This window comes from Lutjanus erythropterus, chromosome 3 (assembly GCF_056507025.1).
Source record: "Lutjanus erythropterus isolate fLutEry1 chromosome 3, fLutEry1.hap2, whole genome shotgun sequence".
NCBI classification, from domain to species: domain Eukaryota; kingdom Metazoa; phylum Chordata; class Actinopteri; order Lutjaniformes; family Lutjanidae; genus Lutjanus; species Lutjanus erythropterus.
The window spans coordinates 39,288,406-39,341,825 of record NC_139319.1 but is presented as its reverse complement, the minus strand read 5'-3'; the positions used below and the strand labels follow the sequence as shown (position 1 = coordinate 39,341,825).

The window sequence follows — 53,420 nt, the reverse complement described above, 5'->3', positions numbered from 1 at the left end:
TTTTTTTTTCATCTGGAGAAAAACATTTTAGGCCAGGGTATCTCTGCAGCGATCCATTTTCCATTTTCGTTTTCTTTTACTTGGTTCTGGTTTGATGATTTGAATATTGCACTTAGTCAGATTGCGATTTCGATTATATTTCAATTAATGGGGGGGGGCTCTATATGCCTCTATATAGTACTTTGTGTATCTGTTGAGAGAGTGAGAGAGTCAGTCTGGATTTGTTGAGGCAGGATGGCTTGAACAGGCTCTCTGCCTTCTTTAGAGGTGTGGCTCACCTGCAGAATGTCACTGAAATAGGTGCAAAACAAGGAAATTGCCAAAGCTGCGCCTCTGCATGCATTGATTGCTCAGACATGTTGTCATTCTTTAGTATTTGAAACTGCATATTGTGCTTGATTAGATTTTTTTTTTCAACTGAGCGAAGTGCAGAATTTTTTTAATGCTGTCTACCAGAGCAAACAAATGATGGATTGAAATTGAATTGAGTTTAAGATGGCCGATACTATTTATCAAAAATAGATTCATATGAACTTCGATCATGCAGAGGAGTGAAGTCCTTTGATATGATGATGTTAGAGGGACATATTCAGTGACAAGAAGTCACTTCATTCACCAGACATTCTTAATTAGAGCTATATAGCATCGATCCCGCCTAAATAACAGACACATGTGAATCTATTTAAGACAGTATGCATTATATCATGAAAAATAACAGTAATAATTCATAGTAACCATCATCTAGTGATTTAAGACATTCATAGTGAAAAAAAAGCTTTGTTCAGTTAACAGTTAAGTACAAACACATCAAATTACATAATTGTCACATTTTTTAAAATGACATAAAAATTTAATTATACAAATCACAAATTAAGTTAGAATATTGACCTATATTGACCTGACAGAATATGATTGGCATTGGAGCAAAAAAATATTTTAGAATATGCAGGACTCATTATTTTCAGTATATATTTATAATTTAAGAAAAAATCTGGATAATAGTACATGATTACAGGGCACCAGACAAACCCTCCACTAGTAGCTCTGGTGCTCCCTACTGAACATTTTGGAGCACCAACAGAAGATTTACCACAATAAACATGCAACTTTCTAGGGCCCTAAACAAAATTCTGCTAAGGATTCCTCCTACCTGACCCATGAACCATGTAAACCATTTGCCATTGCCACACAGTCTCACCTGACACCCCAGTGCTCCCACTATAAACATTGGTCTAAGACTAAGTCGACCTATATGGAACAGAGTGAGTTGTAGACAAATATTATATGAGGAGTGCCATCATGCCCAAGCAGCATTTTAGATTGGTCAGCACCACTCAAACAGTCAACATTGAAATAAATTTCTTCTCTCTTCTCTCTTTACAGCATGTCGCTCAAAGTTTAATTAAGCTATCTGTGTGATAGTTTAGGCTAATAGATCGTATCTGATCTGATCCAGTAATTTTGGCTAGTATGGGACTGATACTATATTGGATCGGCTCATCCCTAGTCTGGACTTCCAAAGAGGTTGCTGTTGGAAAATGCAAGTTTCACCTTGTGCATCTGCATATGAATGCATGCTCATGCATGATGTGGTTGTATTTCCATCGCACACTGGCATTTATCTAATGTAATGGTTGTGTTTCACTCTCATTTTTTGTCAGTCAGCCTGGAAGGGTTGGGCAAGCAAGCAAGCTACAGTAGTTTAATTTTGTGTAAAACCTCTCAGTGAACTGCATCTCACGTCTCGCACAATATATGTCATCAACACCAATCTCGCTCTTCCTTGTAAAGTTATCTTACATGAAGTGTATTATCCAGCAATCCTTGGTTCTTTTTTCTAGTGGGAAGCGAAAGAATGACTATACTGTGGTATAAAAACATATAGGCGTTGTAGCTTCAGCGGCTAATGTTAGCTTATGGAGGAGGAAAGTCATGACATCACTTATGCAACTTATGGGCTTTAAGTCTTTCTGATTGTGTGTTTTTACAGTTTAATACTTTGACAGTTTTATGACAAATGGTAACTTTTTTGTCTTTTAAAGTGACAAACGTGTGTAATTTGTTGCAAATCAAACAGGATCAAAAGATTAAGTATCAAATATCTTGTATCTTGTCATGGATTTACCATTCATATTTTTTCCAAAGTAAGGTCCCATGGTGATCCACCAGAAGGGCATGACATCACCTCTTTATAGGGCTACTCATCTCACACACACCAATGCTCACTCCCTCCTGGTGTTTCACCTGATATAATTGATGATGACTGAAACAAATATAGAATGGAAAAAAAAATATGTGGGGGTGGGGGGCATGTTTACAGGCTACAGTCTCCAAAAATGGTCGCAAAAGGCGAATAACTGACCACAGTTAGAAATCTTCTGCTGTATAGACAGCTTAGCTGCCTTTTCTTACCAATGTCCTTATCACTTTCCAATCGTGGAAGTATATTCTGATCTGTTTTCGCCACTAGAAGATTCTGTTTACCATAATTTCTGGTGTGCACTCAGTGTCTTCTTTTAGAGGGAAGTACAACAAGTTGTAGATGCATGAGAACAGAAAATCCAGGTTAATTTTTTTTGTCCTTGTGTCCTTTTGAAACCCCCTGTAAATTGCCAGAAAGCAAAAAGGATGAGCCCTAGGCATTTATTATTGTCTGAAATGATAGAAACAAGTGGTTTCAACTGTTGAAATTTAAAATACTGAAAATGTTTAAGTGTCAAAATTAATTGTAATTGTGACCAAAATGTTTTTTTTTTCTTTTGCCCAACAGCAAATCTTTGTGGGATTAAAAAAAAAACCTTGATGACCTTTGCAGCCTGAAAGAACTTCTCTCCGAAGGTCCTGGGATTGTATGCAGTTCAAACACTTAAGCATGTGGCCCATGGGTGCCACAATCCAGCTACTTCAAAGGATTTTTTCTCCCATGGCATTTTAACAAAGGAACACAGTATCAAAAGTATCCAAAAAACCTTTGGATAACAAGGCTTTTATTTCGAGGATAACCATAAATGTGCAGGCCTGCACAGGGATGTTTTCTTTAAAGGCCTTCTTGGCTGTCTGTGTCCCCTTTTTCCCAAATAAGTAACCTGACAAGAGAGACTCCCATGAGCAACTCTGCAGGAGGCCCGATAACGTCGACATGAGTAGTACTTTAGGCAAAGAAAAAGATTCGAAAGAAAAGGACCCCAAAGGTGGTCCAGCGGGGAAAGAAAGGGAAAAGGAGGCCAAGGCTCTAGCCGGCTTAGTAAAGGATGGTGGCAAAGAAACGAAGACCAAAGGGAAAGATGCCAAAGAAGGAAAGAAGGACACCAGCAGCTCAACACCAGGTGTTGCCTTCTCCGTTGACAATACGATAAAGCGGCCAAACCCGGCACCAGGGCGCAAGAAGTCCAGCAATGCTGAGGTGATCAAAGAGCTTAACAAGTGCCGGGAGGAGAACTCAATGAGACTAGATCTATCTAAACGGTCAATTCACATGCTACCCACCTCCATCAAGGAGTTGACGCAGCTGGCTGAACTCTACTTATACAGCAACAAGCTGCAGAGCCTGCCGGCTGAGGTGGGTTGCCTGTCAGGCCTCGTCACTTTGGCCCTGAGCGAGAACTCCCTGACCAGTTTGCCAGATTCCCTGGACTCCCTTAAGAAGCTTCGAATGCTCGACCTCCGGCACAACAAACTGAGAGAGATACCGGCTGTTGTCTACCGGCTGACATCTCTGACCACGCTGTACCTGCGCTTCAACCGCATCACAACAGTGGAGAAGGACATCCGAAACCTATCCAAGCTCACCATGCTCAGCATCCGTGAGAACAAGATTAAACAGCTGCCCGCAGAGATAGGTGAGCAAAAACCTCAGTGGAAAGCAGTGGTTCTCAAACTGTGGGGCATAAAGCTACTGCAGAGGGGGCGTGGATGACCAGGGGAAAAATATGGAGTGAAAATAAGTTGAATGAATGTTAAGGGTGGGAGAAAAAAAATGGTTCTCTAATCATGATTCTTTTTATGATTCCTGAATCAATTTTTTTGATTGCTTGATTGATTTTTACATTTATAAATAACTAGTGCTTAGTGTATTAGCTCGATGCTAATACATAATGAGAATTCCTATTAACACACTATTAAGCATCAGGATTGCAGTAATACTATCTGAGCAAACTCATCTGTTTCACTTCACACACTTAACATAAACCAACCTGTCCTCTAGGGCTGCAACGAATGCTTATTTTCATTGTGGACTAATCTGTCAATTAATTTCTCAATTAATCAATTAGTTGTTGGGTCTATGAAATGTCCGAAAATGGTGAAAAATATTGATCAGTGTCTCCAAATGTCATGTTTTGTCCACAACCCAAGATATCAAGATATTAAAAAAAAAAACAAACAAAAACCAGAAAATATTCACATTTAAGAAGCTGGGATAAGAGAATGTCGACCCTTTTTTCTTTCTTAAAAATTGCTCAAACCAATTATTAAACGATTATCTAAATAGTTGATGATTAATGTAATAATTGATGAATAACCATTTATTTGATTAACTGTTGCAACTCTAGTGTCCTCACACTTTTAAGCATATGTTTCCTCTGATCTTTGGAAACAAACTAATAGGTGCTGATTTCACATTGCTCAGTCAATCTGTTACTCTGGATTCAGTACTCCACACTGACAGCAACAGTGACCTCAAAGGGTCAAAACTTAGACTTAGAGTTCACATTTTCAAAGTTCAATTTCATATGTGAAGGATGTTGATTTAAAGGCTCTTTTGTGCGGTATACAGGGGCTTTACCATCTCATTTATTATTTACTTATAACACTAACTTGAGCAGGAGCAGCTTAAGTTTACTTCAAAAAGTATTTTATTTACTACTTTTATATGCAGTATAGATCATTTCTATACTGTATATAGAAGTAGTAAATAAATACTGACTGACTGATGTGATGTGCATTGTTTTCAGAAATGGGAATCATGACATAAAATCTCTATGATTCAACTTTTTCTAATGGTCTAATGCAGTGATTCCCAAAGGGTGTGCCAGTGTCCACTGGTGGGCTGTGAAAGGTGGTGCCTTCAGAGATCATGAAAAATTACTAAATAAAAGTTTAAGTTCCAATTTTATAAATTTGAAATAACTGTAAAATATTTCTGATTAATTATAAAAAAGCAATCAGAACTAAGAAAACAAAGCCATGGGCTTTAAATTATGTCAGATTTTTCATTTATCTGACCTAGTTTAATGGGTGTGAAACCATATTTGGTCATGTCATATTAAGACCAGAACGTATCTTGGCTGATCTTGGCTGGTCTAGTGTTAAAAAGCAAAGAAAATTGTAATATCAAATAACAGTACTTAAGAATCTCAGTCCCTCTCTGCTAATAATATTGTTTATATCTGGAAAATAAACGAACAACAATATACTGATCTTTATTTCACTAAAATTCAACTTTAATCCCTTTTTATTAGTAGCTTCCCCTATGATTGTTAATGTTTGCGAAAAAGTTTCGGGTTTTGAACTTTTTTCGGCTTCTGAAGTGGGACATGCCAGAAAAAGTGTACAGTGTAATGACAGGACAGATTTGTCAAATGTAAGCAGGGCAAGAAGCCAACCTTTTTACCTAGTAGCCATAACCATTTCAGTTATAACATTTAGCTATTATTATTATTAGCTAGTGTTAATTACCATTCAAACTGTGCAGAGTGCAGGCCATGTGGTGGTTATTATATACTTTACAAATCTTATTCTGTTCAGTACAGCAGTCATTACATTGTGCTGGGCCCTAGCACTAATGGCAGTTGAGTAGGCGCCCTTCTTCAGTCCCAGCAGTCTTGCATATCTCCATCACATACACATTACTGAACAAATGAATGAATTCAGCTCCCCACTGCATCTTGTACACTGTCTAATTGTCCTGTAAATGTCCAGAATATGAAACCTAGTAAGTTGTCTTAAGATCTGCACCAATGCCATTTTGATTATGTAATGAGGGTGTGAGATAAATGGTAGGATTACTGTAAGGATTTTCCTATTGAATTAGTTAAATATTTGCATTTGGTGTGCATCTCTTTGCAGGGGAGCTATGCAACCTCATAACTCTGGATGTTGCCCACAACCAGTTGGAACACCTACCGAAGGAGATTGGGAATTGCACACAGATAACCAACCTCGACTTGCAGCACAACGAACTCTTGGACCTCCCAGAGACTATAGGTAATTTAAATGTAATTTAAGACTCAAAAGCAAGGTGTTTGTCTTTTTTAATGTATGTTCTGTTTTTTTATTTTACCAGTCTGTGACTCCAACATGGTTCAATAAATGTTTTAAAGGTTACATAAGACATGTTTTTCTTTTGTTTTTGTAGGTAACCTGGCAAGCATAAATCGCTTAGGTCTGAGATACAACAGATTGTCAGCCATCCCCAGGTCATTAGCCAAATGTCGAGAACTGGAGGAGCTAAACCTTGAAAACAACAACATTTCAGTGTTGCCAGAGGTAAGTAAACTCAGAAATAGAGTGTATTTCAAACTGCAGGTACTACATAATAACAAATAATGATAATAACCACCAGTTTCAATTTCTTTTATACTAACATCTATATCAGCCTTTTCCTCCAAACAACAAATTCATGTCGGAGCCTTCAGCACTCTGTACCTACGTTCTATAATTAACGCTTATTATTAACACCTGTTGTTTGCCTTAATCCACATAGATTCTTGTGTATGTCAGAGGGCTACTAGTACCAGTCCAGAGTAACTATCAGAGCCTATAGTGTTAGAATCCTGTCCTGATCATAAGGTGTTACTGTTTCTGTACCAGGGCCTACTGTCAAGTTTGGTCAACCTGACCAGTCTAACACTGGCGAGGAACTGCTTCCAGTCGTACCCCGTGGGTGGACCATCCCAGTTCTCCACCATCTACTCCCTCAACATGGAGCACAACCGCATCAACAAGATCCCCTTTGGTATCTTTTCCAGGGCCAAAGTGTTAAGCAAGCTTAACATGAAGGTATCTTTGCTTGTTTGTCTGTGAAATCAGTGAGATACAGCAGAATCAGCTGTTTTTCAAATTGCTAGACAATGTTGAAAATTTTAACAAGAATCATTTCCTTCCTAATTTTGTTTGCTTAAAAAGTATTGACCCTTTATTAGCTGAAGTCATGGTTATGTCACAGAGTTAGGTGGAGGCAAAAGAAAGGAAGAACTGGAACAAACACAGATTACCTTAGAGTAGTAGGCCTCATGACCAAGTGAAGATGTGATTTGCTGTGTTTTTGGATGCCAGACAACAATGGTTACACATGACGAGACAAAAGCTGGGAGATGTGTGCAAGCCGCGATAAACTAAACAAAAGGAAGTCACAAAATGTCAACAAAGGAAATATTCTCACACCTATTTTCCTTATGTAAGAGAAAATTACAAGTGATCACCCTCTGAAATCAAATTTGTATCTGAACTAAGATGAGCTTTAATCACCTTCCTAACTCGGTGAAACATTCCTCATTTAAACTCAACAGACAGACACAAAATAAAACTCAACAAATACCGTCTTGGTCAGTCTTTCAAACAGTCAGCTCTGGTTGGTTGAAATAAAATCTTAATTCAGTGTGCTAGATGTGAAAATAGTGTGGCTCTACAGGCTGTTTTCTGTTCTGTGTGTACTGTGCTGTTGAATGAGAGTGTGTTGCAAAGCAGCATCTGTTTCTCCTGCAGACCATTAAATTAGCAAAATAAAATGTCCCAAATTGCCCAAAAATAGACAACAGGCCTTATGTCTGTCCAGTTGCCCAACATATAGCGATTGTAAAGAGATGATCCATTGAAGTGAGCGTGTACAGTTTGACCGGTCTGACCCCATTGGTTAATGTGAACTTTTTAAAATAACACTTGTGGTCTGGACACTGACTATACACATTCAGAAGAGCTCTTATTTTCTTCAGCCATTGTTACTTGCTGGCTTGTGTTAGTTAACATGTTCAGGGAGTTGTTGATTTTGTCTGTTAAATAGTCTTTAAGAATGGTCTAAAATTGAAGTGCAAAAGTGGCTGTACATTTAATCTTTTGCAAAATCTGCAAGAATTGAATTCGAATGCCTCTTATCCTGTTACACTTATTTTTAGATTTGTGCTATTTGTTTTACTTTGTCCCCTGGTGACCACCATAGAGTCTTACTGCATAGCATTGAGGAGCAAGCGGATTAGCTAACCTGCAAACACTCCAGTTCACCATGCGCATTCCATGTTCACAATATAAATACAAGGAACAGTATTGGCTAAAATAGGTGTGGGGAACACTGAGTTGGAGATGGTTGTCCAACTCCACCAATATCTGGGCAAAAGATGAGCTGATAATCTAGTCCAATAAGTCCAATCTACGTGAGGAAGGTGACAAGATTCAATATGACAACAAACTGTGTAGACTAAATGAGACTTGATGGTATTTATCGGTTTATTTAAAACACATGTATCAACTATGAAACAGAAAACCACAATAATAATACAGGAGTCTTAATGACTTTCACAGAAGAACTTTTGGACCTGTACCTCTGTATAGCCTCATTTCAGACACCAGCTATGCTACTGTTGTAGTAATTAATATCATTAAGGACATGTTTTTTTTACAAACAGAATTGGACATACATTCTTTAGTTCAACCTCTCAGTTCAAAATTTTAGCAAGGCAAAATGACAATGACAATATACTGTATGTATTTTCTCAGAAGAGTTCACCTATATTTCACATTTGATGTTCATTTTTGTTGCAAAATTGTCCTTAAATTTAATTTATCAGTGGCCTTAAAAAGTCTTAAATTTAACTTGCTGATAAACATATGCACCCTGATACATATATGCTTATTGCTAATATTTTTATCACATCATTATACACATTTTGACTTGCTACATACGAAAAAGCACAGGGGTTACTAGTAACATTAACAACGGCTCTTTTCTATTCATTTCTCCCAGTAAGCCATGACAGGGAGCCAGTATGCACAGTACCAGAACCCTAAAACTGAATCAGCTAAATGGAATGGTCTTTTTTAAAATTTACACAAGTGCTTTTCCTGCTGTGACATGCCAAAAATATTTTCAGTGAAAACGGCTTGTGGCAACATGAAAGATTGAATTGGACCTTCTTGTCATACCTGAGCTTTGCTGAGTCAAAAAACAACAATTAATACATTCACATGAGTAATATACGTTTTAAATCTTGAACAGAAGATACATTGTGAAATGTAAATGATTTACATACACAGTCTTGTAGTTCTCATTGTGTACTGTTGGCTTGACAACAATTTATTATAAATGAGCTGTAACTGTAAGGGTGAATACAATTCTACACTCAAACAGGACAAGGATTGTGATTTAGCTTCCATTATTTTAAAGAAGCTAAGTTGTGCATACTTTGTGTCTCTTTGTGAAGATGGGTGCAGATGTGTTAATCATGGTGAGAAGAAGTAGTCCAGGAAATCATAATAAAATACTTTATTCACATGTTGTACACAGCATCTCCTGATGTGTGTTAATACCAGTTGTGCCACTTTACTTCAGCACTGTAGAGTGGAACTATGTTCGAGAAAAAACACAGTTTGCACATATTTATCTCGACCGTTGTTCACAACTTAGACTGTCTGAACAGCACCTCTGAAGTATGTATTAACCGTAAGCCAGGCAAGTACAGACAGACATTAAAACCCTGAACTTGTTGTGTGTCCATACTGGATGAAGTTTGGATTTAAATTTCCACTGGAAACATTTTATCCTGGCGCCAGGTAACATAGCGGGCATAGTGCACTGGTCTGCTCAGCCTCCTGAACAGTGCTGTCCTTGTGTTGGCTCTCTGAATTGTCACTTATTTTGCTAATAAAGGTATGTCATTGTCTTCTTCAGGACAACCAGTTAACATCTTTGCCACTGGACTTTGGCACATGGACAAGCATGGTCGAACTTAACTTGGCCACCAATCAGCTGACAAAGATCCCAGAGGATGTCTGTGGTTTAGTCTCTCTGGAGGTGAGTCTTGCATACACACAAAGTCAAAATTGAGCTTTCCAGAACAATATCCACTGAGTTTATTGAAGATGTATAAAGTCTTATTACATAAATGAATAAAACCAGCCATTAGGAATATTGTTGGAAACATGATGTCTGAACATTACAACCTTTATCTTGAGTGAGTGAATCTTTTAGGCTAAGGCTACATTAAGACAGAATCAAGATGTTGCAGTGAAAATGACAGTTATCTCCATTTGAATAGGGGAGGTGTGATTAGGCTGAGGCAGCGGGGACCATAGGGGATGAAAAAAAGCAGCAGAAAAGTTGAAGCAGAGTCAACTTGAAACACAACTATGGTTGAATGATTTTGAGAAAAAATAGTTAATGGTGGTTATTTTGACTGATACTGCAATTGCGATATGATTTGTGCTGTAGAGGGAAATCTCATTTTCATTGAAAACATATTTAAATGACTGAGGTGTAATGTCCCTACCAAACATAACCAATTTCTCAATATGATGTATAGGCCAGGGCAGCTGTATAGCTCCACAATTATTTGACTTAAAATGGTATTTTGACACATTAAGCCATTAGCAAATATAGCACATCCTGGAACTTGAAAATCACAGTAGGCCATATTGCGATTTAGATAAAATTTTGTTGTTCAGCCCTGCAAAATAGCGACACCAAGAAGCTTCCTTTGGTTTGTGTCCGTCTATTTGAGAGTGAGAGAAAGTGTCCATCTGTAGCAGTGCAAAGTAGAGAGTGAATGAGGAGAAGGACTGCTGGTAGTGTGAGAGTAAGTGAATCAGAACAGTAAGTTTCCTGATTGTTTCCTGGGCTGAGATGATACACTTATCTTCAGATTAGATACTATCACAGTACTTGGAAGTTGATTTGATATGTATTGTGATTCGATATCAAGATTTAGTGCGATTTTTGTTTGTTTTGTTTAGACCCTGGGGGAAGAACTGTACACCTCTAGAGACTATATATCATGAGTCATATGTCCAAAAACAATGCACATCACATGTCAGTCAGTCTTTGAGTTTTAATTCAGCAGCATCCTTGCTATATTGTATATAGAAATAGTAAATAAAATACTGTAAGTAAACTGCTACATTTAGCTGTTCATGCTCAGTATGTTAGTGACATAAGAAAATTATAAATAGAATAAGATCTTAGGCCAAAATCACTTCACTAAAAATGCCACAGTACAAATTTGGGTTTTGGTCCTTTGATATTGCTGTAGCTGGTCAGTGTGGAGTGTGGAGTGAAGCCAGAATAGCAGATTTGAGTGAGTGATGTGAGGTCAGGAGCTATTGGTTTGTTTCCACAGATCAGAGGAAATATATACTTACCTTTATGAGCACACATGTTGCTTTATGTTGAGCATGTGAAGTAAAATTGATCTGTTTGTGAAGCTAATATCATTCCCATTGAGTTTTAGCATCAAGCTAATGGACTAAGCGCTAGTTAATTATATGAATTCCTAATAGTTTCACAGCAGGTCTTTTCTAAGCACAATAAACAACACTGCATCGCCTGATTCTGTCTGAATGTGGCCCAGTGGCTAGTGTAATAAACATAGCTAGCCATAGAGCTTTGTTTAGCAACTCTTACTCATTTTAATAATAATAATAATGAAGTTTTGGGTTTGTGTTAAAATGCATAACTACTCCACAGACCTGTTTCCTCAAAACTGTAGTAACCTGAGTTAGTTTGTAAGATAGGGCTCTTCAAATACAATCCTTATGACCATTATCTCAAGCTGTTTTATCATTTTTCATTTGTCATCATTATTGTTAAACATGCATATTAGCAGAGCACCGCAGTGGACTTTGAAGTAACATGGCTTTTAAAAATTTTGATTTGATGAACTGTGGTAAATAAATAATGTTCTGAGTTCTGTGACGTGGGTAATTGCTTTCTTGCTTGTGTCACTTCAGATCTGTTTTTAATTGTGAAAAACTTGACTGTCTTCACAGGTTTTAATACTGTCCAATAATCTTCTCAAGAAGTTACCACATGGTATTGGGAATTTGAGAAAACTACGGGAGCTTGACTTGGAGGAGAACAAGTTGGAATGTCTACCTAATGAAATTGCTTATCTTAAAGATTTACAGGTAAGTTTCCTAGAAATGCAGCTCTGTCCATAATAATTAAGGGTCTTTGTTATTGGCTGTTACAGAATTTTATTATGTCTGCTTTGTATGCTGCTATGAGAAACAACTATTAGAGATATAGGACATGTTCCTTTGTGTTTTAATCCACCTTTAAAGTAATATAATAAAGGATGCAGCAGCAGATTCTCTAATGTTGCTTTAAAAATAAGGTGGATTTTTGCATTTAATATATATTTAGCTTATTTACTTGCTTTAATAATTACAGAAGAGTATTAGGACCAGGCCAAGATTTTCCACACACCATTATATTAGCAAAATAAAATGACAAATATCATCTCAAAAGTAGACCAAAACTTCAGCACATCGTCAATGGGCCATGTATGTGTCCAATTGCCCAACCCTAATCAAGAGCCTAATCCTTCACTATGTACAAATAACTTTAGTTTTAAGGAACAGATAACTGGACATGCCATCCTATTAGATAATCATCCACAGTTGGTCTCTGTGAGGATTGGACAATGGTGTTTGTGTGTGTATATAACTGGATGTTAAATGGTTTGATTGTATCAACAACTAGTGGGATATTATTTTTATTTTCAAATTTTGTTTGGTAACTTAATCTAAAGTTTATGTAATTATACGACGTGACTGGTAAAAGAAATTATCATTATCCTTTAGAGCATGTCATCAACTTCCTGTGCTCTTCTTCTGTCATTAGAAATTGGTGTTGACAAATAATCAGCTGACTACGTTACCCAGAGGCATCGGCCACCTTACCAACCTGACTCATCTGGGTTTGGGGGAGAACCTGCTCCAACACCTTCCAGAGGAGATTGGTACGTACTTCCCTCAAACCTTCAGCTGCTTCGATGTTTTTTTGTTAATTGATCAGGGCTGGAAAAATGTTACTTTACTACAGTGTCCTTCAGTGATGGTGGGAAACTCATCCACTGTGAGTCAGCTGGAGTCTGTGTGTACACTAAATGGGAAGAAATTAACATTAATACAACACAGTATATTTATATATATGTATAGTATTTATATATAGTATTTTGGCACATACTTAAAAGTGCCTTAAAGGGACAGTTTACACCAAAATCAAAAAGACTTTTTTTTCTTGTACTTGTAATGCCATTCATCCATATAGATAGTTTTGTTGTAAGTTGCAGTTTTGGAGAGATCAGCTGAAGAGATGTCTGCCTTCTCTCCAAAATAATGGACCTAATGACACTCAGCTTGTGGTGCTCAAAGTGCCAAAAAAATGCATTTCATACATTGTCATAGATACATACATACTCTTTCCATTAAATTATGACCCAGTTACTCAAAATAATTCACTGACCTTGTTGTGAGCAGTTTCATGTAGGAAAGATTTTCTTTCTAGTTGAAAGAAAGTAGATCCAGTAGATTCTATTGTATAAAGAAAATAGTTCCCAAAAGAAACTGTTCACAACAAGGTCTGTGGATTATCTTGAGGGTTATAATTTATGGACAGAGACATTGTTGCTGAGTTTTTCAAATGTATTTGAGTGCCATTTTGCCACATTATAGTGGAAAGGAGGCAGGCATCTCTACAGCTGATACATCCAAAACTTGGCAGCTCACGCCAAAACAATCTAGGTGGATAAATAGTGCTACACGTAAGAGAAAAGCTGTACTAGTGGTACTGTTTTTTTTTTTTTACATCTCATTTTACAAATTAGTTGTAGCGTTGTTAAAAAGTAAAGTTTGACATTGTTTCCTCAGAAAAAAAGCTAAACTTAAACCTTAGGATTTAAGAGCTTAACAGGACACCATGTGTCCCACCTCTGACCCTTCCTCTGAGTGATTTGTCCAACATGGCTCAGCTGGTTACTACTGATAGTTAAGAGTTAAGCCAGAGATTAAAATGGATGGAGGAAGAAGCTAAAGGTGGGTGTATTTTTAGAGTAGTCAGGCTGGACCCAGAACTGAATTATACCTTGGAGACTTGGAGGCATTTAGGTTTCCATTTAGAATTTACATCTCAGTACTTTTTTAGTATGACAGTAAAACAAAACATCATCATTATCAGACCCTTTTCACAGCAGCCAAAGACAATAGAACATATTTTGATTCTAATAATTTGATTCTAAAAGTTACACTTTAAGATATGTTCTATTTCAAATCAAACCCAAGATATAGCTTAACCATGAAATATGCTACTATTTTATCAGCAATAATATTGGGACAACTACAGACAATTGCAGATAAGCATTTAATATACAGGAATCACATTAGAGACACAACCCACATTACTTTTTTTAAAAAAGAAAAAACAGTGGCAGTCCAACCATACTCTAGGTTCAGATCTAGTCATGTTTAGGAACTCATCCACACAACAGTACATGTGTTGCAATTTGAATTAAAGAACCACTAGATTGTTTTTATTAACCATATCATGTCTTTCCACGGCTAGTATGAATAATTGATACAGTAATACAGCATCAATAGAGCTAAAAATGATAAGTCGGTTGCCAACTGCTTTAATAATTGATTGTTTCAGTCACTTTCTAAACAAAGATAACAAAGCTTGTCATCCATGATGGTAATTTTAAAACGTTGCTCTGGTCTGATGATCGGATAAAGCACTGAATTTGGAGATGTCATCTTAGATCTTAAGCTGAGATTATCCTTTCCGCATCCGCAAGTACACAATGGTCTGCCAAAGTCCATGTGATGCAGATTTCGTCATTGGAGCATAGACTCTGGGTACATCCATGTACCTCCAGTTCATGGTGACCAAGCAGAGCTTGTCTGAGCTTCTCTGCAAGACCGCAAGCTACAGAAACATGTTGTCTAAGTGGACTCCAGAAAGTAGAATAAAAGGAACTACTATGCTTTCATGATGGGCGTTTTTTGCTAATCTTTTTTGATATTTCATAATAACTGGTGGATAAAAAAAATGGCAGAATGATAATCTGTAATGAAAATTGTTCCTTGAAGACCTGAGTATCATAATTTAGTAAATTTTGTTGTGATGCATCAAGGTGTATTATTATTTCATATTAATAAATACTGTAGTGTCCTTAAAGCTTAATGTTTGCAACCACAGAACTGCAGCACATTTGGTGGTAAGTGGTCACGGTACTTTTATTTTCTGATTACATTTTATTGACATGTATTGCTAAGGGCAATATATTTACATTCTATCAGTAACAAGATCATGATATAAATGTCGTCTTTGAAGGTTTTTGATGCTGCGTTACAGTAAAGTGATGGTATTTTCTGTACTTACCATACTGTCCTAGTTGTTCTTTTACTTGCCTAAATCTGATTTTGTCAGGTCTTAAAAGTTTAATTATTAATATTTAATTAACATAATTTGGTTGTTTTGTTTGTGACTTGAGAAAAGATGCTGAAGCCTGTTTCCCTGTATGGCAGCATCAGATAAAGGACTAACCGTAACTGACATCTGTCCTCAGGTACACTGGAGAACTTGGAGGAACTGTACCTCAACGACAACCCCAACTTGCACAGCCTTCCGTTCGAGCTGGCCCTCTGCAGCAAGCTGTCCATCATGAGCATCGAGAACTGTCCCCTCAGCCACCTGCCGCCCCAGATTGTCGCGGGGGGGCCGTCCTTCATCATCCAGTTCCTCAAGATGCAGGGACCGTACCGTGCCATGGTCTGAGCCGAGAGCAGCTCAATCCCAGTCATACTTAACTCCAAACCCTCCACTTGCTCTGCACCCCCTCGCCTGCCCGCCCCCATTACGTGTATCATACACTGTAAAGAAAACGGACTCGCCACAATCAGTGTAGGGGGGGGCAGAAACAAGAAGGAGGAAGAAGCAGAAAATGTTTCTCTCACCATCCTCGGGCAGAAACGAGGCGAATCTTTGGAGACTTGACTTCTGTGTTACTCCAGAGTTTATCACGGTCATTTTAGGACCCCAGCCGCCCCCGCTCATCGTTCATTCCGAATCATACAAGAGGAAAATATTTCCATCTCTTTGCCAAAACTGAAGATATATAAAGTTATATATATTGAGTAACTGTGAGCTAAGTGGCAAGTCTTTTAACCATATAAACCGTGCTCCCATTGCCAATGTATTTACAGTAATTACAAGCATCTATTATGTGAGCAAGGATACAATTGTATGCAAAAACAAACAAAAAAAGTCTTTGGAACTTCACATTTACTGCTGCTGCCGTAATTTTAACATTGTCATCTTGTTATATTTTCTTTTGATATGCCCTTTTTTTTTTACATCACCTTCACTCAAGATAACTTATGTTAATTGCTTCTTGACCACAGAGAACAAAGGTCTAATGATGGCGTGTTTATAATTTTTTTTTTTTTTTTTTTTTTTACCTTTTATGTTTTTTTTTTAAACTGTGCCTATGTTTAGAGTGATCCAGTGGTTCATTTCTAAACACAATTGTCCATGAGAATACAAAGATATAAATTATTTCAATATTTTTTTTATTACTGCTGTTTTTAATTTAGTTTTTTTCCTTTTTTTTTAGTGTTCCTTTTGCTGTTGCATTAATCTGTCAAAGCGAGTGATATCAGTTGTAAAATAGAGTGATTGGAGATCTTTTTAACAAATAGCAGCAGTAGTTGTTCAACATTAAGCTAGTAATGTATACATATGAGAAATGCCAATCATACATGCTTGAGGAAAAAAAGAGCAAAGTTGGACTTTTCTCCAAAACGGGCGGTGCTGTGACCCCTCCCCCCGTCTGTAATGCTTCTGTGTGACAAAAAGGTATTGAAAAAAGTCAGACATACATAGGTGATGGGATAAATGATGGGAGATGTTTTTATATATGTATACAAATCCTGGTTGTTGCCTTGAGTGCAATTTTTAGTTATGTTTACTTATTTGATATTATCTTCAGTGTTGGGCTGCATAGCTGTCATTCAGTTGATCATCGACCAACATATCAAGCATTTTTTTTTTTTTTTTTAAAAAGACGTTATCTTTGGAGCAAGTGGCGAGTGTATCAGAGCTTCAAAAATAAAGCATTGACAGGTAACACTTCCTTTTTTTGTTAATATCCTTAATTTTTCTGTATTTTTGTTAACAGGGTCTCCTAAGAATCGTGATGGAAAAATGTTCCCTTGATTTAATTTAATCTTTTTTTTCTTTTTCTTTTTTTTTAAATAATCTTCTTTTGTCCCACACTGTCCCAGCAATGCTGCTGCTCTTATGCACTTTTTAAAAACAACATTGGCATCCTCTATATTAAGAAAAGAACACACAGAAGTCTCTCATTGGTTAAATGGGGGCATTTTGTTTCATAAATAAGTATTTTATCTGTTCAACAAATGTTTTATCATGTAAATTTGTATCAAGTAAACATAAATGTTGAGTTTAGTGGGCTCAGAATATACTAGAACTTTGGGGAAGTTTTATCCTGTCAATCTTAAAAAGGAACTTGCTCTCTTGAACTGTAAAAGGGTCCGTGTGGCTTTGAGATGTTTTAAGATTCCCATATCCTGCTTTCTCTACTGCAAGCAAAATGGCTTCAGGATCAGGATTGTTTCTTTTGAAATCAATTTACATTGAGTGTTTTCTTTTTCTTTTTTTTTTTTTTCTAAATGATGAAATGTGTATTGAGTTAGTATTATTTCAAGTGACTGTACATTAAAAATCCCAACAAAAGGTAATCAAACCAAACACTTTTTTTTTCTTTTTGAAAACGTGTTGCATCCCAGCTCTATATTCAATCATGATTCTGTTGTGTATTGGAACGTGTGGGTCTACTTTTTTGCAGCAGCAGCTCGGTGTGTTTTAGTGGGCTGTGGTTTGGCCCTCCTACACCACGAGGGAGGCCTGAGTGATGAGGGCGCCACAGCTCACCTCGGGGTGGGGTCGGGTCAGGGGAGGGTGGTTGGGGAGGGTAATGTAACGATGTACCGCTGCTTCTAATTTACCAGCAGAACCTGTTGCTGCTTTTTTTTGTGGACTGAAACATTATGCTGTACAAGACGAGGGGGCAGGGTCGGGGAGGGCAGGAGGTGGGGAAACGATCCACTCCCAACACTGATACAGACGTCACTCTCAAAAAAACAAAAAACAAACAAACAAAAAAAACCCAACCTGACGAGGGACAAATCCACTGACCTTTTCGATTTGGCGTCAGGCCTGGTGGTTTTCTCACAGATCAAATCGTTTGGACACAACGATGAGACAACACAACAAGGTGCATATTTGAGCTTAACGCAGTTACAGTACAAGACTGTCGGAAAAAGACAAAAAAAAAAATTGTAAAAAGGGCTTTCTGTGTTCACGCTCAACAACACACCGGAGGCATTGCATTCCTGGGTTTTATATAAAAGCTTTGGAAGTTTCTTTTTTTTTGTGTGTGTATTTACTTTTAGCTGTAAACAATTGTGTGAAAAATGCCTTCAACGAGTACTCAAAAGTGAGATGTGCATTAGGTATGCAGCGAGAGTGCTGTGACCCATTTTTACATTCAGTCTGTTCTGTTTTTACTTTTTTCATGTGCCATTTTTGCAAGGTTGAGACTGCCTGTGTGTGAAGACGCAGAGGATGATGGGAAGCGGGGCGGAAGCTGAACTGGGGCTAAACGGAGCGGAGAGCATTTTATCAGATCCTGGAATGTAACGTGCTGCAGGAGGAGGAGGTGGAGATCACCGACCGGCCCGTTCAGTCAAAAAGGCGTAACCGGGTGGATCAAAAAATGATGATGATGTGTTGCATACTGGTGCATCCATAATTGGAGTATAATTGGTGTTTATTTTTCTATCATCTGATTTTAGGCCATGGAGAGCATCGCAGAATCAAAAGTCATTTTGCTCCTTTTGCTTTTTTTTTTTTTTTCCTGGATCATACGACTTGTCTCTTTTTTTCTTGCCTGGTTATTTTGTACAGGAAACAAGCATGTTGAACACATATTTGACATGATTTGTCTGGGTCAGAATCGGGCGTTTTTGCATAGAGGACTTCGATTTAGTGGCTATTTGGTGTATCTGCAAATGCTCCCTTTTTGTATATTGCAAAGGGTATCGAAGCATTGTGTGGCAATGCTTCTCCTACTTAATCTACATTGACAAGCAGCCTTAATGGTCTTTTTTTATGTGTTTGTTTGGCTATTCCTTGTGTCTATGGCCACTGACTGTACTTGATGACAAGCAACTGGTCGTAACGATGTAAATTTGGATCTAGTTTCTTTCTGTCTTATTTTTGCTTTTCCTCTGTACAGTAATCTGACGTTACAGTAGACTCAGTATTACAAAATCTGTAATGTGATGAGAGTTTTACAAAAAGACAAAAGAGTGCAATGGAAGATAATGCCATTATGCTACCAAGTGGATGTGCATTAGCTTGCGTCTCACTTGTCTCTGGCATTAAAGGGGAATTCCACCAAAACTGACTTGCATTTTTTATTCTGCTTTTGCAACAGAAATTCCTTTTTTTCCTTCTTTTTCATGGTGTTTTTCTCACAAATCATATCAGAGTCGTGAGATTGCAAGATCAGGGGAAATAAATCTATCTGACATTTAATATTCTGAGATTGTGGACACTTTAATAAACATTTTTATACCACATCTATATCAAGAATTTGGACAGGAAGAAATTAAACTCACACAAACATGACTTACATTTTTAGATCATCTTGAGAGCACATAACTACATAAATGCTTGCTTTTTGTATTTAAACGGAGTCCATTTTGGTGGAACGGCCCTTTAATGTGAAGCCGCCAGCTCTTACTCTTACCCGAAACCCTGAATCCCTCCCACACACACACACACACACACTCACACACAAACACCCGCTCTATTATCTCCATACATTTACTTGACTGCCTTATGCGCACCAAGCAGAACCTTTATGACCGTTTCATTTCATCAACAGAGACAGATAATCACTCTTCTTCTTCTCTTTCTTTAATGTCGGTAAAGGGATCTGGGTCCACGGCTTGAACAGATGTTGAAAGCAAAGTTTTTGGGTCAGTTGTCTCTTGACTGGATGAGCAGATGCAGACATGACTACCTCTATGTGAGTCTTCATTGCTAACCACAGTGACCAAGATCCAGTCTGAGGTGTTTCTACCTGTGTACATACAAAAGCCGCGTGTTGGCAGCAGGAACTCGGATTTGGACCAGCAATTCAACAACGATTTGTTTTACTAAGCATCTTCCTGTTGTTTTATTTTGGTTACGCGCCTTTACTAAGTATTATTTGGCAAATGAAAAAGAGGAAAAATACACTGATTTGTGTGCTTGGTTGTAAATGACAAACTTAATCAATGCCGCCCCATTGTAAGACAGTTATCCTGAAACCAACTAGTTGCAGAGTGCTACTTTGCAAATGAGTGAAAATGACCATGTTTGGTGATGTTCTGTATGTACATACATCTTTTTAACTGTAATAAACCGATAAATATTTACAAATTTATGATGTGTTGCGTGTGTATATTTCAGATGAAATAAGTTGACTGAAACACAAAACGGTTGATGATAAACAGGTTTTGTGTTGCTGAAGGTATCAGGTGCCTCTCATCTTTGAAAGAAGAAAGCACGGACATCTTGAGGGATAAGAAAGTCGTGGTTTGTTACTGCCAAGAATACAAAATTTAAAAATTAACATTAAAGTTTATATTCAGTTTAACCCTCTGTGGCAGTTTTTCCCACACTTTTATTTCCTGGGGACCCAATGTTTTGAAATGACAAACCCAAATCACAATAAACCTTGTAAATAAATTCTGTTCATTTGTGCATAAATTAATATTCCTGACCATTTTTATTGCCATTTTGTACCACCCTATATTATCTTCACGCTTTTTATTGATAAGCTACACATGCTAAAACTTTATAAATGAGAAATACATTACTTTAGGCTGACTTAAGAGGTCATCTCATTGTTTTTATTTCTTCTTTATCAGGGAAACAAAACAGGCCATTATGGCCTCTTTAATAAATGAGGCAAAATAAGTGCACTAGGTGGAATTAACTGGATATTTTTTCCTCTCATCAGAAAAACATTATACACATTTAAGTGTTTTATAAAAGACGTATTGCAGATAGAATTTCCTCTAGAGTATTTTATTTATTTGGAGACCCACATAAAATCTCTGACCCACCTGTGGGTCTCGACCCAGTCTTTGGGAATGACTGCTCTATGCTACAGTATTGCCTACGCATAACATACGCATTTTTTGCCCCTTACACTCAAACAATACATCCTCAATCATGGTGCAATATTTTAAAAAGAGCCAGGACCCTCAGGAAACCAATAGCAGTGTTTTTATTTGTCACATGACACAGGAGATCGAGCAACCTTCCTCATGGTTCAGTTCCATCATTTCTCACGCCTGAAAAATATAGTCTGTCATTTTACACAAAAATAGATTCACATTCATAGATTAATATGATGAGTTTAATTTGTAATTGTTTGATGTACTTTATTCCATAAAAAAGTCATGGAAAACTGTTAAAATGTAGATGTTGCCTTGAGGTAACACCGTACCATTATAGATTCCTACCATGACATTTTTTTTTCATGCATTTGGGTTTCTATACTTTTTCTGCTCGTTTATATTGATAACTATTTTATTTTATTCTAACTCAAAACATCAACACAACCAAGGCAACACACTGTATGTCAAGAAAAACACACAGCAGGAAACTGAAAACAAGCATTTAAATGTAACACAAATGATCAAACACTGAAATGTGACTCACTGTCTTGTTTTAGGAGGGTTATTATAGTTTGGGTTGATAGATTGTTGATGTAAAGAAAGAAACTAACTATAATAATGCAAATAAGAATAGATCATAAAATAAAACTGAGTGAACTACATAAATGAAATAAAATACACAATATATAAGTAACATAAGTAGGCTAATTAAATTATTATTCCATTTAATCAAGTTATTAGTAAAATTTCAGTGTATTTCTAACAATAAGAATGAGGATGAATATAAAAATGTTAGCACAATAGCATGTACATGATAACCACCAGTGCAGTAACAACCTAAAAAAAACATGGTGGCAGTAACAGTGACATCATGTGCGGCCCCCACTATGGCCCCGGGTGGCTCCCCAAAAATGTTCTTCTTCACAATGATAATAAATTGATTCACACTGTTTCCCAGGAAGGAAGGACAGAAATGTCTGTTTTGTATGATGTGATAAATGAGGATGAGTGAGAGGCTCTTACAGGCTGCGCAGGAGGACCAGACGATGAAGCTCTGCAGGGAAAAACAAATATTAGCTGAAGAGGAGCAACAGTTACACAGAAATTATGATAAGTCTGATCCCATAAATCTGTATTTTACACACAAAAAAGAGGTGACATATGCTTTTCATTCTGTCCGTGGTCAGAGCATTTCAGCTTCTGTTTATAAATCCTTCCATTTGTAAATGTATCAATGACATGTAAAGAAAGCATTCACATCTAAAATACAGTTGCAGTTATTAAATGCAGAAAAATATCAGAATTATCTGTTGACTCTCACACCAAATGAATTGGTTAAGTCAGCTAATTTGTAAATAACGAATTTCAGAGACAGATGAGTTACAGGCCTTTTTAAAATGTTTATTCATTATGTCTGATAAATAATGGCCTCTTTTAGAGTTTCTGCCCAACTTAAACTCTGAAGTTTAAAAAATGTATTTCAATATTGTTCACTGAAGTGAGAGTTAATAAGGTTAATAATTTAATCATTTCAATTGCCACTATTAATTTTCAAGCACCCAAATAATAACAAATCAGGTCCTCATCTCACTGAGATCATTTTGAAAATCCAAATTCAAGGGGGTGTTTGTAAAACTAGTAAATTATCTCAACAAAAAAAATTTAAATGTCTGCAAAGCTGTCCAGTGTTTTGTTGTTTTGCAGTGGCAGGAGGTGTCTCTGCTCCAGTGCAACACCGCCCCCTGCTGGTCAATCAAAGTCTGTATATTAGTGAAGGTTGAAGCGGCCTGTGTTCTTCTAACACTGACAGCTGTGGAGTCTGAACATGACTATGTGACAGTCACCAGGCAGATAAACTGAGTTTATCCTCCTGTCTGATCTCACTGAACTGTGTTTGATCAGTTTCTTCTGCTCGTCTTCGCCAAATTGGCTCTTTACATGTAACAACTGAATCAGGTAAGCTTGTAATAGAAAACCCTGAGAGCACGAACCTCCACTTTATGACCAGCGGGATTTGTCCGAGCTGATCGTAAACGCACCAGAAAGCTACAGTAGTTGATTGTTGAGTCTCATTCTCAGGACGTCAAATACCGACATTTTGGGTTAGTAAAATGTTCCGAGCACATTATTATTATTTTTTATTTATAGAAAAAAAGGACATTATGCTTTTGAAGTCGTCATTACCTCTGCAAACATCATATTTCTGACGGAGTAGTCCTCCTGAAGCGCGGAGCCTCTTGCAGGAGACGACAGGTGTCACTGTATCCTTGCGCTTCGTTTGCACCCTCATGCATCAACCAGCGCCACGACAAAATACTGTTTACACCAAACACTCAGTGCAGAGTGTGTTTTTAGCAGCCTGGACAGACGGGATTATCAGGCTGATGCGAGCTGAATGTGTGTGTGTGTGTGTGTGTGTGTGTGTGTGTGTGTGTGTGTGTGTCTCACAGGTGGGCATTTTGAATATTCAGTCACCTCCAAGTTAAAAGCCTCTCACACGTTTCTCAGACTCTTGGAGCTCACCTGCTCATCAACGCTGTGGAAACGGACGCCACATAATCCATTATATGATATTTTTTTTCCTACAAAGTGTACATTTACATCTTTTCAAAGTCCATATCGTCTGGTCCTGCTCAGGAGGGGAGAGCGGGGTCAGCTGACACGCCTCCGTTTCTGCAGGGACAGGTGTGGTGACGTCACTCAGTCCAGTGCTCAGGTGCATGTCCTGCACACACAACTAAAACACACTCACACTCTCTGAAAAGACTGTGGTGACTCTCTTTTATTTTTAAACCAAACTTGAATTAGGTTGTTTTAGGGTAGAAAAAAAAATACATTGTTAGCATACAATTAGGGGTAATGCTGTATTTTATGGGACAAATTATAGCAAGAATTTAACATTCATTTTCAGTTGAATATATTACTAAGTATATTTTTATTAGTGTATATTTATTAGTGTATATCTACAGAGGGTGCAGGTCCTCTCCCATGGAGGCCATCATGTTGCACTGTCATGTTTCTACAGTGGCCCAGAATGGACAAACCACAAAATGCCTTTCATGAAAAAACAAAACAAACAAATAAAAAAAAAAAAAAAAAAAAAAAAAGGAAAGAAAACTCGCAAGTTCAAGGCAACTGTCATCATTAAACTTTTTAAGTTTAAGTTGAACTCAAGTAAGTTTTGAAATAAACTAAAATAAACTGTATATAATCTTTTGTTTAGATAATTTCCTTTTCTTATTTAGAGTCTGCGTTTTAGAAACAAATAAAAACTCATTATTTAGCTGCTTGAATATTTACACACACAAATGTTTATCAAAAAATTTAAGTGAAAATGAACAATGGTAAATAATATAATATTTTCAGTTGCAACCATTTCATTTCCAGACACCTTAATGATGACAAATCAGATCCACAGCTCAGTGTGAACATTTTTTATTTTTTATTTTTTCTAAAACTAGCAAACAAAAGATTATATTATATTGGCAGAACTTTGACTTTATTTCTAAACTTACGATTTTGAGTTTGATTCAAAATTCAAAAGCCAAGTATAAAGAAGTTGCCTTGAAATTATTAGTTTTCTCAACTTTTATTTGGTTTTTGTGCAGGTGACCCTAACCTCATGCAGACTGACAGCTCCCAAAGCCAAAACAGTCAGCACAACAAGTACAAATCATAATCATATGTTTGTGATCATTGCAACATGGTTGTGTGCACAGCACGCACTGCTCCACTGTTTTGCGGTGGAGTGTGGATTGACAATTGGACAGATGGAGCTGTTCAACTTTTAAAGCTACTGCACATATTTGTTTATTTTGTAGCCCCCTGTAGTGTTTCCTCTGCCATAAACAGAAAAAACAACGTAAAATAAATAAATAAATAAATCTAAATAAAACTGCCCTTGTGTTTCTTTTTAACTGATTACAGTAATATTCACTGTAAGATTTCCTGGTAAAATGTAAACACAGGCTCGCTCAATCTGATTTTAAGGAGAATCTGACCCAGTGGCAGGAATTAAGAATAATGATATAAAAATAGTCGATCTTCTCGCAGATCATGTAGAGGCATCAGCAGTAAACTGACACTGTAACCAGTTAAAAACTCCTTATAGTAGCATTAAATGATTTGATCTGTAAATGGCACAGAAACAAAGTCCTCATCATCAGTGGTCTCAGGTACGTCTTCTTTTCCAGAGCCGCTCTCATCAATCCCTCCAATATCAAAGAACCTGCTGCTGACACTCAGGTGCTGCAGCATCAGTGAGCTAATATCAACAAACCTTTTCATCACTGCGGCTGTATGTATTCATAGTAACAATAAGACAACAGTGCCATCGTGAGCTGTCGCTCGCAACCAGCATACTGTGAATAAAAACGTGTCTTACATTCTTACATACCCCTGTTGTTTTTATATTTATAATGTCTTACATTTTACACCAAGACATTGTTAAAGACAAATAGTGTGAGGAATACCAGGGAGTGGAGTGCTTAAAGAACCAGTGTGTAGGATTCAGTGTCAGTGAGACTCACACACTATCTAGAGCCAATTATTGGTTTGTCCACTCTTGGCACTGTGAGGAAGAAGACCCACACCTTCTGTAGACATAAAGGGCTCATTCTAAGGTAGAAAAAAACCCCACAGTGATTCTTATTTTCAGGTGATTATACACTCATGCAAACATACTTAAGAATATTATATTCTTTTTCTACCACGTTCAGCCATTAAATCCCTGTAAATATCACATACTGGTATTTAATTGAATGAAATGAATGAATCAGACATAGGTCATTATTGGAACCTTTATTCTTAATTTAGGTTAAACTTTATTCTTGTCTGCAGACAAATTTCATATTTTTGCATGTTTAACTGGTTGGAAATGAAACATTTCTTTATAATTGTAATGCATTCCTTATTTCCCTTATAATTAGAACTAAATTAAATAGTGTGAATATGTAGCATGAAGGAACAACAACTACAACCCTCATTTAATCATACACTCTTTGTTGTATGATGACAATAAATTACCTTGATGGCTTGATGCCTCGACAACCAATTCAAAGCCGACTTTATTCTTACAGGGGAGCAGAATATTGAATAGCGAGCAGAAAAGGAATAAAAACATTACAGCAGATGCAGCGTCAAAGACATATAATCAAGGCCAGGCAGACAAAAAAAGCAAAGAGAGTGTGATGACATGCAAAAGTAAATGCATAGACTCAGGAGGCTGTTTCACTTGGTGCGCTTGAATATTGTCCACACTACAGCAGGTTAAGTCAATTTTCAGTTTCATATTGTTACAAAATTGCATTTTAATTTTCATTTGGATTTGAATATTGCTTGCACAAGTGGAAAATTAGGCTACACTGTTTATATCACATTTTAATTTTGAGATTTAATTAGCATTTAAATATGGTCAACTGTATGGCAAGGTACGACTTTGAAAAATAAATGTGAAACATCTTTCCCATTTTCATTACAGTGTGGTCAGAGAACACCCATATGTGTAGGTGAAATTGAAAATGAAAATTGGATTATTGTATTTTCATTTTCATTTTTACTCAAATGGCATAAAAATTTAGTGCTATCATTGAACTACATCATTTCGTTTTCCAGATCACATATCATGTTAATATAGTCCTCTGCAGGCTTCCATAGTTGTGTACAGATTATATACACGTAATGGAGTCAACATCATTACAAAGCTAGAGGGCACTTTGATCCCGTGGACGCCACACTGACTCACGGGCTGAACGTGACCACGTCCAGTACAGACTGATAACACAGAGGTCTGTTCTCCACGTCCTCCCACAGTTTCTCTGGAATGTCCTCCTCCAAGTGGCTCTCGCTGGGTGACTTTAAACTTACCAGAACACAAGCAGCGCACTGAAGTGTTTGTGCGTGAGAGGCTCCAGGAGAACTCTGGGAGTTCAGAAAATGATGAATCCTCTGCTGGATGAGATCTGACGAAGTGGTTTGCATCAGAAATTTTTTTGTTGATTTGCTGACAGAATGCAAAATACATGTTCTTCATCCTTGAAAGAATGGATAAATAATCTTGAATTGAGGAGTTTTGGCTTCATGGCATACACAGTTCAAGAGCTGATAAAAACTGAACCTATTAATCACATAGTATTCAAAATAATGACCTTTTATCATAAAATAATGAAAAATGTCCTCAAAATAATAACTTAATACTAATCACTATTTGAGATACTAAGTCAGTTTCTAAATATACTGGATTTCATGATCTTTTTTCATCATACTGGTGATCATGAGCCTTTATAATTTTATAATAATAAATAGAAATGAAAAAGTCTCACACTTTGTCTCATTCACTGCTGGTTTATTCCATTATTGACTGTTGAAAAAAAGAAAGGCTACTTGTTTTTTAAGAGTAAATGCACTGAAACTGTTGCATGTCTACCATCGCCAACCACACCTTATTTATGTGGAGAAAGTAAACAAGATGGAGCTTTTTTTTGCAGGGAAATGACGTACATTTGACATCTATGATCTAGTTAAACAGTATGGCCAAATGAATGTCAAGTAAGATTAAATATTTGCCTTGTCAAAACTGTTGCACTGGATTCAACAATCAGGTCACGCATCTTCAGCTGTTTACATAGAGAGGACACGCACTGCTTTATAAAATATTTATAATGATCAAACTTATATGGTTTATATCAGAGATTCTCATTTTTTCTCAAATAAGGACCCTTTTCATGATATAAAATATTCCCTCATGTATGCCTCCTGGAATAATTTGATGAAGCCTATTTTTTATACACTTCTGCTTATGCGATGTATAAGAAAGATATTGATCATGTATTAAAAATACACAGAATACCCATAACACACAGAAAAGGCCAAAACTTTTCACACACCCTATTTGAGAATTGCTAGTTAAACAGATTTAAGGCCACAGATTAACAAAATAGACAGAGAGGGAAACTACAGGACTCAGAGTTCAGTATTATGAAGGTGAAATGACAGATCTCTGCTCCCAGTCACATCAGTAAACATAAAGTACTTGATCAGGAGTTTCCTTTGTGAAGCTCTTCATCAAACAGCCTCCTGGTCTGTGCATCAGTCTGAGCTCTGCGCTGGACAGTTTGGGGACTCCCTCCTGTGTTGCACATATAGTGTAAAAGGTGGCTAAATAAATTGAGTTTAGACAAAGTAATAAAACGCCTCTGTTGATATCCACGTGGTGCGGCTCAGGCCGCTGCTTAGCAACGGAGTCTAGCTGCTGCACTGCAAAAAGTGTCTTTCCCAGCAGCTCCTGACAACTGATCCTAAAATACTGTATTTTACTGGTATTGTGCTTTTTTGTGTGTGGATGGGTGCTTTATGGGTTTCAGTTCACCATCAGGAATGTTCATCCAAAAAAGAAACCAACCACTTTTACATCAAACTGAATCTGATCAGAAGGAAAATGAAGCACCTTCCTGATGACTGTCCAGAACAGGGGCCAGTGCCCCGAAACACTGAGTATGAGTTTGAGCTATAGACACTATAGTCACTTGGACTGTAGCAATTATGGCAAACCACTAAAACAAAAATACCAACTATAACCTCAGAAATGATCCCATTCATCTATTTGTAATTCTAATGATCATAGTTAGAAAAAGCAGTTTAATTAATATTGTTTAGGACCAAATTGAATCAATCAATCAATCAAAGTTATAGTGTATGTGTAGCACCTTTCAGACAGGTTAGTGCAATTCAAAGAGCTGAACAGATGACTGACAAACCCACAATTAGACAGACCAGGTGAAAACTGTAACAGAGTGTGTGAGGAGCAGAGCTCAGACTGATTCACCGACCTGGAGGCTGTTTGATGAAGAGGAAACAGCTGATAAAGTGCTTTGTGTTTACTGATAGGAGTAAAAGTATAAATAAAATAGTGGCAAAAAGACAAACACAAAAGATGACAATGACACACAATAGATCAACAACTATACAATATACAACTAGACCAAAATAAAAAAAAGACAAAATAAAAAACAAATTAAACTGATAAAGAGATGAAAACACAATAATACTGTTAATAATGAAATTACAGATAACACTGAATAAAATAAAGTAAACTAGAATAAAAAAAATTAAATACAGTAACACAAGTAAAAATACAGTAACACAAGTAAAAATGGGGCATGTAGCCTTTATGTCCACGTGTATATGACTATATTACAACATTTACAACATTTTATATTAAGGTGTTTTTAATAACAATTAGTTAAAAAAAAAATAAGGCCCTTATAAGATGCTTATTAAAATTAATATGTGTTAATACGACTATATAAGTGTAGTACTTATCATGTATGTCATGTTAAACCATTACTAAGCTTTTGTTGTTGCTTTATTAAGATTGATACGTACTTTGTTATGCATTTATTAACAGTTCAATATGCTTTTTGGTGATACCAGATTTATAGTGTGAGCTGCCATGGCTAAGCTGCTCTTCTCCCAGTCCTGACCACTCAGATTATTCACACTTTATATCTGACACCCCACAAAAGCATAGATAAATGTTAATAAGTGCATAATTAAGGATTAATTAACCTTAATAATAATTGTTTACAGTTTAGATTCAGTTCTCCCTGACTGTTAATAAGTGTGTAATAAAGGATTTATTAACCTACATAAGCACTGTTCACAGTTTAGATTAGGTACTCCTAAAAAGCAAAGCTAACTGTTAACAAGCGCATAATAAAGGATTTTTTAACCTTAATAGGTATTATTCACAGTACAGATCCAGTGCTCTTGACTGTTAATAAATGCATAATAAAGGGTTTATTAACCTCAATGAGCATTGTTCATACTTCAGATCTGTTACCTCCAAAAAGCACAATTAATTAATGAGTGCATAATGAAATATGTAGAATATTTAATAAAGGAACATTTAAAAATTCGCTTGTAATGCTATAAACGCTTATACGAAACTTATAAGGCTTTTATTACGTTCGTAAGTACACTATAAACTGTTAACAAGTTGCTTACAATTTCTTATAAATGTCTTGTAATAATAAATAACGGTGTTTATTATTCTAATATTAACAAATTAAATATCCTGTTAACAATCATCAGAGCCTGACCTACTGAATGATACTAATTACAAGCACGTTAAGAGGTAACAGTCTTTCCCCGCTGTGATTCCTGCACAGGGCTGATGTTATTGTCAGTGGTGTCACATGTTGTCAGACCCACATGTCTGTGTGTGTCTGTCGGTGTTGACTGTCAGTGCACGCACAGTGACCCGGCGCTGAGCGGAGACACTTTTTGCAGCGTGCGGGCTATAAAAAGTGGGAGTGGCGCTCTGGTTAACACTGAGGAGCGAGAGAGACTCCACACGCAGACAGCAGCACGGCAGCGCCCGGGATAACATGATTAGCGCTCTATTAGGTCCGCCACTGAGCACAACTAGATGTAGCACAGGGATCATTGTGTGTGGAGAGAGAGAGAGGGAGAGGAGACACAGAGGGAGGACTTCATCCGCCACATGGATCTTCTTTGCTTCATATTGATCTGCTTAAAGAAGTTAAACACTGACAGTTTGTTTTAATGCCCGTGAGTCTCTGGCGCTGGAGAGGTTGTGTCACAGCTCTGCACATCAGGTAAGATTACACTTTGTATGGCTTTTTTTTTTTTTTTTTATCTCAGTGTTAATCAGGGAAAAGAGTTGACTTAATGTTTAATTGTAACTGTATATATATATATATATAAAAAAGACATGCTGTTATTGATTGGAAAGTGGAAATAGCATTGTAGGCATCTGATTTTTCCTCTTGTTGCCTCACATTTTCAGATGAAATGACAGCCTTATAAATGAAAAGCACTTATCCTTGAGGAGCCTGTTCATGATGAAAGAGAAAGATGTGGGAGAGCCTCAGAGGAGTGATTCAGTGGCGTCCTCTCTCAGCCCTGCTCTGAGACTATAGCTCTGTCCTTCGTGGTCATGATATTTATTAACCTCAGGTGAACTCAGGAAGCGGGCCAGTCTGCTCCGATGGAGTTCGACAACGACACCAACCACACTCATTCAGACGAGGCCCAGTACAGCCTCCAGATCACGCTGCCGCTCACTGTGCTGGTGGCCATCCTGATCCTGCTCACAGTGTTTGGCAACGTGCTGGTGGTCATAGCCGTGTTTACAAGCCGGGCCCTGAGGGCTCCGCAGAACTTATTCCTGGTGTCTCTGGCATCTGCGGACATTTTGGTGGCTACCCTCGTGATGCCTTTCTCCTTGGCCAATGAGCTCATGGGATCCTGGTACTTTGGCGAGGTGTGGTGCGAGATATATCTGGCACTTGATGTTCTGTTCTGCACCGCTTCCATCGCTCACCTCTGTGCCATCAGCTTGGACCGCTACTGGTCCATCACACAAGCCATCGAGTACAACCTGAAGAGGACGCCACGACGCATCAAGTGCATCATATTCATTGTGTGGGTCATTGCGGCGGTCATCTCCTTCCCGCCACTGATCACCATGAAGAAAAAAGAGGGCCCCGAGTGTCAGATCAATGATGATGAGTGGTACGTCATCTCCTCCTGCATTGGCTCCTTCTTCCTCCCCTGCCTCATCATGGTTCTCGTCTATGTGCGGATCTACCAGATTGCTAAAAAGAGGACGCGGGCGCCACCAGGAGACAGGAAGCAGAAGGAGATGCCGAAGACGACCACCACTGCCACAGCCAACCAGAAGGAGAATGGTGTTGGCGACGTGGAGGAGCGCCTGAAGCTGAACGGTGAGCAGGACATCGAGCTGAAAGAGGGAGTGGGAGGAGATGGAGGAGCGGACGAGGAGAAGGGCGAGGTCAACGGGGTGGACCTCGAGGAGTCGTCCTCATCTGACCACAAGGTGAACAACCCCTGCTCAATCAAAAAGAAAGCGTCCAAGGGGAAAACCAAACTGAGCCAAATCAAACCAGGGGACGATGATGTCCAAAAGCGGGTGCCGAGCACCAAGGGCAGCCGCTGGAAGGGCCGCCAGAACCGGGAGAAGCGCTTCACCTTCGTCCTGGCTGTGGTCATTGGCGTGTTTGTCATCTGCTGGTTCCCCTTTTTCTTTACGTACATGCTGAAGACGCTGTGCAAATCCTGCCCAGTGCCCGACACCCTGTTCAAGTTCTTCTTCTGGTTTGGTTATTGCAACAGTGCGCTGAACCCCATCATTTACACCATCTTCAACAACGACTTCAGGAGGTCGTTCAAAAAGATACTGTGCCGGAGGGACACCAGAAGATACGTATGATGGACTCCATCTCAATGTACATACTTTATTTTTTAAACTTTACTGTATATTACAGCTCAGTCTCATCCCCACCTCGCTAAATATCAACGTTTTGTCCCACGTGAAACCAAATGTTGTGAAAAGTTGTAAGGTAAATCACCCATTCTTGAGTATTGGGACCAATCATATCCTACCAAAAACCCTTTGAAAATGATTAATACCAGCACTTCAATTCACATTTTTTGGGTTAAAAAATTATTCTTCAAGGCACCGGTTCACGCACTGGAGGTGGGCTCTCCTGGAGGGCACAGATGACCAGGGGAGAAATCTAGAGTGAAATTAAGTTAAATAGATATGTAGGGAAAATAAACATGCTAATGCTATCATGCTGACATTTATTTTACTATAATTCAACATAAATCCTTAATTAATCACTTGCTTACTGTTAATAATTGCTAATAATAATTGTGGATTGAGGGGGCCTGAACTTTTTCTGGCTTCTGAACAGGGCCATGCCTGAAAAAGTTGGCAACCACTGCTTTAAAGATTTATATATGTATGAAATATATGTCATTTATAAAATGTTTTGGTTTGCTTTATTTTTGTAATTTATTTTTTTAATTTGTCCCAGACAAGAATTCACAATTTCAAACAATATAAAAATGTGTTAAAATCCTTCAAGATCTAAAACTAAAAATACATACTAATAACATAGGTATAAAGTCTGCTATTATAATCATCTTTGTTTAATTTCTTTTATTTTTGTGGATTAAATGAGACATAAAAAGGATGAGCTTATACCTTAAGGACCCCTGTCTCACTTCCTGTTTTAAAAAATGCTCTCAGATGTGGCCCAGCCATAACGTGTAAACTCTGTAGCCCCTCTAAATCAAAGCTAAATAAGAATTGTGGTTTAAAAATGTGTAGTTTGATTAGAGTTAAGAGGACTCTTAGCAACTTTAAAAACTGAAATGGCTACTCAGTATAACTGTACTGTGAAAATATGCAACACTTTGTCGACTCAGTAAGGCGTCAACTCGGTCAGATTTTCCATCTGACAGAGTTGACATGTACATTTAATATAACATGTAATCACTAGGAGGTTGGCCAAGGTATAATAGCCAAGAATCTGATCTTTTAAAATGTATTTTCCAGCATAATTAAAGAGTAAAAAAGTCACCCCCCCACTCAAAATACGGTTTTGTCCCAATTCTCAAGAATGAGTGACATCATTGAGTGACTTTTGTCTTCCGAGTCGCTTCATGTGACGTACTATTTATTGTAACCCCAAACGTGGTCTTATCCTAACCCTTCCCAAGTAGTTTTTGTGCCTAACTCTACCCAAACTGTGAGCGTTTTCACAACAATGACCACGTTTTTAAAAGGCTTTCCGCCAGCGTTTCATACAGCTGTTAAAGGGTACCTTGTGCTGCAGTATGAGACGCTGACAGGCGGCGACAAAACGTCGGTATGTGACGAGTTGGGATGAGAATGGGCTGTATATTATTAAATACACTGACCGATGTGCATGGGTCACTGGCTTGTGAACGCTCTTCGTGTAAATGCTTGGAAATGCTTTCCCAGGATGAGCTTAACGTGCAGCATCCTTTCAAAACATCCACCACCCACAGCTTCGATCACACAGAGAGGTCTAAACAGAACAGAACAGCACAGTGAAACCATGTTTTTATTGTTAATGTTATTTTTATTTTTTATAAAAGAAACCAACATAGTGAAGTCGTGATATGTGTTGTACTTTTATGACAGTATGTTGTACAAAATGACCTGTCTGAATATTTGTCATTATTTGCATTGTTATGGATACAGTGTTGTACCATTTTGTATGATGTCATGACGATGATGGTTAGGATGATGGTGATGACAAAGTATGAGAAAACTGCTGGCGCTTTAAAGAATAAAACCCATTTCCTGAACTGGTCTCAAGGCCCACCACAGTGAGTTAAAACATTAGGTTGATGATGATATCTCGTTTTGTATTTTGCACGGTGTTGACACGCACGTATTCACACACACACACACACAGCAGGAAGGCTGAGAAGCAGGGGGAAAGGCAGCAGTGGAGGTAGTCTGAATGTACTGTCTGAATGTGATCTGGTGTTAAAGGGATAATCTCTGTGAGCAATTTTACCCCACAGAGCACAGGAGTTGCTGGTACACTGCTGCCTCGATCTGTTCATTTGTTTGTGCTGTTGCGTGACTTTGGCAAATCAGAACTGTGCTTTTATTACACTGAAGTCACACAATAACACAAACAAACAAATCGAGGCAGCGGTAGACGAGCAATTATCAGGAGAAATAATCAGTAAAGTTACTGATTTTGTCTATGGAGTTTGGTTGATTTGGAGAAAGTGATATTTGGCTTACAGAACCTCAGTTTTCTATCAGAGAAGGCTGTGTGATGGCTGAGGAAAGTGGTGAAAATATTCTTAATATAGCGCACACTTAAACAGATTGATTTTATTTTTTTAAATATAGATCTTTTTAAAGTGGTTGAAATATGTTTTGTTGCTGACCCTATCCACCGCAATTCATTGCTTAGCTTCTGTTGTGGTGCCCCTCTCTGCTTCTCCTAACTGGGGGCGAGCCGACTGACGTCTACTGTAGGTAATACATTATGAATAAGCACTTTGTGCAACCCCACTCAAAATAATCCAAACTATCCCTTTAAGAGAGAGCTCTCAAAATGAAAAGCTGTTGCTATCTGTGATCTGTGTGAAGGTGTGAAAACTTTGGGATTTCAGGAGGGGAAACCCACAAGTCCTCTCATGCCGACTCTTCAGCCGCACTCCGACAGAAAAGTGCAAATTCGCCGGTCTGTTGAATCTGACCTTTGCAGGAGATTAACAAGGAGCTCAGCTCTTAATGAGCCTGAATGGAATATGTGCAAATGTGCTTTGGTCCTTGGATTAATGGTGTTTTGTGATTAGACAGAGGTCTTTTATCTCAGATGTCAGATTCCCAAAATTAAATTCTTCTTTTTTTCTTCCAAGCGTGTGTTTGCTTATAGGCTCCACATCTCAGAGTGAGTTTATAAATCAGCTGTGGATAATGAATACAGTTGTAATGCGTGGCAGGGGAAGTGGAGAAGTAACGGTTCGTTTGCCGTTTTGTGTTACCACGGTATGCGTCATTAAGTAAAGACATGGAGCCTGTCAAACCAGAACCTGATTGACTGGTCTCGCTCTTTACTTTGCTCCCTCGATTATGTCTAACAGAATGGGTGAATACAACAAAAGAGCGCCTATCATCAGTGCAGTGAATACAGAGAATATGGCTTTTCCCAGTGGAGGCAGTGTGAGTAAATGCATTCCTTTTGACAGTCAGGAGGGCACTTGAACAGCACCATCCTCAGAAAGCTAAATGGTGCTTCTGGGAGTTTCTCTGACAGTATATCCAGCACCTCGTCTACCACAGCATGCTGTACGTGTGTGCGCTCGTATTGAGCTGGTGGAGTGTTTCCTGGCACGTTTACACAATGTGTGAGCCTGTGAGAAAGCCAGAGCGTGTGTGCGTGTGTGAGAATGAGCATGTGTATTTGTAGCACATGTAAGCACATGGGGTGAGCTCCCACTGGACGGACGACTTTGCAGTCGTGCTCATGGTCCACGCTCGGTTTTGGGAGATGTTTTTGTGCGATGCTGAATAAAAACATTAGGAGGTGTCTGGCTCAGCTGTGAAACATCCCCATTTGGATAAAACTAAACTTGAAAGTATGGTGAATTGAAGAGCTAAGACCTTTAAATCTGCTCTAACACTGACAAAGCTGCCATTTTTTAAGCTGAGGGATAGGTTCACAGCTTTTTTCAAGTATGTCATAATACAGTTCTCACATGCCCTTATTTACAGTGTGCTGGAAGAGTTATTGGTCACTGTAATCGTGCTTCCTTTTCATATTTAGAGTGAAATACCACATTCTTCCTCTTAAAAGGCAAAGTCATTACAAAAGAAATAAAACTCACCCTTCCTCATTTTAAGGGTACTTTCTTTCTATTAGAAAAACAGTATTTAGAGTAGATTCTGTCCTGTACATTCTAGTGCTGAAAGAAGAATGTTTCATACATGAAACTGCTCACAGCAAGGTCTTATTTTGAGTAACCGGGTCATGATGTTTGGAAAGACCTACTGGTTTTGAATTTTTCAAATAAATTTTTTTGTGTGTCATCTAGTTTTATTATATTGAAGAGAAGGCAGACACCCATATGGCTGATATCTGAAAAACCCTGCAACTCACACCATAAAAATCTAGATCTAGGTGGATAAACAGCACTACAGGGCGGGGAGAAGATGTGTGCTTTTGATTTTTGGGTGAACTGTCCCTTTAAGCTGAAGGATAGGTTCACAGTTTTTTTTTTCAAGTATGACAAAATACAGTACTTACATGCCCTTATTTACAGTGTGCTGGCACAGTTATTGGTCACTGTTGGTCACTGTGCTGTTTCATTTTCATACTTAGAGTGAAATATCACATTCCTCCCCTCAAACCAAAGGGCACAGGCCACGGTTAGAAATAAAACACACTTCCTCGGTTTAATAACCTCAGGGGATTTGCCAATACAGCCTGACCTGGTCTGGTATGACCAGGAGCTATAATGTACACAAACATTTGGAAGACTGTGTTACTTGTTACTTTGCACTCACCACTAGTGGTTCCTGTTATGCAAAATGAACACAGGCCTTTAATGTTAACTAATAATGCACCTCAAAAGTGATTAAGCAGTAGGTTTTGAGCATCAAACACTTCATTTCCTGGATTCTGGTGAATTTCAGTGAGCCAGTTTGTGTATTTTCTGCATCAATCTATTACAGAAATGTCTTTATTTATGTAAATCAAAAAACAAAATTCAGATGACAGTTGAAAATATAATGGAGGATGATGCAGTAAAGCTCTCAGGCATTCTGTGTTGCTTTCATATTTATTCTCCTGTAGACCAGCACCTGTCATCTATTTTATAACACTGGTGAATTGACAAATTTATGGGCTACCTGTAAATTCTAACTGATAAAATTCAAATTCAAATGCCCCATGCAGAGCTGTCATGATATCACAATTTTAAACTTGAGTACATACTAGTATTTTTAAAAAGACACTCAATGCCTCTTTAAATACAAAAAAGAAAACAAAAGTAGGCTATTTCTTTTTCTTTTTCTTTTTTTGTTCCTATCAGGTACAACAAAACATATTGCTCTGCAGCTGAATGCCTGTCCAGACTCATAATATGTGTAGTAACAAGTTTAATTTAGGAAGGAATTTAATAGAGGGTAGTAAGTGTATTTTTGTTATCCTAATATTAACATTAATGATTCCAGTGAATAATTTTCTGTGAGATCTCTGTTGTCTTCACTGAGAGACTGAGAGTACAGAGGACTGATAGCTGAGCTGAACATTATGATGTCACAGTGAAGATGACCTTTGACCTTTTGGATATAAAATGTTATCATTTCATTTAAACAGACACTTAATTTTGTCAAAATTAGCCAAAAGAAAAAAAAGTGCCCAAGTGCATGTTTGTACCGAATTTGGGAATAAAAGTCCCCAAAGGTGTTGCTGAGATATCATGTTCAGGAGATGGCATGGATCTGAGGTCACAGTAACCTTGACCTTCGACCTCCAAAATCTTATCAGTTCATCACTGAGTCAAAGTGGATCTTCTTGAGACGTAACATTTACAAGAATGAGAGACAGGATGACGGACAACTTGAAAACAGAACGCATATGGACTTGGTGTAAAAGACATAAAAAGTCACTTGCTGCGAGCCAAATTATGAAATGTTAGTTAGTAAAATAAGGAACGTTTGGCTGTCACTGGTTGTGTCTTTTGGCTGTGTAGCTAATGCTATATTAGCTGGTCTGTTGCTAGCTTAGCTTTATGGGCAGGCAACACTGCCTCAAGATTAGTTAGCCATCTAGCAAACAAGACCTCTGAAAGTAAACTTGAAATATATCACCCTGTATCTTATTGGTCGCCATCACAACTCACAACTTAGCCTAGCTTACTTGGTTTTGAGGCCTTTTGAGAAAAAATGTGCTAATTTTCCCTTCTGGCTCCTCCAGGGATATAATGTGCATAGCTGCTTCTGCTTCTGTCAAGTTTATGGCTGTTACAACCATTGCATTTGAGGTTGCATGTTGCTATCACCTACTTCACAGCTTTGGCGTCATTGTGTCTCAATCTCAACTCATCAGACATTGATGACTGTCACCAGCACACAGTGTTTTGATGCCATTTTCACTACTTTGTTAAGCTCTTTCCTATCATCAGCTGAGCAGTTTCCATAAAACACTCTGACAGAGAATTTGAGTACATTATATCACAGCTCTGTAAAAGTCAGGCATCCCAGCCTTAAACCTCCTGAGCTGATGAAGAAAGAACAATTGCTGATGGGCTTTCTGCACAATTTGACAGTCCATTTTAAGGAAGAAGAAATTGCGGTCCCCAAGTATTTGAAGTTCTGTACTATCTTGTCATTGATAACTAAGGGTTGAAGCTCACAATCTTTGTTTTGGCAGAAATCCACAACCCTCTCCTTAGTTTTGGAGATGCTTAGGGTTAAGCTGTTCAGTGCACCCCACTCGACTAGTAAGGAGACTTCTACTCTATAAACTGATTCATCTTAATCTACAAAAAATCAGACCCGTCACCATGGTCTCATCTACAAATGTAAAGATTTCAACTGAGAAATGCAGTTGTTAGTGTACAATACAATATAGAAGACCAGACAAAATACAGCATGGCCTCACCTGTTAAAAAGGCTTTATGGCTGCAAAATACCTTCTGCTTCAGTATTAGATCCCGAGGGGTGGTGACAAATTGTCAGTGTTTTGTGTCAGTTACATTTGTGGTTTGTCAACATAGAAGTCCTCTGCTGCTGTCATGTTTTTACTGGGGGCAACAAATGCATCTGCACATGTCCCCTGCATCCCCCCAAAATCTACACCTACAGTAACTTTGGAGGCTAACCACTAGATTTGGCTAACTCCGATTCTTGAAGCCTAATTTTAGCTGTTTACATTAGCAATTTTGCTCCCTGTCAATGATAGGATTTTCCACGTTAGGGCTGGCTATCAGTACTCAATACTTTTAATTTATCGATTAAAGTAACCCAGTACCAAGCAGTATTGAAACTTCTCCAGTCTTCTGCGTTCAATCGTCTTGGTACCCAGTTCTAGAAAAAAAATGACTATGGTTTTGCTCGCAGCCAAGCTTTCTTCATAAAGAAGAAACTTCTGAATAAAGTACGGAATGAAGTAATCCATTGGTATCAGTATCACTGTAGGGGAACTGGTATTGGTATGATTGATATTGGTATGAATGATACCCAGCTCTATTCCATGTACATGTGGTCAGACTTGAAAAAATGTGGATGTATCCTTTCACTTTAAGACAATTTATTTATATAGTGCCAGATTTTGACTTGTCTTAGGGCACTTTGAGAACATGTGCTCTTTATAACACTGCTTGAGAGGGTTATAGGGGATCCTGAGCAAAAAGGGGATTTTTTTTCATATTCATGTCCCAGACAAGAATTCACAACTTCAAAAATGTAAAAATGTGTTAAAAACTTTAAATAATAAATTTCAATACTGAAACATAGATGAAATGTGCTATAATAATAATAATATTTATTTAAAAATTAATTTTAAAATGTTGGTGTGATTTAATGAGGCATAAAAAGGTTTTGCTATACCCTAAGGACCCCTGTCACACTTCGTTGTTCAAAAGAGGTGGGAAAACTGCTCAGGCACTGGTAAGCTTTCTATTTTTGACTAATTAATTAAATAATATCGGGTATGTCTCAAGCATAACATGTCAATTCTATAGCCCCTCTGAATTAAAGCCAAATAGGAATTAGGGCTTTAATAATGTGTATTTTGATTATCATGAAGAGAACTCTAAACAGCTTTAAAAATTAAAATGGCTGTTCACTACGATTATACTGTGAAATTAAAAAAAATGTAACATTTCATCCAGTTGAAGTACATCTAATAAAACGTTTACAATGTTTTATAGCCAATAGTTTGAAAAAAAAAATGTTTTTAAAAATCAAAATCCTTTCAAACTACAGTTTTGTCCCAACTCTTGTGAATGATTAAATGTATAATATAGTACAAATAGAAACAATCAAGTGAAGCACAAGTGCATTAAAACTGTACTTTAGTGCAGCACTTTCATACCCTCCAACAGACCAGTGTGAAAACCAACACCAAGAAGTATTTTTATGTGCAAGGCATTGATGCTTCAGCCACAAGAAGATTATATTGTTTGTTTCACTTAGATGCAGAGATGTTTATCTGTATGTCAGATGAGGAAATGACTCAAATATTTCATTTGCGTCTAAGGTCAGTTTGAATTTTCTTTTACTACTGCTGGTGATCTGTAATATACAGTATATTGTTGTATATGAGCCGTTTTTTAGAACTGGTACAAATCATATATCTCTAAAATATAAATATACATATATATATATATTAGCTTTGCACAGAGACAGATGGTAGAAATGTCTTTCAGAGGGCTGCTTTTTACTTTTGCACTTTGAATAAATTCCACAGCCTGTGCTTTGTCACTTTTACTTGAGCGAAGGAGTTGAATTTGTACTTCTACTTTTACCAGTCTTTTTTTTTTTTTTTTTTTTTTTTTTTACTGTATCTGTAATTCTATTAGAGTAATGAATGTGTGTACTTTTGCCACCTCTGACAGTGATAAATATGTGTATGTTTATCTTGTCTTGCCCTCCTTTTCCTCTCCGCCTGCCTCTCTTCACACATCAACAAGCAGTAGTGATATCATTAAGCGGATGTTCTTGCTGACAGCCTATTGGAAGAAGCCAGCTGTTGAAGTCAGACCCTTCTCTCTCGCTCTCTCTCTATACACACACACACACACACACACACACACACACACACACACACACACACACACACACACACACACACATATACACTTAGCCTCTGGGAATCGGGGCATGGATCATCAGGTTAGAGTGCACATCCGTCTCCAAAAGGCTAAGCATTGGTGGCTAAGTGCAGCTACCATTCAAAGAGACAGGGACAAAATGTCAGCAGGCACAAAACTCATACAGGACAAACAATCATTTGCAGTTGGAGGATTTGGGTGTCGGGGGAGGATGAAGTTACATTTGACTTGCCTGCCTTGCTTTTAAGATGACAGTCTGTGTGTGTGTGTATGTGTGGGGTGGGGGGGGGGGGGGGGGTACTGGTGTACTGTAGGTGGCTGAGGTGAAAAGGTCGCAATGACGATGGATGTCGACTGAGGCACCCACATGCTATCTATCCATCTTTTCTTTTTTTTCAGTGTGACATCCTCCCATTTGGGGCGGCTGCAATATACATGATTATTCACAGTGTTACTGATGACTCACTGTTGTTTCCCCTCTGCTTTTATTTGCTTGTCCTTCATGCGACAATCTCACAGGTCTGTATTTATCATCTAAATGACACTTTACGCCATCCAAAAACATATTACTGAAGCAGGATCATATTTTCTCACTCAGAGCTGGCTGTCAGCTCCTCTTTTAGGGAGGACTCTTAAAAGTGTTTCTGAGGTATCATTTAAAATACATTCCCAGTCTCATTAACGGTGGTCTGATTAGCTGTCAGGCCTCTGGGTCTGATTGGAGACACAAAACAACGCTGGGCAGCGGATATTTCCCTGGAAAATAATTTGCCCAGACAAATCTATTTTCCAGGAGCTCATTATGATCGAGAGCAATCAGTTCCCATCGTCCCAGAGACCACACGGCATTATACGACGTGATTATTAGACCTGCGAGGTAATTCGGTCTGGCTGAAGAAAGGAGATGGCACAGTTGCAGTGCTCTGCAGAGAAAAAAAAAACATGTGGGAGGTGGAGCAGCAGGGGATCAATTATCTAAAAGGCCATTTTTGTACCTGAAATTTGTCTTTTTGCAATCTGGTTTAGGAATCTGCAATAAAGCAAAGAAAACTTCCAGAGTTTGAAAGTAATAGTGACAGACACAGTTCAAGTACAGTAATTACATCATACATTTAACCTTTAACAGCCATGTGCATTTACGCAGGCTTTAATATGATAAAAATATGTATCTATTTTCATACTGATCAAGCACAGTTTTAATGGCATTAAAGGTGATAAATGATGATACATGTTGTGCTGGAACGTCTGACGCCCACACCCATGTTACCTTGCATCACAGTCCAAGTCTAGTCTGATAAAAAGCACTGGAGTCTGACCAACATATACCAATGTAAAAACACCAATATTTAAGCATTTCCCAGTTTAAAATCAATAAGGTATTATCCATCTATTTATCCATCAGAAAGGGATTTTTGAGACCAGTACTGAGTTTAGTGGGAAAAAGTTCTTGATGGTGACTGATATAGTGAATATTTTAGCTGCAATAGCTGCAATGAAAATAGACCTTTGCACCAATAAGACTATGAAAAGGTACTCAGGAGGCTGTTTTCACTGACAAATAACTTTATTATATAATATTGTATATTATTTAATCTGTAAAATAATTTAACATATACATATTCTACAACCAGCTGTAGAAGGGAACACTGAAAAAATAAAGAATAAATGAAAATAAAATAAATAGCTTAATAAACATGAGTATGTTAAGTTAATTGTGGAATACTTTAATCCAGTCCATCAATTAGGGGCAGGTTGTAAAACAAGAAGCAGCGTCTCAGCATTTACACGTGTCAGGGAGCTTCTCTTGTCCTCGTAAGTGTTCCTCAGTGTGCTGAATCTAAATCACCCAAAGAACTGTTTTCTGCATTATGAAAAAAGTTTTATACATCAATACCAATATATCCTCGATAGGCCCACATCAAGCCAATATTGGGCCAACATATCAGCTGATGAATATGTTGGTCTGGCTGTATCTAACTTGCCCCCTGGCTGTCCACAAGTGGAGATCACAAATCCCATCTGAAACAGCCTGTAGTTCATCCTCAATACCAATGACATCAGTGTGACATCACTGGTACAGGAAGAACAGCAGATTTTTTTCACTCGGTGTAGCGCGCACTGAGGAATTTAATGCTTCAGCTGACTATTTTTATCATCAACAGTGACTGGATACTCACATAAAAAGGGCTGAAATTTTCCTTTAATATCAAGCACTGCTTGCTGAACTGCACCTCATGATTTATTTTTGATTACCTGATCATTTGTTCTGTAAAATGTCATTAAACAGTCAAAATACCAATTAAAATATCTCAAAGCTGAAGATGTCTTTGTGTCTGACCGACTCCTAATACACATGATATTTAAGCTGCAGTGATGCAAACATGATAAATTGTGAAATCATTGATATTTGAGGAGCTGCAATGTTGATGTTAATCATGTGAATAAAGTTTAAGGGAGCGTGTAGTAAAATGTAATCACCACTCACAGTTTGCCCACTAGAATTTAAAGAATCTGAAGCTAAAGTGGAGATGGAGATGATTTGCTCTCAGATGTAGACTGATACGAGAGTATTCTGACCAGACGAATCAATCAATGAATTGATCTTTATTTTGGACTTTAAAGGGTGACTCCATGGAAACTCCCACTCAGCTGTTAGCTGAAAGCAGTGACATAGGTTGCAGTGCTGATGTCCTCCCCTGGGTTTATATACGCCAACATCATCATGCAGAAACCTACGTCAGGTCATATGGGAAAACGCTTTTAGAGGTGGTTGGAAAAACTGCATTTTTAAGGGCTAAAACAAACAAAAGTTGAATGTTTGGATTTGAATACTTGTGAAACGCCACTGGGCATGAAATAAAAACCTCAACAAAACAAAAACAGTCAATCTGCCTTTTAAGTTATAGCAGAATAAAATTATATAAAAGTGTGGTCATTTACTATCATCCAGCTATACACACATGCAACATATATGCAGATAATTTGGAGGCTTTTATGCCTTTAACTATATAGGAGAGCTGAAGATATGACAGAATAGGGGTCACAGGCAGGAGACAAACACACCTGATAAAATATAAAACAAAATAAAATATACAGTTATTTACATATATAGATACACATATATACACCCAGGGAATAATTCTGCTGTGCATTTTTTGGTTAAAAAATAAGCAGCAACAAGATAGTGATGATAATATGGTTGACATTTTCACATTAAAAGGTCAACATCTTTCAAACAGTGTCCATGAATTGTGACCGTGTTTGTGCATGAAGCATCACTGACGTAAATACAGAGTCCACCATGTCCTCGTCCTCATCCTGTCAGCTCAGAACTGGTCCCACCGTCAAGTGCAGCTTGATTCAGGATATTGTGGTAGGGCAGATCTCTTTAAGACGTGGGAACAAAAGTCTCTGGTTTCCTGTTGCTTATATCTATTCATGTACAGCACACACTCATGTGCATGTATGTGTGCACACACACACTATGAATTTTTCATGTAATACAGTGTGGTTTTGACTGGTTTATTTAGCCTTTGAAGAGGGTGAATTTTCTCAGCCTGGAAAAAAAAACAACTTAATTCTCAAGTTTATCTGAAAAAATCAATAGGACCTATATGCTTTTCATTAGACATCAGCAATTATTCTAAATCATACATCATTAAAGAAATAAAATGAACAGAACAAACAACTGAAATATGAAAACAGTTGTCGATTCTTTTTCTGTCAATAGGTATTTAGACTGGGGACACGTCCCCACCACTTCTTCAAATGGCCAATTTTGTCCCCATCGCCGATTAAAAGCATAACTTGTTCAAAATGTTCTAACGAAATGATAAATAACAAATGAGAGTGCTTTGAGAATTGTACAATAAGAAAACATACAAAGATTCATTATTGGTTGGATTTAAAGTGACAATTCACCACAAAATCAAACACAGTCATTTTTCCCCTGGTCTGTAGTGCTGTGTATCCGTCTAGCTGGAGATATCAGTTGTAGAGATGTCAGCAGAGTCTCCTCTGAAAATCATGACCAGGTTACTCAAGATAATACACAGACCTTGAAAGCAGTTTCATGTAGGAACTACTTTGTTTCTGGTAGAAAGACAATAGATCCTGTAGATTCTTAAGTAGTTCTCATAGATTCTACAGCAGACAGAAAGTAGTTCCTATGAAACTGCTCAGAACTAAGTCTTTGAATTATTTTGAGCAACTGGGTTATAATTTCTGGAAAGAGACACTGGTTCTAAATTATTCAAATGTATATTTTTTGGTTCTTTGTGTACTCCCAAAAATTAACCCAAAAATTGTGTAATGTATTTTAATTACAAGTAAATTTTCCCTGCAATTTCATTATGTAAGTTTAAGGTAATAAATAATTAATAGTGTTTATCTATCATGTTGATTCTGTGAGTAAATTAAACACCGTAAGTCAGATTTGATTAAGTTAATGTAAACTTAACATAACTGTGTTCAAGTGTGATGTAGCCTCCTTATGTAAATTAGTAAATAAAGTTTATTTTAATTTAGTTTATACTAAGCATATTCACTTTTTATGGATAAATAAACTTTTAATTTGATATTATTCAGTTATGTTTCACTCAGAAATATTTCTCCATGTTTATTAGAGCCAATAATCCTTTTTTGTTTTTTGAATGAGCACCATCTTGTTCCATTATATTAGAGAGAAGGCAGACAGCACTATGGTCGATATCTCCAAAACAGTATAGATGGATAAATAGCACTACAGACCAGGGGAAAAATATGTATTTTTTGATTTTGGGGTGAATTGAATCTTTAAGTCATGAAGTATGCACTGAAACAATGTGGGGAGTTAAACATAACTTTTAAAGGTTTACTTAAGGTCACTCTGTGAACGTTATTCCTTTACTTGTTTCTCTTTTGTCATATTTTAGCACAGTGACACTGGATATTATGCTGCACTGTTGTTTTCTGCAGTAGATGTGATGTTGTCATGACATGTTGTTGCAGATGTGGATGTGATGGATGACTGTCAGTGTTGTTTTGCGTTTTATGCTGAGTGTTGTCAGCTCTGCAGTAGCCAAAACTATGCCCTTTTGTTGTGCCATTATGCAATTTTTTTCCCCAATGCGCTGTAAGGATAGTTTGACCTCACAAAGATTCCCCCATTACATCACCTACAACTGCATCTGTTGAAGATGTTTTTTTCATCTAAGCCCTTATGTCCCTGCCACCTTTCAACACAATGTGACATTCTTGTCAATAAGCCAACTGACTAACTGATAAATTGAGTTTAGCGATGTATGAATGCATACTGTGCGTCCCAGTGGGGCTTCCTGTTAAAGAGCCAATCACGTTGATGGACACACGGCTGTCACACATCAATCACACGTCCACTGCCACGATACACCAGAGTGCTGTTTGGGCACGATGATGGTTAGAAGAGTGTTATGAGAGCGTGTTTCACAGAGGTGAGGGATTAAAAAAACAACCGACACATTCCTGGGCCCTAGAACGCCGTGTGGCTCTGTAATTACCACGCATAAAAGCAACAAAGAGTCGAGCTCTCTCTCTCTGTGTCTCTTTCCATTATTCGGGCTCTTGGTGCTGGAACTCCTCGTCTCTCCACGAGTGACGGACAGCAGAGAAGAATATCTGCTCGGTGACACGAGAACAGCAGAGCTGGAGTGAAGCAGAGAGGGCAGTTGAAGTGGGTTGCTGTAGTGTCTGTAATGACTGTCTAGTGCGTACTGATGGACAGACCGGTGGGCGTTTGAAGAAGATTATACCTGAGCACTCTGCTGTTTCATCGCTTCGGCCCTTAATGATGGTGACTTAATGAAAGCAGCTGGTTTGTGAACAGCAGCTTGTTGTGTTTGTCATGAATTTGCCAAAAATCTGTTTTCACTGTTTATCTTTGAATATTTCATTGGTACATAGTTCTTTTTTCTGATGGCAATTGGTTTGAGTAAACGTAAATTGAATTTACAACTGTACAAAAATACTTGTTTTGGCAAATGATTTAAAGGAGCAATATGTAGCAATTGCAAGTGAAATATGCAGCACAGCAGTCCAAATAGTGAGTTGGAGCCACAAACTGTATAATAAATAGGTTTATTAAGTCCTATTTAATAAAGGATTTATGGTTGAAGGGAGTTGTTTCCCCTCCTCCACAGAATGAGTGAACCTCTGCAGGCTGGAGGAGCTTCACAGGAGTGTAGGACGCATCATTGTCAGTAACAAGTGACAATGAGTCCTCCACTGTAAATTGATCAACTGTTTAGAGCTGTCAATTGTCTGTCAATGTGAAGCTAAACCCGTTATCCTGAAAACAAAAGCCCACTGCTCTGAAAATACACACTCTGGAGTGGCTGCCTGACTCACTGCCAGCCAAACTCCATTAACATTTTGCTCAGTTTAATCATTATAAACATCTACGCCTTCTAAAAGTTTATTAATGATCTGTTGCCACTCATAAACAGACACTAACTCATCCAGTGAACATTCAGCATTAATTTGAACTCTAATTAATGTAAAACAAAAACAGTTATTCCAACCCAGAAGAGAAATTTTAAATGGAGTGAGTATTTAAACTTAACATGTTTCCTTAATCTCACCTGACATATCATGATCATTTTATGAGTTATTACAATAAACATATTACAGATTTCTCCTTCAATTAAAGGAATAATATGCAGCATTTTCCTAACACAGCAGTGTATAGACTCATATAAACATAATCCGTCTCAACCATCACTAATGACCCACTAGAAGTCTGTGATGGTGTCTGTGTCTGCGTTGACCCTGCCCCTCTGCCTGTATTTTCTTATTTTCTCATGTTTTGCTGTGCTCAGGATGCTGCTGGCCTTCACCCTGTTTGCCAGCACAGCATAGGTTTTGAGGCTGGGACTCACTTACAGCTCTGTCTCTATGTCTTTCCTCTGCTCTCTGTCTGTGAGAGCTCCATAGAGAGATACACAGTACATATACACATACGCACACAGACAGAGCAGACTGAGGATCGCTTCGGCTTGTTCACACAAAATCTAGCGTTGTGCGGAGGAGTGGCACTGTGTAGAATGTAAACACTTTTGCTCGAGGAACCTGGCAAAAGTCAGACAGAACCCTCTGTCTGTACCTTCATTTCATCAAATTTCTGCATGTTTTCTGAAAGCTTACAGGTGTGGGCGGGAGTGTTGCAGTGTATTCTATAATTCAAGCAAGACGTGACAGCAGGACATGCAGAAAAGGTTTTAAAAATTAGAAATGATTGAATTAGTCGGTGAAAAGACACTGCGATGTATATTATGGTGGTACAGATCACAACGTCTGCCTCTGTCCCTGCTTTTAGAGTCAACTATTACAGCCTCTTCCAGTGTTGCCATGTTTGTTGATGCCAGAAACTTCTGACCCCCATTCTTCCTTATGGTAAGTTTTGCCTATTGAGTAATGCCCCCTAGTGCATGTATTACTTAAAATTCATGTCAGTGTACAGTAAAGGAAGCATGGAAGTATGTGGGCAGTAATGGTTACATCATCTGAAATGGACACATCTATTTTCATACATAAAGGGGCATCAATGCTCATACATCACCAGATCATTGTGTAAGAGTTTTATGTGATAACACAATAATGACACTTTGTCAAAACTGCAGTTTATTACACTATTGATGACATTAGAAGTTTGTTTCAAGCTGGTTCTTGCAGGTTACTTTGAATATAAAACCTGTGGAAAGGTCCTTCATCATTTCTGTTCATTAATTAACAAAAATGCATCATTTCCTGTGCAGCGCTACATCTGAAGGCCATATTATGCAGCCCTCAAGAGGTTTAAACCTTCCCACCTTATAAGCATTAACTACAATGCTGGTGAACTTATCTTTCACTATAAAACAGTCATCAACCTTTAAAGCTGCACTTCAACCAACAGCAGCCTCATTACATTAGTGGTTCTAAAGAGCGGGCAACTGAAAAATCTGAACTTCAGTTCCCAGACATCCTGCGAGGTGTTTTCAGTAAACTGCACTCGGCACACAACCTGACTGGACTGTGGTTTTTTATACCAAACAGACACAATCTGCTAAAGATCTTTCAGTAACTCTTGTTTAGTGTTGCTGTGTAGATTATTTCACTCATTTGTTCTCTGTTGTGATCTGAGAAATGGCTATAAACAACATCAGCATTTTATTTTGACAAATAGGGTGAACGTGCTCGGCTTCAGACAGTCATGATAAATTGTTCTGTTTTGATGCTGCCAAACTTTTGAAACCTGTTAAAAGTTGATTTGAAAACTTGAACAGCAAGCCCACTTTTTTGAGGCAGTAAATTACATGTGCAGTCACTTTATTACACTAGTTTTTAATCCCGGCTAGAGGTTGAGATCCCTGCCTAAACTTGAAGGGTTTATTTTTTCTCCCGAATTTGTCATTGCCAATTCCAATTCTCTGTGTGTAATGTCCCTGTTACTGAAAGTTCCCACTGTTTGGTGCATAGAAGGAAGCTTGTTAAGAAAAATGCTGGGCTGTACTGAGGGTTGGGCTGAAATATATTAATAAGGGTCAGGTTTGGGTTGGTTTTGGACAGAATTTTGTTGGCAATGGACCTGAACAGGCTAACCTTCTCAGGCATGATTAATGCGTTAATCCCGGAAACGTTTTTTTTTTTTTTTGTATCTATTGGAACTGAAGTTATTTTCTTTCTCAGAATTTTCATTCTGTTCTCTACACCCTCCAAAAATCAGTGAAAAATTTATGTTGTATCCAACTCTGCACCCAGCAACTACAAGTCTATTTCACTGTAAAGTCCCCATACACCTCGCCATCCCCTGAAATAAGTACAAGCTGGAGCCAATTTGAGGGCTGATGCTATCCCCCTTGTTAGCAAAATGACAAAAAGAAAATGACAAAAAATGACAGCAAAATGCACCCCCCTTGTTAAGCTGCCATCCCTCTATCTAAATAGCCACAGGGAAGAACCAGAAGACTTGTTCATGAGCCAGTGTACCAGTGCTGGGTGAATGAAACAAACCAGGTTCACCCCTAAATCAAAAATACATATTTTTCCCCTGGCCTGTATTGCTACTCATCTGTCTAGATCTTGCAGAGTTTTGGAGACGTCAGCCGTAGAGATGTCTGTCTTCTCTCACTCAGCTTGTGGTGCTCAAAGAGTAGCTCTGACAGATTCTACTGCAGAAAAAAAGTTGTCCCCACATGAAACTGTTCACAGCAAGCTCTGTGGATTACCCTGAGCAACTGGGTCATGATATTTGGAACGAGACAGTGGCTTTGAATTTTTCAAATGTATTTTTTTTGGCACTTTGTGCACCACAAGCAGAGTGTCATTTAGTCCCATTATAGTGGAAAGAAGGCAGACATCTCTATGGTGGTTTGATATCTCCAAAACATGGAACACCAAAAATAAATAAATAAATAAATATAAATATTAATAGCACTACAAGCCAGAGGAAAAAAATATATTTTTGATTGTGGGGTGAACTGTCCCTTTAAAAAAATCTCATCATTAGTGTGCTCCCATTGGATCATCCCCCTTCTTAAAAAGTAACAAATCACTTACTGAGAAAAGTAATCAACTGTGCCCAGTGTGGACAGTGTAGAGTATGAGTGAAGTAATTAACACCACCCCTACTATGTGCACCCCCCAGTGTGCAATAACTGAAGCACTAGCCCAGTTAATCAATACACGTTTCATTTTATTTACTTCAACATGCCAGTACCTCAATACACATAGCACTTTATGTACTTCTGAATTAATGTTTATATGTGCTTGTATCATTTCTATTGTGTTTTGTTGAATTATCTATCTAAGATAATAGTTTACAGTGTTGATTAATGTTATATAACAGTGTTACTCTCCATGCATCTGCTGTATCCTTGCCATGCCAAGCTAGCAGCACAAAAAGCTCTGGACCACTTTCCTAGCTGTTGGTGAAGTAGGAGACTCGAGCTTGCAGGTACGTGCAGAGGGGGGAGCTGAGGGTGCTTGAGCATCTGCTCCTTTGCCCCTTGATGTCCAAAGTGCCCATTTTCAGGGTGTAATTGCTTATAATTTAGCTATAAATAAAATGATCTGGCTGCCATCAGTCAGTTTACGTCACATGATGACTAGGGATGGGATGGATGGATTGATCCTGTGGTACATCACGTGCATTGATACTCATAAGCTACTCATTTGGTATCAATAATAATAAAATTATACAAATGGATCACTTCCAAACATTATCAGTACTTTTGTATAATGTTTGTTAAAAAGAAATTTTACTTTACTTTATCTTACTGGCCCATGTCACATGATATAGAAACCTATGATGCTGTGGTCACACAAATTTGCGTTGCGTGAAGCTCTACTTCAATGAACTTTTGGACTTTTCACACTGCACTCACTGTTAAAAGTTGATTTGTTGTTAGCCTGGGGCTAACAGCTACATGAGCTACAAAAAGCTTTCACACTGGCACAGTCCAAACTGGGCTAACCCGGACTGTAGCCTAGGGCTTGCTGGCACTGCTCTAGAGAAGGAACAGCCCTGAGTTTGTTGGATTGTCCCGTGAAAACGGACAAAACCCAGGACTAAAAAGTGCAAGGTTTTGTCTTATCTGCGACATGTCCTAACGGAGGTGCAGCTGCAAACTGAGGCTCCTCAGACAGATGCTCAGTGGGAGAAATAACATGATCCATGTACCCCGACATTGTGGATGCCCACACCATGGACCGTGGCAAGTGTGCACCCTCTGATGAGTGCCATTTCAATAATATTTCAATAATATTTTAATTAATTCTGCAACCTTACAACACAATAATAAACACTACATTACAATGTATGTTTTTTAAAAACAAGTTTCTATCATTACTTAGGGTAGGTTTAATATTGATTAAGTGCAAGAGTTTTTAATTATGGTTAATAAATGACCAGAATAAATCACAAATTTAGCCTTTTTAACTTTGAGCATCTGCACATCTAAAGGTCTGTGCATGGCTCTGTGAGGGAGTTCATTTTTTTAATGTGTGAGGACAAAATAAAATGGTGTGCTGAGTCAGCCCTTGAATATTCTCTATACCATTAAACCAAGTTCAACTCTGAGAAAAAACACTTGCGTATGATTTATTAAAATACCACTTAAAAGTCAGCTAATCTGCTTCATCAGAACGGTGTGTGTGAAGGTTGGTGAGGATTCATCGACAGTGGCTTGGAATCGAAAGCAAACAACACAGCAACCTGATTGGAGAAAGTGTGTGGTGACATCAGCTCAGTTTTCAGGGCCTTTAAAAATAAGAGCCTGACAGATACATTGATCAGCTGATCTACTGGCCTGATATGGGGCCAATATTAAGGAATTCACTGATACTCAACAGTACTTATGTTTATTAGGCTATTTAGCTAATTATTTTATTTTTATTTAAGACTATTCTTTATTTTCTCAGTGTTCTTTTCTAGAAAGTTTTGTCAGTGTATATGAGAGATTATTAAGATAAGTTATTTGTTTAAGAAAGCAGACATCTGAGTACATTTGCATGTTCATATCTGTGTAGAACATCTACATAGAAAAGGTCTATTTTCATTCCAGCTCCAACGTTCACTGTAATAATCGGAACTTTTCCCCTCTAAACTCGGTAACGGCCTCAAAAGTCCAATATCAGTTGAGCTGTATTTAAAATGTGGTCTGAAGAAAAAACCCAGGAAACTTCTGCAGCTTGAAAGAAGCATAAAAAAAAGGACGAACTGAGCAAAAAAAAAAGTTGCCATAGCAACAATGGGATGTGCTTTGTTCATTGTGAGTCTTGTGTTCATTGTGAAGTGTTTGAGCTGAGGTTGTGTGTTTCTTCTGCGGCCCCTCAGTGACACGATATTGTTGTGTCCATCCTCGCCAGAACCACACATTTGCATTCTGTGATTCTTACAGGACACAACAACTTCAACACTTAAAGCCTCGGGTTGGTGAGTAAGATCTCAGAACGGAGAAACAAAATGACAGCATTAACTAAATAAAGTACACTATGCTCTTTGGTTCAACAAA

At 37.9% G+C, this 53,420-nt stretch overlaps 2 protein-coding genes across 2 annotated transcripts; both read left to right on the top strand.

Annotated features, from left to right (window-relative positions):
• Positions 1-2,768: 2,768 nt before the first annotated feature.
• Positions 2,769-20,504, top strand: shoc2 (SHOC2 leucine rich repeat scaffold protein). Its single transcript, XM_084716136.1, has 8 exons — positions 2,769-3,839; positions 6,067-6,204; positions 6,356-6,486; positions 6,811-6,999; positions 9,881-10,003; positions 11,974-12,111; positions 12,830-12,947; positions 15,555-20,504. The coding sequence occupies exons 1-8, from the start codon at positions 3,140-3,142 to the stop codon at positions 15,761-15,763; spliced, it is 1,746 nt and encodes a 581-aa protein (XP_084572262.1). The 5' UTR covers positions 2,769-3,139; the 3' UTR covers positions 15,764-20,504.
• Positions 20,505-30,583: 10,079 nt separating this feature from the next.
• Positions 30,584-32,846, top strand: adra2a (adrenoceptor alpha 2A). Its single transcript, XM_084714218.1, has 2 exons — positions 30,584-30,863; positions 31,055-32,846. The coding sequence occupies exon 2, from the start codon at positions 31,256-31,258 to the stop codon at positions 32,498-32,500; it is 1,245 nt and encodes a 414-aa protein (XP_084570344.1). The 5' UTR covers positions 30,584-30,863; positions 31,055-31,255; the 3' UTR covers positions 32,501-32,846.
• The last annotated feature ends 20,574 nt before the right edge of the window (positions 32,847-53,420 follow it).

Coding starts and splice junctions, on each gene's coding strand:
- adra2a (XM_084714218.1), top strand. CDS start 31,256: ATGGAGTTCGACAACGACACCAACCACACTCATTCAGACGAGGCCCAG.
- shoc2 (XM_084716136.1), top strand. CDS start 3,140: ATGAGTAGTACTTTAGGCAAAGAAAAAGATTCGAAAGAAAAGGACCCC. Junction 12,112..12,829: donor CTTATCTTAAAGATTTACAG/GTAAGTTTCCTA, acceptor TTCTGTCATTAG/AAATTGGTGTTGACAAATAA. Junction 12,948..15,554: donor ACACCTTCCAGAGGAGATTG/GTACGTACTTCC, acceptor ATCTGTCCTCAG/GTACACTGGAGAACTTGGAG.